General features: G+C 39.3%; 1 protein-coding gene and 1 non-coding gene across 2 annotated transcripts; both read right to left on the bottom strand.

Moving 5' to 3' along the window:
- Positions 1-35,131: 35,131 nt before the first annotated feature.
- Positions 35,132-35,234, bottom strand: LOC112768684 (small nucleolar RNA R71). The gene has a single exon (XR_003186084.1). It is a non-coding gene; the product is annotated as a small nucleolar RNA R71 (small nucleolar RNA).
- A 10,168-nt stretch (positions 35,235-45,402) lies between these two features.
- LOC112765430 (bet1-like SNARE 1-1) lies at positions 45,403-46,136 on the bottom strand. The gene is made up of 4 exons (XM_025811330.3): positions 46,063-46,136; positions 45,835-45,891; positions 45,691-45,750; positions 45,403-45,555 (listed from the first exon to the last, which is right to left on the bottom strand). Exons 1-4 carry the CDS (start codon positions 46,099-46,101, stop codon positions 45,466-45,468), a joined length of 246 nt encoding a protein of 81 aa, XP_025667115.2. The 5' UTR covers positions 46,102-46,136; the 3' UTR covers positions 45,403-45,465.
- Between the last annotated feature and the right edge of the window lie 25,953 nt (positions 46,137-72,089).

Here is a 72,089-nt window from a genome sequence, read left to right as displayed (position 1 = left end):
AGAACGGGGGCTGGTTTCTTCCTCAAGTTCACTTTTAGATCCGCCCTCAGAGTGGACTAACCGACGTTGTTCTCGCCTTATTCGTGAAATAGTCCTTTCAATTTCAGGATCGAATATTAGCAAGCGCGGATCAGGAAGTGAACGCGTCATTTGATGAAAGAAACATGCAGCTCATAGTAGCAAAATAAAATAAAATACAAATAAATAAATTCTAATTAATAACTTTAGCACTCTATTGCAACTCCCCGGCAACGGCGCCAAAAATTGATGAGGCACAGAAGTTGGTGAATTAAAAATTATTAAAATAGTTATGTTGCAAGTATAGTTCTTAACTCACCGAAAATCTGCCTATCAATTTAGAAATATGTCACAGAGAGTTTAAATTAAAAATTACTGGGAATTTAAGTCCCAGGTCGTCTCCCAACGAGTTGCAGAAAAGTGTGCTATTTTATTAATCAGATGTTCCAAAAAGATGAGTTAAGTAGGTGAAAAATTAAATTGAGAAAATTCAAATAATATGAATAAAAGCCTTGACTGGGAGTTGATTAGTTGGAATCTCTATTATTGATGGGATGATTTCAAGATTAATTTATAATTAATGGTTGTTCTGTTTAGTTATCCTTTACTAGGTAAAGGAAAGTCAAACAAGTTGGAATGCTAGATCTGTTCACGAGTTGCAACCCACTTAGTTCAAAGGGATTGGTGTTAGTGATTGATAACAATCCAACAGTTAACCCAATTACAATTTTTTTTTCAATCCTTCCAACTCAAGAGTTCCTTTCAATCAACTCCCCATCAAGTGAGGGAACTACTCACTCATTGTAAATAATAAATCCATAACACATGAAAGGGAATTAAAAGAAGACATGATTATTGGAATGGAAAATAAATTAAAATGGAAGAAATAATCCTTGTATTAAATACATGAAAGTATTCAAATGACAAAATTGAACAAAGCAAAGAACATGGAAGAATAAAACCAAGTTAAGAGAACGAACTAGAATGACGACGTCTTGATGAGGAAATAACTCTTCTCAATATTCCAATGCTAAGACCAATTGAAAATTAAAATTCTTAAACCTAGAGAGAAAAAAACCCGAAGGAGTAAAACTAGATCTAAAACTGAAAACTGTGTAGAATGAATGTTGTTCTTTTGTCTCTGCATATTTTCTGGCTCTAGTTTGCTGTTCCGGGCCGAAAACTGGGTCGAAATAAGGTCCAAAATCGCCCCCAGCGAATTCTGCAGATTATGCAGATTGCACATTTCACGCGATCACATCATCCATGCGGACGCGTCATTCGCGCTTTTCCTTGCCACGCGTTCGCGTCGTCCACGCTACCGCGTCGCTTGAGCTTTTCCAATCCGCGCGGCCGCATGAGTCATGCAGCCGCGTCACTGCGATTTGCTCTCCTTCACGCGGTCGCGTGAGCCATGCGACCGCATCACTTCTCGCTGGTTATCTCCTCAAATTCTTGTGTTCATTCTATTTTTGCTATCATCCTTTCCAATCTCCAACTCATTCATGCCTTATAAAGTCTGAAACACTCAACACACAGATCACGGCATCGAATGGAATAAAAGGAGAATTAAAAATACATAATTAAAGTCTCTAGGAAGCAGTTTTCGAACATGTTATAAATTCAAGAAGGAATTATAATTTCATGCTAATTTAATGAATAAGTGGGTAAGGATCATGATAAAACCACACAATCAAACACAATATAAACCATAAAATAGTGGTTTATCAATTATCTTGAAGAGCTTATTTACTTTTGACCAAGTGGACAAGAATCATATAGCTGCATTCACATATATAGGTTGCATTGCAGTGCATGAGTTTTACATGTTCCTACTCATTCATTTTATCTCCTTCAACTAAGCATGATGCTAATGTTTAAGTGTGGGGAGGTTGATAAACCATTATTTTATGGTTTATATTGTGTTTACTTGTGTGGTTTTATCAAATCTTTACCCACTTATTCATTAAATTAGCATGTATTTACAATTCCTTCCTAGAATTACCCCATGGTTGAAAAATTGCTTCCTAGAGATTTTTCATTATGTATTTTAATTCTCCTTTATTCCATTCGATGCCGTGATCTGTGTGTTAAGTGTTTCAGGCTTTATAGGGCATGAATGACTTGGAGATTGGAAAGGAGGCTTGCAAAAATGGAATGAACACAAGAAATTAAGGAGATGACCAGCGAGAAGTGACGCGGACGCATGACTCACGCGACCGTGTGAAATAGAGGAAATTGCAGTGACACGCCCGCGTGCCTGACGCGAACGCATGGAATGGAAACTGCACAAGTGACGTGAAGGCGTGGACGACGCGCACGCGTGGCAAGGCAAGACGCTGGATGATGCGAACGCGTGGATGACGCGATCGCGTGACGTGCGCGATCTGGAGAATCTGCAAAATTCGCTGGGGCGATTTTGGGCCCTGTTTTGACCCAGTTTTCAACCCAGAAAAGCAGATTAGAGCCAGGGAACAAGCAGAGACCAAAAACAACATTCATTCCGCATAATTTTAGTTTTAGATCTGATTTTACTCCTCCTCTAGGTTTTCTCTCTACACATTCATATTTCTTAGGATTTTGATTTTATTGCTTTTTGGATTGGGATATTGAGAAGAGTTATTACCTCTGTCAAGACTTCATCATTCTAGTTTGTTTCCTTACTTGTCACTTACTCTTTCATATCCTTATTTTATTCAGAGTTACTATTAGACTATTTTTAGAATTTATTAATACAAGAACTATTTTTATTTTTATTGATTTCTTTGATTATTATTTATCATGTCTTTCTTTATTTTCCCTTCTTATTTCATGAATTTCACAATCATAATGAGCGAGTAGTTCCATAACTTGATTGGGAGTTGATTGAAAGGAGGACCTTGAGTTGGATGCTCAAGAGTAAAATTATAATTGGGATTAGCGTTGGGTTGCTATATAATCACTAACACTAACCCTTCCCAAGGGAGAGGATTAGAACTTGTAAATTGAAACTGATTCCAACTTGCTTGACTTTCCTTTATCCGGTAAAGGATAACTGAGCAGACAACTTTCAATTATCAATTGATCTTGAGAGAACTCCATCAAGGATAGGGCTTCCAGCTAATCTACTCCCGGTCAAGGTTTTTATTTAAATTACATAATTTCTCTGATTTAAATTTCCTATTTATCAACTCAAACCATTTTAGATAACATCTGATTAATAAAATAGCACACATTTCTGCAACTCGTTGGGAGACGACCTGGGATTCATACTCCCAATATTTTAATTCTAATTTTGTGATAACCCTTTTTAAATTGATAAGCGGAATTTTGGTTGGTTGAGAACCATACTTGCAACGCATCTCTTATAATAATTTCTTAACTTGCCAATTTTTGCCACGTCAATTTTTGGCGCCGTTGCCGAGGAGTTGCAATAGAGTGCTAAGTTATTGATTGGAATTTATTTATTTGCATTTTATTTTATTTTGCTACTATGAGCTACATGTTTCTTTCGTTAAATGACGTGTTCCCTTCCTGATCCAAGCTTGCCAGTATTTGATCCTGAGATCGAAAGAACTATTTCACGTATAAGGCAAGCTCGGCGTCGGTTAGTCCTCTCCAAGGGCGAATCTGAAACGTCACTTGAGGAAGAAACAAGCTCCCTTTCTACTGATTCAGTTGATTTACGTGTAGGTGACATGGCAGCACCTAGGAGAGTTACTATCCAGGAGGCGGGAGCCCCTGATTTCACACTGCAACCGTTTCAAGCGCATCACCCAGCGGTGGCTACAGATTTTGAAATAAAGACTGCACTACTCAACTTGATGCCTAAGTTTCATGGCTTACCTGCTCAAGAGCCTATCAAGCATCTTAGGGATTTCCAAGCAGCCTGTTCTACTATCAGGCATGATGGTGCAGATGAAACTTCTATTCTGTTCAAAGCCTTCCCATTCTCTCTTGAGGGAAAGGCGAGAGAGTGGTACTACGCTCAACCCACAGCAACTGTTTCTGACTGGGATACGCTTAGAAGAGAATTTTTGGAAAAATTCTTTCCAGCTGAAGTTACTGATAAACTGAGGAAAGACATTTCCATGATTGTTCAGGATGAGTCTGAGACTCTCTACGAATATTGGGAGCACATCAACAATCTTCTGGAAGCATGCCCTCACTATATGATTGACAAGATAGTGTTGCTCGGCTACGTCACACAGGGCATGAGGCCCCAAGATAAGAACACATTGGAAAGTGCTAGCAATGGGTCTATGAAAAAGTACAAGACCACTGATGAGGCATGACAATTGATCAGCGACTTGGCTGAATCTACTAGGAATCACAGGCAGAAACAAAGCCGGTCAAAAGCTGTTGCAGAAGTATCCTCTAGCAAAGAGACTGCTGCTCTAACTCAGAGTATCTGTGAAATGACCAACTTACTGAAGCAGATGCAGTTGAGTCAACAACAAGCTCAGCAAGCTCAGCCCTTCCCACCACAGCAAAGCCAACAGTTAGTCCCACAGAGAGTGTGCGAGATTTGTGCTGATTATAGCCATTATACTAATGAATGTCTGCAGCTCCAGCAGGAAGACAACACTGTAGCAGCCACTCATAACTTTTATGACCACCCCAATCAAGGATACAATCAAGGTGGCAGCTATAACCATGGATGGCAGGACAATTCAAACCAAGGTTGGAGAGATAATTCTAACCAGGGCTAGAGGGACAATAATAACAGAGGAGGCAGAGACAATCAGGGAAATCAGAGGTGGAATAATAACAACAATAGACAGCAGAACCAGAACCAGCCTTACAGAGCACCTCACCTGAGGCAATTCCAAGGACCACAGCACAACCAACAGCAGACCTCTCAGATCACTTATCCCTCTTCATCTTCTAAGGATGAGTTACTACAATCTATTGATCGGAGATAGCAGGTCATGGAAAACAACCTTACTTCTACTCTAAATGGTCTGAACTCTACCTTGCAAGCTCTTGTATCACAGATTGGATCACTAAATAACTCCAACAACCAGCCTTTGAGCTCCAGTGGAATCCCCTCTCAATCATTGCCCAATCCAAAGGGTGGCATCAATGCCATCACCCTAAGGTCCGGAACCACACTGCAAGAGATGAATCAGGAGGAGCCAATCCCATCAGAACACGCCTCAGCTGAAGAGGTGGTGGAAGTAGAGGATACTAAAGAGGAAGAGGACATACAAGACATGGTTGAAGAAGAAGAAGCTCAACCACAGAAGGAAGCACCAAAGGATGCAGACACTGCAGAAAATGCCCCTCCTATTCCATTTCCTCAAATTGCAAGGAAGTCCAGAAAGCAGATGGAACTTGATCCCAAAATGGTAGAAATATTCAAAAAGGTTGAGGTAACTGTTCCCCTTTTTGATGTTATTCAGCAAGTACCTAAGTATGTAAAGTTTCTAAAAGATTTATGTATACATAAAGACAAAATTAATGAATTAGAAACTATTTCTTTAGGTAGTTCTATATCTGCTTTAATGGGAGGTATACCTGAAAAGTGTAGTGATCCAGGTCCATGTATGGTTAATTGTACTATTGGTGGTGTGATATTTTCTGACTGCATGTGTGATTTAGGAGCATGTGTTAGTATAATGCTTTTGTCTATATATGATACTTTGAGGCTCCCTCCCTAAAAAAGGTCGGCAACTCGTTTTGTGTTAGCAGATAAAAGCATAATTACAGTGGTTGGAATTACTGAAGATGTATTAATGAGCATTAAGGAGCTCACATTTCCCATTGACTTCTATATCCTGGAAATGCTCCCTAATAACTCAAGAAGGTCATCATCAATCCTGCTTGGAAGACCATTCCTGAAGACTTCAAAGTTCAAGCTGGACGCATTTTCTAGAATTTATTCCTTTGAAATAGATGGCAGAATAGTAAAATTCAGTTTAAATGGAGCTATGGAGCACCCTCTGGATGACCTTTCTATCTCCCAGTGTGACATCATAGATGAAACCGTGGCTGAAGTTCACCAGGAGGAGTTAGAAGAGAAGTACACAAGACAAGGTCTAAGTGTGGGGACACTTTTAGAGGACAATGAGGGTACTTTGCCATTATCACCAGCCCCAGATAATCCAGAGCCTGACCATGAACTGAAACTATAATTAAAGCCCCTCCCTCCACACCTCAAGTATGCTTACCTTGAGGACAAGCAGAAGTTTCCAGTTATCATTGCAAGGAAACTCACTTCCCAACAAGAAGCACAGCTACTCAGTGTGTTGAGCAAACACAGAAAAGCAATTGGATGGAGCTTGGCAGACATAGAAGGCATCAACCCTCAAGTTTGTGAACACAGAATATTTTTAGAAGAGGGAGCTAGGCCTGTTCGTCAATCCCAGAGAAGACTGAATCCCACTATCTTGGAGGTTGTCAAAAAGGAAGTGACCAGACTACTTGAGGCGGATATCATCTATCCCATCTCAGACAGTGAATGGGTAAGCCCAGTACAAGTGGTACCCAAGAAGTCTGGAGTCACTAGAGTGAAGAATGAGCATGGAGAGCTCATAGCAACCAGAGTACAGAATGCCTGGAGGGTCTGCATTGATTACAGGTGCCTCAACCAGGCCACTCGTGAGGATCACTACCCCCTTCCATTCATTGATCAAATGCTGGATCGCCTGTTAGGTAAATCACATTATTGCTTTTTAGTTGGTTACACAGGCTATTTCCAAATTCATATAGCTCCTGAAGATCAGGAAAAGACTACTTTTACATGTCCTTTTGGCAGTTATGCTTATAAGAGAATGCCCTTTGTCTTGTGCAATGCACCAGCTACTTTCCAAAGGTGCATGATGAGTCTTTTCTCTGACCTTATTGAGGACTGTATGAAGGTTTTCATGGATGATTTTAGCGTTTATGGTGATTCCTTTAGCCTTTGCTTAGATAGTTTATCTAGAGTATTAGATAGATGTGTCAGCACAAACCTTGTATTGAATTTTGAAAAATGTCACTTTATGGTAAAACAAGGGATTATACTAGGACATATTGTGTCTAATACTGGCATTTCTGTAGATCCAGCAAAGGTGGATGTTATTTCTAGTTTACCTTACCCCTCCTCTGTGAGGAAAGTCCGTTCGTTCCTTGGCCATGTAGGTTTTTACCAGAGATTCATCAAGGACTTTAGTAAGGTAGCACTGCCCTTATCTAGACTACTACAGAAGGATATTGAGTTCGAGTTCAGTGAGAATTGCAAACAAGCATTTGATAAGCTAAAGACTGCCCTGACTCCAGCTCCAATTGTGAGAGGACCAGACTGGAGCCAGCCATTTGAAATCATGTGCGATGCTTCTAACCAGGCAGTAGGAGCAGCACTGGCTCAGCGTGAAGGTAAGGATTCTTTTGTAATTGCTTATGCATCTAAGACTTTAGACACAACTCAGTTTAATTACACTACTACTGAGAAAGAGCTTCTTGCTATTGTTTTTTCTCTGGATAAATTTTGAGCCTATTTACTTGGTACTAAAGTAGTAGTGTACTCAGACCACGCAGCTCTAAAGTATTTATTAGCTAAAAAGGAGTCCAAACTAAGGCTTATACATTGGATACTGCTACTACAAGAATTTGATTTAGAAATTAAGGATAGGAGTGGTAACCAGAATCTAGTGGCAGACCAGTTGAGTCGCCTTGAGCACATTAAGGATACCGCCACTCCTATAAATGATAATTTCCCGTTTGATAACTTACAAAGTATCTGAAGTAGTCCCTTGGTATGCGCTTGTAGCTAATTATCTAGTTAGTCGCACTTTTCCTCCAAACTTTACTAAGCATCAAAGAGACAAGCTGAAAAGCGAGTCCAAATATTATATATGGGATGACCCATATTTATGGAGATGTGGCGCTGACTAGGTAATCAGAAGGTGTGTGCCTCAATTAGAATTCCAGTCCATTTTAGAGGCCTGCCACTCATCTGAGAGTGGAGGACATTTTGGCCCTCAAAGAACAGCTAGGAAAATTTTAGACTCTGGATTCTGGTGGCCTACTCTTTTTAAAGACGCTGCTGAATTTTGTAATCTTGTTCCCCATGCCAAAAGTTTGGTAATATATCCAAGAGGGATGAGATGCCTCAACAGATTATGCTTTTCTGTGAAATTTTTTATGTTTGGGGCATTGACTTCATGGGTCCATTTCCAAATTCTAATGGTCATTTTTATATATTGTTAGTTGTAGATTACGTTTCTAAATGGGTGGAAGCAATTTCTACCCGCACTGATGATGCTAACACTGTTGTTTCCTTTGTTAGAAACCACATTATTTATTGCTTTGGATCACCACGAGCAATCGTGAGCGATCAAGGCACCCATTTCTGTAACAGGAAACTAACAGGATTACTGAAGAAGTATGGGATAGTTCATAAAGTGGCAACAGCCTACCATCCCCAGACTAATGGGCAAGCTGAGGTATCTAACCTAGAGATAAAGAGTATATTGCAGAAGATAGTCAAACCTCATAGAAGAGACTGGAGCACCAGACTACAAGATGCACTCTGGGCATACAAAACAGCATATAAGACACCCATTGGGATGAGTCCCTTCCGCTTAGTTTACGGAAAATCCTGTCACCTCCCAGTTGAGGTAGAGCACAAAGCCTTTTGGGCAGTAAAGGAGTGTAATATGGTATTTGAGAAAGCCGGAGTTGAAAAGAAGTTGCAACTGCAAGAATTAGAAAGCCTTCGCCTAGAAGCTTATGAGAACTCAAGGTTGTACAAGGAAAATATGAAGGCTGTGCATGATAAGCACATCAAGAGGAGAGAGTTCCAACCTGGGGACTTTGTCCTCCTTTACAACTCTAAACTGGGGCTCATGCCAGGCAAGTTGAGATCAAGATGGGAAGGTCCATATAGAGTAGAGAAGGCTGAGCCATACGGAGTCTTCCATCTGAGTCATCCTTCAAGTTCTGATTTCATCAAAGTTAATGGGCATCGCTTAAAGATATATCATGATGAAAAGGCGACGAAACCCAAGGAGCTAGAGATCTTCCTCTTGGAGGATCCATCCACAGCAGAAGACTGAGCTAGTGGAGCGTCCAACTTAAGGACGTTAAAGCAAAGTGCTAGGTGGGAGACAACCCACCATAGTATGATCGTTCCTTTATCTCTTCTTAATTTTCTTTTTTCAATAACTCATCTTAATTATTCGTTCATTCAGTTTGCATCTTCATCTGCACATTTGCATATTTTTATTTTAAAAAAAAAGGGAGGCTCGCGACGCGACAGCGTCGCCGACGCGTCCGCGTCGCAGGTGAGTAAGAAAGAAAAATAAATTAAACAGAAAGTCACGTGGGAGTGTGGCTGGAGGCGTGCCTTTGGCACAAATTGATCCACGCGACCGCATCGCTGACGCGTCCGCGTCATGTGGGAAAAATGCCTCCCACGCGTCCGCGTCACCCACGCGGTCGCGTGACCTGAAAATCAACGTAAGACAGGGTGCATGACCGAAAGTTGTACTGGAGTGGTGCTGGACTGGTGCTGAACACACAAGCCTTACCACGCGGACGCATGGCTCACGGGTCCGCGTCATATTTGAATATTGGCCACCCACGCAATCGCGGCACCACACGAACTCGTCACCCTAGAATTTTGCAATAATGAGTTTTGAACAGAGAGTTGTGTGAGCGCGAGGCTGCCCTCACGCCAGTAGCACAAAACGAGTCACGCGTCCGCGTGACCGACGCGACCGCGTCGATTCATGTAAGTGCCATCCGCGCGAACGCGTACCCTACGCGTCCGCGTCGCTTGCGCCGCACAGCTTATCCTAATCTTCCAACATATCTTATCTTTCTCTTCCCCTAATCCTACTTTTTCTTTTCCTTCATTATTTTCTTCCCCTTTCTTCTTCTTCCTTCTTTCTCACTTTCTACTTTCTCTCTCTCACCACTATTAACAAGGTTTTTCTTTTTTTCTTCCCTCCTTACCTTTCTATTCTTCTTCTTAATTTATGTTTTCTTCTTCTTTTTTTTTCTTTTTACTTGCATTATCCATGTTTTCTTTTTCTTTCTTTTTCTTTTAATTGGTGTTAGAAATTTAGTAGGGTCATTATTTTTCCTTATGATTTACTTGTTGATTGTTGCAAAATTGTTTGGCAATTATATTAATTTTTTAAGGGTTGCTTGCATGTTCAATTTAATACATTCAATAACTTATTCACTATGCATGCTATGTGTTTGTGAAAATGACTGTATGGCATTGTGCACTGTTTTTCGATATCTTTTATTCTACTACTCTAAATGCTTGCTTTTCACAAAAACTCTTCTTTTATTTTGTTATTTAAATATAATTGTCGTTACAAACAAATTATCATTTTGAAAGGCTTGGTAATCTAACTTGGACATTGAATGCTTGATCTATGCTACTCATGCCTTTGCCTGCATGCCAATAAACACCTTGCATTTAATTGTCATCATATGCACTTACTATATTTCCATAGTTGATTTCTCACATGTAGTCATGACCATGTGTTAACATCATTCCTCTTTAATGTGCACTAATTACCTCCTTTCTCGCCTTCTTCCTTGCTCCAAACCATGACATTCTAACATACTTTCCCTTTTCTTTCTTTTAGGATGGCCACCAAGAAAGACAAGGAGAAAGCTACTCCCAAATCAACAGCAAGGAGAGGAACCAAACAAGCTCTAGTGGCAGAGCCATCTTCAACTGCAGTCAAGCCCTCAACAAAAATAATTAAGAGGATTATTAAGGTTGATGACAAAGAGAAAGCCTTCCCAGCAAAGGACACTGCACGATTTACCAATCGCTACTGTGAGCAGATGTTCCCCATCCTGGCAGAAAGGAGTTACAATAACGAATACCTTCTTATCCTCCCGACCCATATTGCTAAATTTGTTGAGCCGCAAATTGAACGAAGACAATGGGGTTTCCTTCAGAGACAGCCATGGCAGGTCAATCTTTCCTGGGTAGCCAAGTTCTACTCTAATTTCCACTGCCAACCCTGCAGTCTGTCTACGTCCGTCAGAAACAAGTCCCCATTACAGAAGAGGCCATTCAACGAGCTCTAGATCTCCCCCTTAATCCAGAAGGACTGGACGCATTTCAAGAAGCCTCACTCAAGCACCAGATGTACCAATTTGACTGGGACGCTATTCTCAGAGTTATCGACTAGCTGGCAGCAGATGGATCTACGGATACCATCGTTCCCGACCTAAGGGAATATCGACTTCTGCACTTACCTTAGAGGCTCACGTACGGGCACATATTATGTCCTATTACATCTTTCTGAGCACTCACAAGTCCTCTTTCACTGCAGACATGGCCGTTCTACTATGGTGCATCCTTACGGACCAGCCTCTGAATCTACCAAGACACATCCAGAATGCCATGGGACACGTACAAATTGCGGGCAACTTACCTTTTTCCGCCTTGGTCTCAGATCTTGTCTCAGCAGCCGGAGTCTCCTACAGAGCTGGGGACACCAAAGCCATGCTTCCACGAGATGATCAATACGTCCCTCACGGGAAATATATCAGATCTCCAGCCGTAACTACAAGCCAGCCCACTGAACAGGCTAAAGACATTCCTCTTTCAACACCACAAACACCTACAACAAACTAACTGCTCCACCAGATACTTGAGAGGTTGGATCAGCGGGAACACAAAGCAAAGCTGAGAGAGCACCGTAACAAACGCCGATTTACATACCTCAAGAAGCTACTTAAAGAAAAATACAGAGACTCAGACACCCCGGACTCCACTTCGTTTACCAGCACAGGGAGCCATGACGGTCCCAAATTTGGAGATACTGCTACCAGCCCACCTTTGTTCCTGACAGATGGCATCGAAGACGGTACAAAGCCTTAAGTGTGGGGAGGTCAGCCAGTACCTGACTTCCGAAGGTAATTTCTCTTCCCTAACACCAATAAAATAGGATATTTAGTTAGTTTTTCTTTTATAAAATAGGATAAATTGCATAGTAAGAGGATAGTTGCATGCATGTTCCACTTTATTGAAAAGACAGTAAGCTTCTTCTAAGACCCTATTTTTAGAACACAATTTCACTAATTTTAATCAAAACTTTTATGTTAAATTTGCTTGAGGTTGTATTTAGAACATGATTTTTTAGCTAAAGAACACATAACCTGTGAGACCTTGAGCCTAAATACATGGTTATATTATTTATCCATAAATATTTTATTCTTGTGTGTTTACTTCTCTATGATTGTAATCTGTATTTTGTTTCATCCTATATGTCCAATGTTTAATATATTTATATGCTTGCGTATGATTGAGGCCATTATTTTTTTATCTCACTTATCCAAATTAAGCCTACCCCTTAAGTTACCTTTGTTAGCCACTTTGAGCCTTTAAATCCCATTTGTTCTTTATTTCACCACATCACTAGCCTTAAGCGGAAAAATAATTATATATCCCAATTGAATCTTGGGTTAGCTTAAGATAGAATTATGTGTTAATTAAGTATGAGAAAATTGTGGGAACAAAAGATAATAAGAGAATGTGTCATGATAATATAATGGGAATTTGGGTACCTACTCATGTGAAATTATAAAAGAAAAAATTAAAATTCTATGTGCATTGATAAGCTGTGTTTATTTTAATGTAAAAAAAAATCCAAAAATATTCAATAATTAAATAAGGGGTCAAAATTACCCCAATGCTAAGTTAAAATTTCAAAGATCAATGCATATATGATAAAATTAAAGTAAAAGTTGTTACATGAGTATGGAATGTGAAAGAAAAAAAGTTTTTTTTGGGTAGCTAGGTGTGAAATTTAAGTTACATAGAATATATATATGTGTGTGTTAGGTGAAAGCTTGGGATAATTAAAGATTCAATTTATAAGCTTACTCAGCCATATATATATCCTTACCCTTACCTTGGCCCCATTACAACCTTGAAAAGACCTCATGATGTTTGCATTGGTATATTAATTGATGTTGATTGGTTAGGTGAAGAACAAAAATTAGAAAGCATGATTAGAGAAGGATAGAGTGATTACCCTATACACTAGAGGGATTAAGAGCGGACATACATCATCAGTGAGGGTTCAATGCTTAAATTCTATGTTCCCTGCTTTCATGAGCTACCTTCTTGCATTTTTGTCTGTTGTTCCTCTATAAGAATTAAATTAGTAGAATTTGATTTGTGATTATCTTGAAGAGCTTATTTACTTTTGACCAAGTGGACAAGAATCATATAGCTGCATTCACATATATAGGTTGCATTGCAGTGCATGAGTTTTACATGTTCCTACTCATTCATTTTATCTCCTTCAACTAAGCATGAGGACATGCTAATGTTTAAGTCTGGGGAGGTTGATAAACCATTATTTTATGGTTTATATTGTGTTTAATTGTGTGGTTTTATCAAATCTTTACCCATTTATTCATTAAATTAGCATGTATTTACAATTCTTTCCCAGAATTACCCCATGGTTGAAAAACTGTTTCCTAGAGATTTTTAATTATGTATTTTAATTCTCCTTTATTCCATTCGATGCCGTGATCTGTGTGTTAAGTGTTTCAGGCTTTATAGGGCATGAATGACTTGGAGATTGGAAAGGAGGCTTGCAAAAATGGAAGGAACACAAGAAATTGAGGAGATGACCAGTGAGAAGTGACGTGGACGCATGACTCACGCGACCGCACGAAATAGAGGAAATTGTAGTGACGTGCCCGCGTGCCTGACGCGAACGCATGGAATGGAAACTGCACAAGTGACGCGAAGGCGTGGACGACGCGCACGCGTGGCAAGGCAAAATGCTGGATGACGCGAACGCGTGGATGACGCGATCGCGTGAAGTGCGCGATCTGCAGAATCTGCAGAATTCGCTGGGGGCGATTTTGGGCCCTGTTTTGACCCAGTTTTCGGCCCAGAAAAGCATATTAGAGCCAGAGAACATGCAGAGACCAAAAACAACATTCATTCCGAATAATTTTAGTTTTAGATTTGATTTTACTCCTCCTCTAGGTTTTCTCTCTACACATTCATAGTTCTTAGGATTTTGATTTTATTACTTTTGGATTGGGATATTGAGAAGAGTTATAACCTCCGTCAAGACTTCATCATTCTAGTTTGTTTCCTTACTTGTCACTTACTCTTTCATATCCTTATTTTATTCAGAGTTACTATTGGACCATTTTTAGAATTTATTAATACAAGAACTATTTTTATTTTTATTGATTCCTTTGATTATTATTTATCATGTCTTTCTTTATTTTCCCTTCTTATTTCATGAATTTCACAATCATAATGAGCGAGTAGTTCCATAACTTGATTGGGAGTTGATTGAAAGGAGGACCTTGAGTTGGATGCTCAAGAGTAAAATTATAATTGGGATTAGCGTTGGGTCGCCATCTAATCACTGACACTAACCCTTCCGAAGGGAGAGGATTAGAACTTGTGAATAGAAACTGATTCCAACTTGCTTGACTTTCCTTTATCCGGTAAAGGATAACTGAGCAGACAACTTTCAATTATCAATTGATCTTGAGAGAACTCCATCAAGGATAAGGCTTCCAACTAATCTACTCCCGGTCAACGTTTTTATTTAAATTACATAATTTCTCTGATTTAAATTTCCTATTTATCAACTCAAACCATTTTAGAAAATATCTGATTAATAAAATAGCACACCTTTCTGCAACTCGTTGGGAGACGACCTGGGATTCATACTCCCAGTATTTTAATTCTAATTTTGTGACAACCCTTTTTAAATTGATAAGCAGAATTTTGGTTGGTTGAGAACTATACTTGCAACGCATCTCTTATAATAATTTTTTAACTTGCCAATTTCTGCCACGTCACTTATGCTCCGAGATGATTGCCACAGATGCCACTGTGTATTTCTTCTAAAACTTTCTTTGTGTTAGAAGTCGGCACGCATTTTAACAGTGGTGTTGAAATCCCTCTCTTATATAGAGTATTGTTTATGATGGTGTAGTATTGTGCCTCTCGTTTTAACCTCTTTGCCTCCTTTTTATCTGTAGGGAGTATTTCTGTTTTGAGGTAGTTAATTATGGGATTCATCCATCCTTGATCCAAACCTGTTATGGCTAGGACCTTTTCTTCTTCCAAAATTGACGGGTTCTGCAGTATTTCTTGGATGAGGCTTCTATTGTTGCCCCCTGGTTTGGTGATGGCTAGTTTTGAGAGTGCATCAGCTCGAACATTCTGTTCCCGAGGTATGTGGTGGATCTCATATTCCTCGAGTTGTCCGAGCTGTTTCCTGGTTTTATCCAAGTACTTTTTCATGGTGGGGTCCTTGGCTTGGTAGCTCCCTGTTATTTGTGAGGTGACTACTTGTGAGTCGCTGAAGATGATAAGTTTTCGAGCTCCAACCTCTTTAGCCAGCTTCGAACCAGCTAGTAATGCCTCATATTTGGCCTGATTGTTTGAAGCAGGGAACTCGAACTTTAGGGAGAGTTCAATTTGGGTTCCCTAATTGCTTTCTATGATCACGCCTGCTCTGCTCCCGGTTTTGTTCGAGGAGCCGTCTACGTAGATATTCCATTCTTTAGGGATTTTTGGGGTGTCAGTAAACTCTGCAATGAAGTCGGCCAAGTACTGTGATTTGATGGTTGTTCGAGCTTCATATTGAATGTCAAATTCGGACAACTCGACTGCCCACTGTAAGATTCTTCCTGCCAAATCTGTTTTCTGCAGAATACCTTTTATGGGCTAGTTAGTCCGAACCTTGATGGTGTGGGCTTGAAAATATGGGTGAAGTCATCGAGACGTTAGTATGAGAGCATAGGCAAATTTCTCTATTTTTTGGTAGTTCAGTTCGGACCTTGTAGTGCTTTGCTGATGAAGTATATAGGTTGTTGTCCACTTTCGTCCTCTCTGACTAGTGCTGAGGCTACTGCCCGATTTCCTACCGCGAGGTACAATACAAGTCGTTCTCCTTCCCGTGGCCGAGTTAGAATAGGTGGTTGTCCCGGGAACCTTTTGAAGTCCTGAAAAGCCTGCTCGCACTCCGTTGTCCATTCAAACCTCTTTCCCTTCTGTAGAGTGGCGTAGAAGGGGAGAGATCTTATTACTGATCCGGCTAGAAATCTGGACAAGGCTGCCAATCTTCCATTGAGTTGTTGCACCTCTTTGACACAGCTCGGGCTTTTCATGTCGATTATGGCCTGGCACTTGTCCGAGTTTGCTTCTATTCCTCTTTGTGTGAGCATGAATCCCAGAAATTTGCCGGCTTCTACTGCGAAGGTGCATTTTGCTGGATTAAGTCTCATGCCATGCTTACGTATGGTTTTGAACACTTGGGCGAGGTTGGATAGTAATGACTCCTTGCTTTGTGTCTTTACTAACATGTCATCCACATATACCTCCATGAGTTTCCCAACATGGTCTGCGAAGACTTTATTCATTAATCTATGATAAGTGGCTCCTGCATTTTTGAGTCTGAATGGCATGACGACGTAGCAGTAGTTTGCTCTTGGGGTTAAGAATGAGGTTTTTTCTTGATCGAGTAGATACATCGGGATTTAATTGTATCCCGAATAAGCGTCCATAAACGAGAGGTATTTGTATCCGGAGGAAGCATCCACTAGGGTGTCGATACTTGGGAGTGGATAAGGATCTTTTAGGTAAGCTTTATTGAGGTCGGTGTAATCAGTGCACATCCGCCATTTCCCATTTGACTTTTTCACCAAGACAATATTGGCTAGCCATAGGGGGTACTTGACTTCTCTTATGAATCCTGCCTCCAGTAGAGCTTGTACTTGTTCTTCCACAGCTTGAGATCTTTTCGGTCTGAGCTTTCTACATCTCTGCTGTACTGGCTGAGATCCTGGATATACTGCTAGTTTGTGGCACATTAGTTTGGGGTCTATGCCCGGCATGTCTGTGGTCTTCCATACGAAGAGGTCGACATTATCTCTTAAGAATTGTATGAGGGACTCCTTTACGTCTCTTTTAAGGATTGTGCCAATATTGGTTGTTTTATCTGGGACATATCCGATCTGGACTTTTTCTATCTCACCTTCAGGTTGTGGACGAAGTTCTCCCTGCCCTCGAACTCCCCTGAGTTCGATGGTGTGGATTTCTTCTCATTTGCCTCTGAAGTTTAGACTCTCGTTGTAACAGTGGCGTGCTATTTTCTGGTCTCCTTTTATCATGGCGATCCCTTCTATAGTTGGGAACTTCATGCACAGATGTGGAGTCGAGAATACTGTGCCGAGTTGATTTAACGTTGTCCGACCTATCAGGGCATTGTAGGCTGAACTCACGTCGACCACGATGTAGTCTATATTGAGTGTCCTTGACTGGTTTTCTTTTCCAAAGGTTGTGTGTAGTGAGATGTATCTAAGTGGTTGGATTAGAGTGTCTCCTAGTCCGAATAAGCTGTTCGGATATGCTCTGAGTTCTTTTTCCTCTAGGCCGAGTTTGTCGAAGGCGGCTTTGAACAAGATGTCGGCCGAGCTTCCCTGGTCCACCAGTGTGCAGTGGAGATTAGCGTTGGCCAATATGATAGTGATGACTATGGGATCGTCATGTCCCGAGATGATGCCAGCTGCGTCCTCTTTAGTGAAAGTGATAGTGGGGAGGTCGGGTGCTCCTTCTCCTCCCTCGACATGATATACTTCTTTGAGATATCTTTTGCGAGATAATTTGGAGATTCGTCCTCCCGCAAATCCTCCGTGTATCATATGGACATGTCTCTCCGGGGTACGAGGTGGTCATTCAGTTCGTCCGACCTCTTCGTCCCTTCTTCTTTTTCTGGGCTCATCTATTTTGCTGGCTAAGTACCGATCTAGTCTCCCTTCTCTTACCAGCTTTTCTATGACATTTTTCAAATCGAAGCACTCGTTGGTGGGATGTCCATAGATTCGATGGTATTCACAGTATTCTGTCCGATTTCCTCCTCCTTTCTTGCTTTTGAGTGGGCAAGGTGGGGGTATTTTTTCAGTATGGCATACTTCTCGATAAACTTCCACAACTGACACCCGAAGAGGGGTGTAATTATGGTATTTTTTGATCTTTTCTCCATGATGATCTTCTTTCTTTTTGGACTCTTTATCCTTATCTCGGGAGGAGTAGGAGAATCCGGATTTTGAGGTCTCTCCTAGTCGAGAGTTTTCCTCCATGTTAACGTATTTCTTTGCTCGTTCTTGCACTTCATTCAGAGATGTGGGATATTTTTTCAATATGGAGTGAATAAAAGGTCCCTCTCGTAAGCCATTGATGAGACCCATAATGGCTTCTTCTGTTGGTAGACTTTGTATGTCTGATGAGCGGATAATTTATACGCTTTTTGGCATTGTTTTTAGTAGGTTTTTAGTAGGATCTAGTTACTTTTAGGGATGTTTTCATTAGTTTTTATGTTAAATTCACATTTTTGGACTTTACTATGAGTTTGTGTATTTTTCTGGGATTTCAGATATTTTCTGGCTGAAATTGAGGGACTTGAGCAAAAATCAGATTCAGAGGTTGAAGAAGGACTGTTGATGCTGTTGGATTCTGACCTCCCTGCACTCAAAGTGGATTTTCTGGAGCTACAGAACTCAAAATGGCGCTCTTCTAATTGCGTTGGAAAGCAGACATCCAGGGCTTTCCAGCAATATATAATAGTCCATACTTTGGCCGAGTTTAGATGACGCAAAAGGGCGTTGAACGCCAGTTCTACGCTGCAATCTGGAGTTAAACGCCAGAAACACGTCACGAACCAGAGTTGAACGCCAAAAACACGTTACAACTTGGCGTTCAACTCCAAAAGAAATCTCTACATGTGTAAACTTCAAGCTCAGCCCAAGCACACACCAAGTGGGCCCCGAAAGTGGATTTATGCATCAATTACTTACTTCTGTAAACCCTAGTAACTAGTTTAGTATAAATAGGACTTTTTACTATTGTATTTACATCTTTGATCAGTTTTATGCTATCTTAGACTTTCATGGGGGCTGGCCATTCAGCCATGCCTGAACCATCATCACTTATGTATTTTCAACGGTAGAGTTTCTACACACCATAGATTAAGGTGTGGAGCTCTGCTGTTCCTCATGAATTAATGCAAAGTACTACTATTTTTCTATTCAATTCAACTTATTCCGCTTCTAAGATATTGATTCGCACTTCAACATGAATGTGATGAACGTGACAATCATCATCATTCCTTATGAATGCGTGCCTGACAACCACTTCTGTTCTACCTTCGATTGAATGGATATCTCTTGGATATCTAATACAGGGGACCGAGTCCGAGTTATTAAGTGTCTTCGTGGTATAAGTTAGAACCCATGGATGGCCATTCCTGAGATCCAGAAAGTCTAAACCTTGTCTGTGGTATTCCGAGTAGGATCTGGGAAGGGATGGCTGTGACGAACTTCAAACTCGCGAGTGCTGGGCGTAGTGACAGACGCAAAAGGATAGTAAATCCTATTCCAGTATGATCGAGAACCTCCAGAAGATTAGCCATGCCGTGACAGAGCATTTGGACCATTTTCACAGAGAGGATGGGATGTAGCCATTGACAACGGTGATGCCCTTACAGAAAGCTTGCCATGGAAAGGGGTAAGACTGATTGGATGAAGACAGCGGGAAAGCAGAGAATCAGAGGAACGAAAGCATCTCTATACTCTTATCTGAAATTCTCACCAATGATATACATAAGTATTTCGATCTTTATTTTCTATTTATTTATTATTTATTTTCGAAAACTCTATAACCATTTGATATCCGCCTGACTTAGATTTACAAGGTGACCATAGCTTGCTTCATACCAACAATCTCCGTGGGATCGACCCTTACTCACGTAAGGTTTTATTACTTGGACGACCCAGTGCACTTGCTGGTTAGTTGTGCGAAGTTGTGAAGTTATGTTTGGACCATGGTATTATGCACCAGTTGTTGGCGCCATTGCCAGGGAGAGAACGAACAACAAATTTTACAACCTCAGAGTAACAATTTCGCATACCAATGTCCAGACATGCTTTGTTAAATCTTTTTATGTAGCTACGAAGGCTTTCCCGATCCCCTTGCTTGATCCCTAATAGGCTTGGGGCGTGCTTAGTTTTGTCCTTCTAGATGGAGAGTCTGGCTAGAAACTTTTTGGCTAAATCGTCAAAGCTTGAGATGGACCTAGAGAGCAGATTGTCGAACCATTTAATTGCTGTCTTTGTCAAGGTAGTCAGGAAGGCTTTGCACCGAATTGCATCTGAGGCATTGGTGAGATACATTCTACTTTTGAAATTACTGAGATGATGGCTGGGATCTGACGTGCCGTCATACGGAGTCATGTCAGGTGGTTTGAAGTCCTTTGGGATTTTGGCCTTCATGATCTCTTTGGTGAATGGGTCTTGATCCTTGCGGGGGCTATCTTCGTGGCTGGATCGGGTGGTTTTAGCTTTGAGATCGGCTTCAAGCTTTAGGAGCTTGTCTTCTAATTCTCAGTGCGCCTAGCTTCCCTTCATAGGTATCTCTCAGCTTTTCGTTGGTAGTCGACCTCTTTTTTGAGTTGTTTTAGGCGATCTTGAAGTGCCTCCATGACTCCTGTGCTTGGCAAATTCTTGTCTTTGTTAGACTGAGAAGTATCGTCTGGTGTGACATCCGTGTTCTTATGCGGTGTTCTGTTCTCCAAATCAGAATTGTGGTCGTTGTTAAGGTTGTCCACCATGATGATGGGATGACTTTCAAGTCCCCGGCAACGACGCCAATGTTCCGAGGGTTACCTGAAATTGTAGGTCGATCTCGGATGAGATCTTTTGTGCTGGTCGGTGCTGATGTGTCCGACTTGTTGGACTTGTGGGTGATGCTGATCCTTTGTCACTGGAGGGTGGTGGTACCTGCAAGGGACTCCGATGCTTAAGTTAGCAAGGGTATTAAGCAGGTTTTTTTAGTAAAATCAGAGTATGAGTTATACCTGGGTGCTCCAGTGTATTTATAATAGTGTGGAGTGACCTTTCTGGAGATAAGAGAGTTATCTTATCTTATCTTTGAGCGAAGTCATCTTATCTTTAGGGGGAACCGTCCTTATCTTTCTACGCTTTGGCTGCCTTTAGATTTGGGCTGTGTTCCTTTGTCTGGGCCTTCTTGGGCCTCTGTAGTGATTTGGCCGACCTCTTTTAAGAGAAGAGGTCCGGTAGTTCTGACCTGAAGAGGTCGGTCGACTCAGCCCGGGTTAGACAGTTCAAACCAGGGTATGAACAGGAACCACCTTTATCTTTCTAGGCTTTGGCTGCCTTTAGATTGGGCTGTGTTCCTTCGTTTTGGCCTTTCTTGGGCCTTTGTAGCGATTTGGCTGAACTCTTTAAGGAAGAGGTCGATTGTACTGACTTGAAGAGGTCGGTTGCTTTGTCCTCGATCTCCCCAGGTCGGATAGCTTGACCCAGGGTATGAACATTTGGCTTTAAAATTCCCATTCCTCAAATCATTTCAGGCTCATAAGCCACTTTTACTCAAAGTAGGTTCCCTTTTCAAAACAAAGCCACCCTCGGCATCCTCTTTCCAAAACTTCCAAAATCATGGCAATTTAAAGATCTCTTCTAAAATATTCAAAATCATCCATCCAAAAATAGGATTTTGTAACAAAAGATTCTCCGCAGAGTCTTAAGTCTTTAGGGGAGAATAACATAATTCATTTCCTCAAATTTGTTTAAAAACTGTAGAACCTTAATTTTCTTGATTTGAATAAATAAAAATAAGAGTAGAATTTAAGCCAAACCAAGTCATGTAATTTGTTACTCTAACCACATTTTCAAAATCCTTTCTTTTACTTAAACTAAAACAAATTTCAATCCCATGCTAAAAATCTGAAACGTTTTCAACAGCTCGAAAATCACTTTCTAAACCCGAAATTTAAAAGATACTTTAAACTTTTCCCCAAAACGTCGTAAAAATAAGGTTTATCAATCAAGAATTCTTTCAAAACCACTGATATTCCTCCAATTGAACTCCTCAAGTTAATTTCAAAGACATAAACCCTTTTTACCTTTAAAACAGCTTAAGACACAAGCTGCTTCTAAATGTCTTGTACCTAAAGGTAAAAATACTTTTCTTACAAAACAAAGCTGAATCATAGTTCTCTTTTCAGTAATTCATTTCGAAACACAATTCTTCACCTTTGTAAATAGTTCAAATAAAATAGTACAAGTCTTAGACTCATAACTCTCCAAATAACATTTCGAATAGAATCTTGGATTTTTGCAGAAATTTCGGCAGCACCTTCCCTAAAGCATGGACTCTGCTACCCTTTCCGGGTCCTATCCAAACTGTTCCACAACCCTCTTTAAAGGGTTCAAAATCAAATCAGCTCAAAATCTAACTGAATCCAAAGGTGCATTTCCATTTTCATATTTCAAGAAAACCAAATCAAACTCAAATCAGTTTCCAACAGATTAAACTTGATTTCAAAGCTTTAAAGAAGCGACTTTAAAGAAACACTTCAAAACCGTCCGTTTTACAAAACCAAATAATAATTGAATCAACCAAGCATTCATATTCATCCAAGACAACCAACATTACATATGACTTATACAATTTCTCAAGGATACATTTTTACCTTATAATATCCATATATAATAATTCCAAAATATAAAATATGTTTTTCTAAAAAGGCCCCTACCTCAATATGCAAACCATAACCTAAATGCCTCGTAGAGTTCCTTTCGCCTCAACCCAAATCAACGGCAACCAAAACCTCAGCTCTGCTTGTTTTCTCAAAAGTAGAAACAGCTTCAAATGCCAGAAGCAAACTCGGATTCTATCTCCTAAAACCATTAACATCGCAAATATTTTATTACATGGAATAGAACACTAACGCAGGGCTTTCGAAATCGAAATACTTACTGAACTAGCGAAACAAAACAGTGGTGGGCTCTGAACTAGTTTGGCAGTGGCCCCGGCAGCCACCTCAAGCTGCAGCGGCGACCGGACTCCGGCGATGGTAACTGAAACCCACATACAGAGACGATAAAATTCCCAGAATCTTAAATGATTGAAAACCAAACTCGAAACCCTTACCAGCAAAGGATTTCAATGGCAGCAGCAGCAACCTCAGCTCCAAACTACTCGTAGCAACAACAACAGCTCTAACCGCGACATGCAATAACCCGAACTCAGCCCTACGTTATCAAAACCTCAGGATTTCTAGCCAATTATAAAAAAATAAAGATTTTCAAGGGTTCAAGAATTTAAACGCTTACCGTATGAGAAACAAGAATGGAGTAGCTCAAGACGGGCCCATCACATCTCTCTTCCTATCTGTAGGCTGCCTCCCTCCCGGCACGTCACAACGGAGAACTTGGCTTGACGGTGGCTGGGCAGCGGCTTGAACGGCACCCCAAAGCTGGCAGCAGTGGTGGCGCTAACCTAGCAGCAGCGGTAACATTAACCCAGCACCAGCACCTCCCCGTTGCACGTCCTCTTCCCTCCATCAACCAACGACGGCAAGGGGAGGCACGACAGCGCCTTCTCTATCTTAGTCTGGCTCGTGCTCGTCTCTCTTTCTCTGCCTTGGCTCCCTATGCAAACATTGTCTTGTCGCAAAACGGCAGCAGTGGCGTGGAGCTTCGATGGCAGTGACGCGGATGGCAACTCGCAGGGCTGACGACAACGACACGACGGCGGTGGTGAAGCCCGACGTGCTGGCACGGTCTCCTCCCTCCTCTTCTCTTCTTCTCCTTCGGACAAAAGTGCTTCGTGGGTGTGCGTGTTGTGTTTTTTATTCCCCTTTGTCTTCTTCTTTCTTGGGCGTGTGCTGCTGAAAGTAAGGAAGAGGAGGTTGGGGTATGGCAGCTGAGGGTTAGGGAGAAAGGGTAAGAGTGATGTGTGAAAATTAGGGTTAGGGTTAATATAGTAATTTTAAATAGAAATGGGAATAATATAGTATTTGAAATCCAAATTAAATCCACACTAATTATATATAGAAAATACTATTTGCCCATCAATTTCTCAAATTACTTTAAATTAAATGCTCAAATTCAAGATTTAGAGATAATACGATTAATTTTCTTTATTCATAAAAACTAAAATATTAAATTCTAAAATCTTAATCATTTAAATCAATAATTATAAAATTCTTATTATTTTACAATTACTAAACTTTATAATTTAAATATTGAAAAACTCAATAATTGTAAAATTGGATAAGGGTCTTAATTTATTTCAACTTCAATTAATCGAAACTGCTTTTAATTATTTATATATTAAAAAATTCTGAAATTAAAAATGTAAATAAATATATGATTTGAAATTTCTTCATGATAAGACTTTTCAAAAGTTCTGGGTCTTACATTCCACCCACCTTATAAAAATTTTCGTCCTCGAAAATTAAAGTAATACATAAGACAATACATAGTCTTAGTACTTTTAAATACATTTAGAAAAGTAAGAAATCTTAGCATATATATATATATATATATATATATATATATCTGTGTGTGTGTGCGTGTGTGTGTGTGTGTGTGTGTGTGTGTTCAAATACCAAATAACCATAAGATTTAAATATAGGGATATAGTATGGCGTAAGGCAGAAGATGCCAGATAGGCTTGATACAAAAGGTCATATGGTCTCAAGACTTTACAAAAACTTGAAGTAACAAAATAGGGTGCAAATCAAGATAGGCGTTCACAAAGCAAAGTGGTAGTTAATGTGGTAAAAGGCTACAAAGCATGCTGGTATTTAAACAGCGGACATAACGTTCGCTCATAGATCTCGTACCCATTTTAGAACTTCAACTTCCCAACTCCATCAATCACTTTACGACTCCATAACTGGTCACAAGTCTAACAGCCGCAACTCTTTCACAAGGACCAAAAACTCCCACAACTTCTCATAATGTTGTACACTTACCACTTCACCTTCCATATCCACCTACCACGTCTTAAAGAACTAATGCATCACATTACCATGCCTAAAGGTCGCACGTGAGATCAAAACAATTCTCAAATTTATCCAGAAGAATACAAGAATTTGAAAAAGAAGGACAGGCAACAAGATAGTCTCCGCAAGAGTTTTGAAAGAACTGATGGAAGTATAAGTAAACAAGGATGTACAAGCGATGAAGTGTGCTGGGAAGAAAATCACCTTGGGCAACCTCAAGAATAACACTCGGATCAAAGAAATTCAACAGGAATATTAAGAAGAAAACAATGCAGCAGTTTGAAACAAAATTAAGCCGAGTCAAAGAAGTATAAGGTTTGCAAAAGAGAATGCCTAAAACCAAAAACAGAGCTTACAAGATTCAAGAGTAGGATTAAAAATACTGTCGAATGCATTGCTCATGAAGAGTGAAAAATTTTTCAAAAACAATTTCACGTTTCTAAAGAAAACGGTGCGCAACAAACACCTTGTAAAAGAATAACAAAAGTATAAATGTGGCATTACTTTAATATAATTTCATGTTGAAGTAGATTATGTAGAGTATTAAAACAAAATGAACACGGGTTCGGCTAAGAGCTAAAATATTTTCTCAAACATTTTAGAAAGATAGTTAGGTACACAACTTAACCAAAAGTAATTCACAAAACTCGGAAGAAAAATCAAATGCTTGTTCAAAAATTCTCAAAGTTTATATTCAAACAAGTGTGTATAAAAATTATAGCAAGGACGAAAGAGGAAGTTAAACTCTATTTAGAAAAGAAAATCCGAGGTAAAAATTTCCTTATAAGTTGGTAAAGGAAATAAATAGTGCATTACAAACAGACATGTTTCTACTAAATAAGGAAGCTTTTCAAAACTTCATTTAAAACAGCGCATGCCAACTTTAAAACAACTTTGTCAAAAATTGAAGCATGGTTTCAATTACAATCAAGCAACAGAAAAATTTGACTTACAATATCCTTAAAGAGGAATCAAAATGTCTTTAAAATGTTCGAAACGAAACTCCGAGAGTATACTTGAAATCACCACCTCACATGAACATTCAAGAAGATTAGGACGTACTAAAAGGGAATCAACTTATCAATAACAATTCATGAGAAAGAATCTTTGACTAAGAACTCTGGCAAAACAATGAGAGAACAACGATGCACGAAATTAAACAAATCAAGCTGACTCATATAAGGATGAGATTCACAAGAGAAGGGAAGCTGAGATTGATGGCAGTGCTCACAATCAAGCAACAGAAAAATTTGACTTACAATATCCTTAAAGAGGAATCAAAATGTCTTTAAAATGTTCGAAACGAAACTCTGAGAGTATACTTGAAATCACCACCTCACAAGAACATTCAAGAAGATTAGGACGTACTAAAAGGGAATCAACTTATCAATAACAATTCATGAGAAAGAATCTTTGACTAAGAACTCTGGCAAAACAATGAGAGAACAACGATGCACGAAATTAAACAAATCAAGCTGACTCATATAAGGATGAGATTCACAAGAGAAGGGAAGCTGAGATTGATGGCAGTGCTCACAAGAGGTAGAAGAATATTTAAAAACAGAATCAAGTATCACATTCATAGAGATGAAAAGCTTAAGAAAGAACGAGTCCGTTCATAAGAAGAAAGCTATGAGTTCAACATTTTCACAAGGACAACAATGGCTTACACAATGTAGTATGCTAAACCAAACTCAAATCAAAATAAATTAAGTGAAGTTTATCAAACGAAAATCAACCGAGATGAAAGCGAAAGATCCTTTCTTTCTAGAATTTTGAAAAATACCTAAATCAATAATCAAATAAAGATATGCATTGGAGATGTAGTAAAATTATTAGAAAGTCAAATTCTATTTAATGTACATGTAGTTCCGTAAACCAGTAAAAGTACAGGCGAGGTATTAGAAATAAATAGTTGCTAAACTGTATAAGGAATTTTCAAAGTTTTATATAGATAGGTGTATATCGAATCAACAGCAATTTTATAAGAATTTAAAAATTGGTTGTAATTACTGTCAAGTAAGAGACAAACTGAATCATAATTTCTTTAAGAATAAACTCGGAATAAGATCTAAAAAGGCACAGCGTATTAAGACAAGTTCAAGGCTATATCAAAGAATACATGAATCAAGAAGAGGAATTTAAACAGAGAAAGATAGATACGACAAGGATTTCAAACAAGCATATGCAATTAAGATCAAACAAGAATGCATATGAATAGAGGAATATGGTTGAAAAATCAAACTACTTTTCAAAAGGATTAGCAAACAAGAACTTCAAGTTAGGCTATGAAAGAACAAGTCGACTCGAACAAAATTCAAGACACATAACTGAATAACCTCAAGAAGTAGTTTCTAACGTTCCCAAAACCCGCGATTCACTTTATCCAAAACTCGTATATCATCTATGATAGCCGATTAGTGCTTTCATATACATAATTCACTAGTATTAAGTCGGCCAAACTTAATATCAAGAATTATGCAATGCAAGGCTAATGGCATTAATCAATAGACCGTCATGTGCATAAAGCTCTAGTTCTTGTTATCTGAACAAAACCTATTACATGACAAACTCTCAGAGTATGCAATTGAAGCATAGTCGGTCCATTCCTTAGGCTCTACAGGAAAGACCGCTCTGATACCATAATGTAACACCCTAACTATCAAAATGTCACGCTTCCGGCTACGCCACTCTGATAGCTCGGGTATCACGATGACTCTTATAATATTTAATACTAAAATATGAGCCTATTTAAAATTCAAACCAAATTTTTCAAAAACATACATTCACACTTACAATATAAATTACAATACTCACAGGAAATACATATATATATATATATATATATATATATATATATATATATATATATATATATATATATATATATATATATATATATATACATACATATTATTTTACAAGCATCTCATATTAAAATCCGATCCCTCTTATAAAACTCACAAAGTTAAAGGCGAGGGAAACATAAATACTAAAACAAAATAGAAATATCGTCTAACAGAAAAGAAATAAGCTCTTCTGAACTTCGTCATCTGTAACCTGAAAAAGAAAAGACCTATAGGGGAGTGAGAACATCATCCTCGAAAGGGTTCTCACTATAGGGTTGCAGAATTACTATAATAGGATACGCGAGATAAAATCTTTACAGTGATTAATAACCGCCTTATGCATCTTTTCAAAAGCAAATGTTTACTATAAAAAAAATATCTGAAATCTTTTCTGAAATAGGAAACTGTTCATTTCTCAAAAATTCAAATGCCTTTCAAGAGGTTTGTCTATGCTGAACTAGATTAGTTTTCACACTTTGCTAAACCAGAAACATCAACCAAACATGGCCTTCGGCCCATCTCATGATCAACCACGGCCCTAGGCCCAAACAATCCAAACAATAACTAGTCACCACAGTCCAACAGAATCCCAGTTGCACACACAAGTAGGAAAGTTCAAGCACAAACAAATAATTACTTCAAGTAGAACAATTAGCAGTTAACCACAATTAATCACAAAGACAAACCAAGTACAATATGCACACCCAAACAATGTCACATAGATGCATATGATGAATGCCTGCCCTAGTAGCTGATGAGTCTCATCTGTCGGTTATAAAGCCAACCCGACAAGTTCTGATAGCTAACCATTGGACTGTCCCTTTGTCATGCATCCCCAACTCGAGTTATTCACAATCATAATCATAATTCACATCCAACATCCTCACTGGTGTATATTCACGGGGGCGAGCTCATCCAGAACTTTCACAGTGTCCGACCACACTTACGACATATGGTCAGCAGAGTATCGAGTCTCCACCTAAAGCACGTGGTGGCTAGCCACTGCTTTCACCCATGAAAACTTGTATCTCAGATAAGTGAAGTACAACAATCACAATATCAATAAACTCAGCATATATACATTTTTTCTCAGCCATAAATCAACATTTATCTCAGTTGTCTGGCTTAAATTCATGATTCATAGTCAGCCATCCGGCTCATAACATATTCTGCAATCAGCCATAAATCATTATCATACATAGCCATTCCGGCTCATAACATAATAGCACTTCCACCATCCAACATCTTCAAACTCATAAAATCATCATTCAAGCCATATATCACTTTTTCTCAATTCACTTCACTTTGAAATCAAAAAATCAATTCTTTTCAGCCTTGGCTTTAAAATTCCCATTCCTCAAATCATTTCAGGCTCATAAGCCACTTTTACTCAAAGTAGGTTCCGTTTTCAAAACAAAGCAACCCTCAGCATCCTCTTTTCAAAACTTCCAAAACCATGGCAATTTAAAGATCTCTTCTGAAATATTCAAAATCATCCATCCAAAAATAGAATTTTGTAACAAAAGATCCTTGGCAGAGTATCAAGTCTTTAGGGGAGAATAACATAATTCATTTCCTCAAATTCGTTTAAAATCTGTAGAACCTTAATTTTCTTGATTTGAACAAATAAAAATAAGAACAGAATTTAAGCCAAACCAAGTCGTGTAATTAGTTATTCCAATCACATTTTCAAAATCCTTTCTTTTACTTAAACTAAAACAAATTTCAATCCCATGCTAAAAATCTGAAACGTTTCCAATGGCTCGGAAATCACTTTAGTTTTTCTAAACCCGAACTTTAAAGGATACTTTAAACTTTTCCCCAAAACATCGTAAAAATAAGGTTTATCAATCAAGATTCAAATTCTTTCAAAACCACTGAAATTCCTCCAATTGAACTCCTCAAGTTAATTTTAAAGACATAAATCCTTTTTACCTTTAAAACAGCTTAAGACACAAGCTCCATCTAAATGTCTTGCACCCAAAGGTAAAAATACTTTTCTTAAGAAACAAAGCTGAATCATAGTTCTCTTTTCAATAATTCATTTCGAAACACAATTCTTCACCTTTGTAAATAGTTCAAATAAAATAGTACAAGTCTTAGACTCATAACTCTCCAAATAACATTTCGAATAGAATCTTGGATTTCTGCAGAAATTTTGGCAGCACCTCCCCTAAAACATGGACTCTGCCACCCTTTTCGGGTCCTATCCAAACCGTTCCACAACCCTCTTTAAAGGGTTCAAAACCAAATCAGCTCAAAATCCAACTAAATCCAAAGGTGCATTTCCGGCTTCATATTTCTAGAAAACCAAATCAAACTGAAAACAATTTCCAACGGATTAAACTTGATTTCAAAGCTTTAAAGAAGCGACTTTAAAGAAACACTTCAAAACCGTCCGTTTTACAAAACCAAATAATAATTGAATCAACCAAGCATTCATATTCATCCAAGACAACCAACATTCATAAGACTTATACAATCACTCAAGGATACATTTTCACCATATAATATCCGTATATAATAATTCCAAATTATAAAATATATTTTTCTAAAAAGGTCCCTACCTCGATACACAAACCATAACCCAAACGCCTTGCAGAATTCCTTTCACTTCAACTCGAATCGACGGCAACCAAAACCTCAGCTCCGCTTGCTTTCTCAAAAGCAGAAACAGCTTCAAACGCCATAAGCAAACTCGGATTCTAGCTCCTAAAACTATTAACATGGCAAATACTTTATTACACAGAACAGAACACTAATGCAGGGCTTTCGAAACCAAAATACTTACTGAACTAGAGAAACGAAACAGCGGTGGGCTTTGAACTAGTTTGGCAGTGTCCCCGACAGCCACCTCAAGCGGCAACGACGACCGGACTCCGGCGATGGTGACTGAAACCCTCATACAAAGATGATAAAGTTCCCGAAATCTTAAATGAATGAAAACCAAACTCGAAACCCTTACCAGCAAATGATCTCAGTGGCGGCAGCGGTAACCTCAGCTCCAAACTACTTGTAGCAACAACAACAGCTCCAACTGCGACATGCAATAACCCGAACTCAGCCCTAGGTTATCAAAACCTCAGGATTTCTATCCAAATATAACTAAATACAGATTTTCAAGGGTTCCGGAATGTAAACACATACCGCATGAGAAACAAGAACGGAGTAGCTCAGGACAAGCCCATCGCATTTCTCTTCCTATCTGCAGGCTGCCTCCCTCCCAGTACGTCACAACGGCGACGGCCGACATGGCTTGACGGTGGCTGGGCAGCAGCTTGAACGGCACCCCAGAGCTGGCAGCAGTGGCGACGCTAACCCAGCAGCAGTGATGACATTAACCCATCACCAGCACCTCCCCTTCGCACGTCCTCTTCCATCCATCAACCGACGACGGAAACGGGAGGCACGGCGGTGCCTTCTCCCTCCCGGTCTGGCTCGCGCTCGTCTCTCTCTCTCCCCTGGCTCCCTCCGCAAACATTCTCTCGTCACGAAGTGGCGGCAGCGGTACGGAGCTTCGACAGCAGTGATGTGGATGGCAACTCGCAGGGCCGACGACGACGAAGCAATGGCGGTGGTGAAGCCCGACGTGCCGGCACGGTCTCCTCCCTGCTCTTCTCTTCTTCTCCTTCGGACAAAAGTGCTTCGTGGGTGTGTGTGATGTGTTTCTGATTCCCCTTTGTCTTCTTCTTTCTTGGGGGTGTGCTGTGATGAGCAGATAATTTATATGCTTTTTGGCATTATTTTTACATAGTTTTTAGTATGATTTAGTTAGATTTTAGTATATTTTAATTAGTTTTTAATACAAATTCACATTTCTGGACTTTACTATGAGTTTGTGTGTTTTTCTGTGATTTCAAGTATTTTCTGGCTGAAATTGAGGGACTTGAGCAAAAATCAGATTCAGAGGTTGAAGAAGGACTGCAGATGCTGCTGGATTCTGACCTCCCTGCACACAAAGTAAATTTTCTGGAGCTACAGAACTCTAAATAGCGCGTTTTCAATTGCATTGGAAAGTAGACATCCAGGGCTTTCCAGAAATATATGATAGTCCATACTTTGCCCGAGTTTAGACGACGCAAACTGAACGCCAGTTCCATGTTGCATTCTGGAGTTAAATGCCAGAAACAGGTTGCAAAGTGGAGTTAAACACCAGAAACAGGTTACAAACTGGCGTTCAACTCCAAGAGAAGCCTCTACATGTGTAAAGCTCAATGCTCAGCCTAAGCACACACCAAGTGGGCCCCAGAAGTGGATTTCTGCATCATTTGCTCATTTCTGTAAACCCTAGTAACTAGTCTGATATAAATAGGACCTTTTACTATTGTATTAGACATCTTTGATCATTTTTATGATATCTTAGACCTTTATGAGGGCTGGCCACTCGGCCATGCCTGGACCTTGTTCTTATGTATTTTCAACGGTAGAGTTTCTACACATCATAGATTAAGGTGTGGAGCTCTGCTGCTCCTCATGAATTAATACAAAGTACTATTGTTTTTCTTTTCAATGCAAGCTTATTCCGATTCTAAGATATTCATTCGCACTTCAATATGAATGTGATGATCATGACAGTCATCATCATTCCCAACCTATGAACGCGTGCCTGACAACCACTTCCATTCTACCTTAGATTGAATGAATATCTATGGGATTCTTTAATCAGAGTCTTCGTGGTATAAGTTAGAATCCATGGACGGCCATTCTTGAGATCCGGAAAGTCTAAACCTTGTCTGTGGTATTCCGAGTAGGATCTGGGAAGGGATGGCTGCGACGAGCTTCAAACTCGCGAGTGCTGGGCATAGTGACAGATGCAAAAGGATCAATGGATCCTATTCCAGTATGATCGAGAACCGACACAGATGATTAGCCATGCAGTGACAGCGCATTGGACCATTTTCACTGAGAGGACAGGATGCAACCATTGACAACGGTGATGCCTAACGTACATCTTACCATAGAAAGGAGTATGAATGATTGGATGAAGACAATAGGAAAGCAGAGGTTCAGGAGGAACAAACATCTTTATATGCTTATCTGAAACTCTCACCAATGAATTACATAAGTATCTCTATCTTTAATTTACGTTTTATTTATATTTTAATTATATTTTAATTATCAAATATCCATTACCATATGAATCTGGCTAACTGAGATTTGCAAGATGATCATAGCTTGCTTCAAGCCGACAATCTCCGTGGGATCGACCCTTACTCACGTAAGGTTTATTACTTGGACGACCCAGTACACTTGCTGGTTAGTTGTGCAAAGTTGTGACAAAGAACTAAGATTATGAACGTGCGTATTAAGTTTTTAGCACCGTTACCAAGGAATGAACCGTCACGATTTCTGCGCACCAAGTTTTTGGCGCCGTTGCCGGGGATTCTTCGAGTTTGGACAACTGACGGTTCATCTTGTTGCTCAGATTAGGTAATTTTATTTTATTTTTAAGCTTTTTTTTTCTTATTTTCGAAAATAATACAAAAAAAAATATTTTCTTTTTCATTTTTTCCTAAAATAATTTTCGGAAAAAAAAACCAAAAAAAAAATCTTATAAAATCATAAAAACCAAAAATTTTATGTTTCTTGTTTGAGTCTTGAGTCAAATTTTAAGTTTGGTGTCAATTGCATGTTTTTAAAATTTGTGCATTTTTCGAAAACTCATGCATGTGTTCTTCATGATCTTCAAGTTGTTCTTGATAAGTCTTCTTGTTTGATCTATAAAATTTCTTGTTTTGTGTCTTTTCTTGTTTTTCATATGCATTCTTGAATTATTAGTGTCTAAAGAATAAAAATTTTTAAGTTTGGTGTCTTGCATGTTTTTTTTTTCTAAAAAAAAATTTCAAAAATAAGTCTTGATGTTCATCTTGATCTTCAAAGTGTTCTTGGTGTTCATCTTGACATTCATAGTGTTCTTGCATGCATCATTTGTTTTGATCCAAAAATTTTCATGCATTAAGTCTTTTTATTATTTTTCTCTCTCATCATTAAAATTCAAAAATAAAAAAAATATCTTTCCCTTTTTCTCTCATAAATTTTCAAAAATTTGATTTTATTTAGTAAAAAAGTTTTAAAAATCTAGTTGTTTCTTATGAGTCAAGTCAAATTTTCAATTTAAAAATTCTATCTTTTCCAAATCTTTTTCAAAAATCAAATCTTTTTCATTTTTTACATAATTTTCGAAATTTCTTTTTTTAAAAATTGATTTTCAAAATCTTTTTCTCATTCTTAGTTCATATTTTCGAAAATCTCACAACATTTAATGTTTTAATTCAAAATTTTTTAAGTTGTTACTTGCCTAGTAAGAAAGGTTCAATCTTTAAATTTTAAAAATCATATCTTTTTGTTTCTTGTTAGTCAAGTAATCAACTTTAATTTTTAAAATCAAATCTTTTTAAAGTTATTTTTCAAAATAAGTTTCAATCACATCTTTTTCAAAATTAATTTCAAAATCTTTTCTAACTTATTTTCTAGCTTCTTATCTTTTCAAAATTGATTTTCAAATCTTTTTCAATTAATCTTATCTTTTTGTTTGATTCATATCTTTTTCAAAACTACCTAACTAACTCTCTCTTTCTAATTTTCGAAAATCCCTTCCCTCTTTTTCAAAATTCCTTTTTTATTAACTAATTGTTTTAATTTTTACTTTGATTTAATTTTATTTTCCTTTCTTAATTTTCGAATTTTAACTTTAATTTTTAAATTAAAAACAAAAATATTTTTCTTTTCTTTTCAATTATTTTCGAAAATTCTCTCCCCCTCATCTCTTTCTAATTATTTTATCTATCTACTAACACTTCTCTTCTTCTTAAAAATTCGAACCCTCTCCCTCTTCCTGTGTTCGAATTCTTTTTCTTCTCTTCTACTCACATAAAGGAACCTCTCTACTGTGGCAAAGAGGATCCCTATTATTTTCTGTTCCCTTCTTTTTCATATGAGCAGGAGCAAGGATAAGAACATTCTTGTTGAAGCTGATCCGAAACTTGAAAGGACTCTGAAGAGGAAGCTAAGAGAAGCTAAAACACAACATTCTGAAGAGGACTTTACTGAAATTTTCAAAAAAAGAAGTAGAGATGGCCGAAAATAATAACAATGCAAGGAAGATGCTTGGTGACTTTACTGCACCAAATTCTAACTTACATGGAAGAAGCATCTCAATCCCTACCATTGGAGCAAACAATTTTGAGCTAAAGCCTCAATTAGTTTCTCTGATGCAACAGAATTGCAAGTTTCATGGACTTCCATTAGAAGATCCTTTTCAGTTCTTAACTAAATTCTTGCAGATCTGTGATACTGTTAAGACCAATAAGGTTGACTCCGAGGTCTACAGGTTCATGCTTTTCCCATTTGCTAGACAGAGCTAGAATATGGTTGGAATCTCAACCTAAAGATAGCCTGAACTCTTGGGATAAGCTGGTCACGGCTTTCTTAGCCAAGTTCTTTCCTCCTCAAAAGCTTAGTAAGCTTAGAGTGGATGTTCAAACCTTCAAACAGAAAGAAGGTGAATCCCTCTATGAAGCTTGGGAGAGATACAAGGAACTGACCAAAAAGTGTCTTTTGACATGCTTTCAGAATGGACCATCCTGGATATATTCTATGATGGTCTGTCTGAATTATCTAAGATGTCATTGGACCATTCTGCAGGTAGATCCATTCACCTAAAGAAAACGCCTGCAGAAGCTCAAGAACTCATTGACATGGTTGCAAATAACCAGTTCATGTACACTTCTGAAAAGAATCCTATGAATAATGGGACGCCTATGAGGAAGGGAGTTCTTGAAATTGATACTCTGAATGTCATATTGGCTCAGAACAAAATATTGACTCAGCATGTCAATATGATTTCTCAGAGTCTGAATGGATTGAAGGAATCATCTAACAGTACTATAGAGGCATCTTCTGAAGAAGAAGCTTATGATCCTGAGAACCCTGCAATAGCAGAGGTGAATTACATGGGTGAACCCTATGGAAACACCTATAATCCCTCATGGAGAAATCATCCAAATTTCTCATGGAAGGATCAATAAAAGCCTCAGCAAGGCTTTAATAATGGTGGAAGAAACAGGTTTAGCAATAGTAAACCTTTTCCATCATCCACTCAGCAACAGACAGAGAATTCTGAGCAGAACCCATCTAGCTTAGCAAATATAGTCTCTGATCTATCTAAGGCCACTGTGAGTTTCATGAATGAAACAAGGTCCTCCATTAGAAATTTGGAGGCACAAGTGGGCCAGCTGAGTAAAAGAGTCACTGAAACCCCTCCTAGTACTCTCCCAAGCAATACAGAAGAGAATCCAAAGAGAGAGTGCAAGGCCATTGATTTAACCATCATGGCCGAACCTATAAGGGAGGGAGAGGACGTGAATCCTGGTGAGGAAGACCTCCTGGGACGTTCAGTGACCAATAAGGAGTTTTCTTTTGAGGAACCAAAGGAATCTGAGGCTCATCTAGAGACCATAGAGATTCCATTGAACCTCCTTCTGCCCTTCATGAGCTCTGATGAGTATTCTTCTTCTGAAGAGAATGAAGACGTCACTGAAGAGCAAGTTGCTAAGTATCTTGGTGCAATCATGAAGCTGAATGCCAAATTATTTGGTAATGAGACTTGGGAAGATGAACCTCCCTTGCTCACCAATGAACTGAATACATTAGATAGGCAGAAATTACCTCAAAAGAAACAGGATCCTGGTAAATTCCTAATTCCCTGTGACATAGGCACCATGACCTTTGAGAAAGCTCTGTGTGACTTAGGGTCAGGAATAAACTTAATGCCACTCTTTGTAATGAAGAAACTTGGGATCCTTGAGGTGCAAGCTGCCAGAATCTCATTAGAGATGGCAGAGAACTCCAGAAAATAGGCTTATAGACAAGTAGAGGACGAGTTAGTAAAGGTTGAAGGCCTTTACATCCCTACTGATTTCATAATCCTAGACACTGGGAAGGAAGAGGATGAATCCATCATCCTTGGAAGACCCTTCCTAGCCACAGCAAGAGTTGTGATTGATGTGGACAGAGGAGAATTGGTCCTTCAACTGAATGAGGACAACCTTGTGTTTAAGACTCAAGGATCTCCTTCTGTAACCATGGAGAGGAAGCATGAAAAGCTTCTCTCACTGCAGAGTCAACCAAAGCCCCCACAATCAAACCCTAATTTTGGTGTTGGGAGGCCACAACCAAACTCTAAGTTTGGTGTTGAACCCCCACAGTCAAACTCTAAGTTTGGTGTTGGGAGGTCCCAACAATGCTCTGAACATCTGTGAGGCTCCATGAGAGCTCACTGTCAAGCTATTGACGTTAAAGAAGCGCTTATTAGGAGGCAACCCAATGTTATTTAATTATATCTATTTTATTTTCCTTTTGTTATTTCGTGTTTTATTAGGTTGAGGATCATGTGAAGTCACAAAAACTACTGAAAAATCAAAAACAGAATGAAAAATAGCATTGAAAATAGTACACCCTGGAGGAGAGCACTCTGGCATTTAAATGCCAGAAACAAGCATCTGTCTGGCATTTAATGCCAGAAACAGGAACCAAGTTGGCGTTTAACGCCAGAAACAAGCATCTGCCTGGCGTTAAACGCCAGAAACAGGCTACATTTGGGTGTTTAACGCCAGAAACAGGCAGCAATCTGGCGTTAAACGCCAGGATTGCACAGCAAGGGTGTTTTACACGCCTAATTGGAGCAGGGATGTTAAGTTTTGACCCCACTTGATCTGTGGACCCCACAGGATCCCCTCAGGATTTGTAGACCCCACAGGATCCCCACATCTTCTTCTCTCCTCTTCACACATTTTCATAACTCTCTTCCCCAAATACCCTTCACCAATCAGCTCAATCACTCTTTCCCATCACCTCTTCACCACTCACATCCATCCTCTCTTCCCCATAAACCCCACCTACCTCCAAAATTCAAACTCTTTTCCCTCCCAACCCCAACCCTAATGGCCGAACCCTAAATCCTATCCCACCCCTATATAAACCCCTCTTTCCTTCTTTACTTTCACACAACACAACCCTCTCTTCTTACCCTTGGCCGAATACACCTTCTCCCTCCATCTCCTCCATTCTTTTTCTTCTTCTCCTTCTTTCTTTCTTCTTTTGCTCGCGGATGAGAAAATATTTTAAGTTTGGTGTGGTAAAAGCATAGCTTTTTATTTTTCCATAACCATTTATGGCACCTAAGGCCAGAGAAACCTCTAGAAAGAGGAAAGGGAAGGCAATTGCTTCCACCTCTGAGTCATGGGAGATGGAGAGATTCATCTCAAAGGTCCATCAAGACCACTTCTATGAAGTTGTGGCTAAGAAGAAAGTGATCCCTGAGGTTCCTTTCAAGCTCAAAAATAATGAGTATCCGGAGATCCGACATGAGATCCGAAGAAGAGGTTGGGAAGTTCTCACCAACCCCATTCAACAAGTCGGGATCTTAATGGTCCAAGAGTTCTATACAAACACATGGATCACTAGGAACCATGATCAAAGTGTAAACCCGAATCCAAAGCATTGGCTCACCATGGTTCAGGGGAAATACTTAGACTTCTGTCCGGAAAATGTAAGGCTGACGTTCAACTTGCCAATGATGGAAGAGAACGCACGCCCCTACACAAGAAGGGTCAACTTTGATCAAAGGTTGGACCAAGTGCTCATAGACATATGTGAGGAAGGAGCTCAATGGAAAATTGACTCAAGAGGCAAGCCGGTTCAATTAAGAAGGCATGACCTCAAACCAATGGCTAGGGGATGGCTAGAGTTCATTCAACGCTCAATCATTCCTACTAGTAACCGGTCTGAAGTTACTATAGACCGGGCCATCATGATCCATAGTATCATGATTGGAGAGGAGGTGGAAGTTCATGAGATTATACCTCAAGAAATTTACAAGGTGGCTGACAAGTCCTCCACTTGGGCAAGGTTAGCCTTTCCTCACCTCATATGCCACCTCTGCAATTCGGCTGGAATTGACATAGAGGGAGACATCCTCATTGAAGAGGACAAGCCCATCACTAAGAAAAGGATGGAGCAAATAAGAGATCATGGACCTCAACAAGAGCATGAGGAAATTCTCCACCATAAAATCCCTGAGATGCCTCAAGGGATGCACCTTCCTCCACAAAACTATTGGGAGCAAATCAACACCTCCCTAGGAGAATTAAGTTCCAACATGGGACAACTAAGGGTAGAGCATCAAGAGCACTCCATCATCCTTCATGAGATTAGAGAAGATCAAAGAGCTATGAGGGAGGAGCAACAAAGGCAAGGAAAAGACATAAAGGAGCTCAAAAGCACCACTAGTGCTTCAAGAAGAGGAAGACGCCACCCTCACTAAGGTGGACTCATTCCTTAATCTCCTTGTCTATTTATTTTACTATTTTTCATTTATTATGCTTTATGTTTATTTATGTTTGTGTCTTATTACATGATCACTAGTGTTTAAGTGTCTATGTCTTAAAGCTATGAATGTCCTATGAATCCATCACCTTTCTTAAATGAAAAATGCTTTAGTTACAAAAGAACAAGAAGTATAGGGTTTCGAATTCATCCTTAAAACTAGTTTAATTATTTTGATGTGGTGACAATACTTTTTATTTTCTGAATGAATGATTGAACAGTGCATATATCTTTTGAAATTGTTGTTTATGAATGTTCAATATGTTGGCACTTGAAAGAATGATGAAAAAGGAGACATGTTATTTGATAATCTGAAAAATCAAAAAAATGATTCTTGAAGCAAGAAAAAGCAGTGAATACAAAAGCTTGCAAAAAAAAAAAAAGAAAGTAAAGAAAATGGCAAAAAAAAAAAGAAAAAGAAAAAGAAAAATCAAGCAGAAAAAGCCAATAGCCCTTAAAACCAAAAGGCAAGGGTAAAAAGGATCTAAGGCTTTGAGCATCAGTGGATAGGAGGGCCTAAAGGAATAAAATTCTGGCCTAAGCGGCTAAACCAAGCTGTCCCTAACCATGTGCTTGTGGCGTGAAGGTGTCAAGTGAAAACTTGAGACTGAGCGGTTAAAGTCGAGGTCCAAAGCAAAAAGAAGAATGTGCTTAAGAACCCTGGACACCTCTAATTGGGGACTCTAGCAAAGCTGAGTCACAATCTGAAAAGGTTCACCCAGTTATGTGTCTGTGGCATTTATGTATCCGGTGGTAATACTGGAAAACAAAGTGCTTAGGGCCACGGCCAAGACTCATAAAGTAGCTGTGTTCAAGAATCAACACACTGAACTAGGAGAATCAATAATACTATCTGAATTCTAAGTTCCTATAGATGCCAATCATTCTGAACTTCAATGGATAAAGTGAGATGCCAAAACTATTCAAGAGGCAAAAAGCTACTAGTCCCGCTCATCTGATTGGAGCTAAGTTTCATTAATATTTTGGAATTCATAGTATATTCTCTTCTTTTTATCCTATTTGATTTTCAGTTGCTTGGGGACAAGCAACAATTTAAGTTTAGTGTTGTGATGAGCGGATAATTTATACGCTTTTTGGCATTATTTTTACATAGTTTTTAGTATGATTTAGTTAGTTTTTAGTATATTTTTATTAGTTTTTAATACAAATTCGCATTTCTGGACTTTACTATGAGTTTGTGTATTTTTCTGTGATTTCAGGTATTTTCTGGCTGAAATTGAGGGACTCGAGCAAAAATCAGATTCAGAGGTTGAAGAAGGACTGCAGATGCTGCTAGATTCTGACCTCCCTGCACTCAAAGTGGATTTTCTGGAGCTACAGAACTCCAAATGGCGCACTCTTAATTGCGTTGGAAAGTAGACATCCAGGACTTTTTAGCCATATATAATAGTCCATACTTTGCCCGAGTTTAGACGATGCAAACTGGCATTCAACGCCAGTTCCATGTTGCATTCTAGAGTTAAACGCCAGAAACAGGTTGCAAAGTGGAGTTAAACACCAGAAACATGTTACAAACTGGTGTTCAACTTCAAGAGAAGCCTCTACACGTGTAAAGCTCAATGCTCAGCCCAAGCACACACCAAGTGGGCCCCAGAAGTGAATTTCTGCATCATTTACTCATTTCTGTAAACCATAGTAACTAGTCTGATATAAATAGGACCTTTTACTATTGTATTAGACATCTTTGATGAGTTTTATGCTATCTTAGACCTTTATGAGGGCCGGCCACTCGGCCATGCCTGGACCTTGTTCTTATGTATTTTCAACGGTAGAGTTTCTACACACCATAGATTAAGGTGTGGAGCTCTGCTGCTCCTCATGAATAAATACAAAGTACTATTGTTTTTCTATTCAATGCAAGCTTATTCCGATTCTAAGATATTCATTCGCACTTCAATATAAATGTGATGATCGTGACAGTCATCATCATTCCCAACCTATGAACGCGTGCTTGACAACCACTTCCATTCTACCTTAGATTGAATGAATATCTTTGGGATTCCTTAATCAGAGTCTTCGTGGTATAAGTTAGAATCCATGGACGACCATTCTTGAGATCCGGAAAGTCTAAACCTTGTCTGTGGTATTCCGAGTAGGATCTGGGAAGGGATGGCTGCGACGAGCTTCAAACTCGCGAGTGCTGGGCGTAGTGACAGACGCAAAAGGATCAATGGATCCTATTCCAGTATGATCGAGAACCGACAGATGATTAGCCATGCAGTGACAGCACATTGGACTATTTTCACTGAGAGGACAGGATGTAGCCATTGACAACAGTGACGCCTATTGTACAGCTTGCCATAGAAAGGAGTATGAATGATTGGATGAAGACAATAGGAAAGCAGAGGTTCAGGAGGAACAAGCATCTTCATACGCTTATCTGAAACTCTCACCAATGAATTACATAAGTATCTCTATCTTTAATTTATGTTTTATTTATATTTTAATTATCAAATATCCATTACCATATGAATCTTCCTGACTAAGATTTGCAAGATGACCATAGCTTGCTTCAAGCCGACAATCTCCGTGGGATCGACCCTTACTAACGTAAGGTTTATTACTTGGACGACCCAGTGCATTTGCTGGTTAGTTGTGTGAAGTTGTGACAAAGAACTAAGATTATGAACGTGCGTATTAAGTTTTTAGCGCCGTTACCAAGGAATAAACCGTCACGATTTCTGTACACCATGCTGCTAAAAGTAAGGGAGATGGAGTTGGGGTGTGGCGGTTGAGGGTTAGGGAGAAAGGGTAAGAGTTTTATGTGAAAATTAGGGTTGGGTTAGTTTAGTAATTTCAAATAGAAATGAGAATAATATAGTATTTGAAACCCAAATTAAATACACACTAATTATATACAGAAAATAATATTTGCTCATCGATTTCACAAATTACTTTCAATTAAATGCTCAAATTCAAGATTTAGAGATAATACAATTAATTTTTTTATTCATAAAAACTGAAGTATTAAATTCCAAAATCTTAATCATTTAAATCAATAATTATAAAATTCTTATTATTTTACAATTACTTAACTTTATAATTTAAATATAGAAAAAATCAATAATTGTAGAATTGGATAAGGGTCTTAATTTATTTCAACTTTAATTAATCGAAACTGCTTTTAATTATTTATATATAAAGTAATTTCTGAAATTAAGACTGTAAATAAATATATGATTTAAAATTTGTTCATAATAATATTTTTCAAAAGTGCTGGCTCTTACAATAAGATATCCATCACAAGGTGTCACTACTAGATCTTCTTCAAGAAGAAGGATGGTGAAAAATAATTTGGCACTAAAATTGAGCCCAAAAATACGAATGAAGCACTTTGAGTTGGGTTATATTTGAATTTGAAATTGGGTTAGGAATGGATGGGGAGGAAAAGATGATGATGATGATGATGATGTAATTTAGGGGGTAAAATTGAAAAAAATAAATTAACTAAGGGTTGACTATTAAAAAGTTGACGGCAAGAACAAAATTGAAATCTACCTATTTATTTATGGGGCATACTACGGTACAGATGCTAGATACAAATATTCTTTTTAGTGCTTTTGTTTAAGGACACGTGCCTCTGCTCTTTCCTATAGCGATCAGAGTTTGTGATAATGGCTTATGAAAAAACTGGCTTGGCTGAAAGCCTGAAACATACACCGTAACATGATTTACATTTTCTTTTTGGACGGTGTGATTTACCGTTTACATGTTGGGATGCCATGGAAGAGGAACTGCAGTAGTTTGAGAAAAATAATGTATGGACACTTGTGCTTGATTCAAAAGGAAAAAAAGTGACGGGAACTATGTGGATATTTAGGAATAAGTTAGGGGAAGATGGAAGCATAGCTAGGAATAAGGGAAGACTAGTAGCTCAAGGATACGACCAAGAAGAAGGAATAAACTTTGATGAATCCTTTGCAGTAGTAGCTCGAATGGAAACAATCAGACTTCTCCTTGCATATGCTACTCATTGTGGTTTAAAGCTTTTTCAAGTGGATGTGAAATATGCATTTTTAAATAGAATAATAGATAGAGAAGTATATGTGGTCTAGCCTCCCAGACTCAAAAATAAAAATTTTCCAAACCATGTTTTTAAATTTTTAAAAGTTCTTTATAGTTTAAGACAAGCTCCTAGAGCTTGGTATGAAAGACTTAGTTCTTTTCTTTTGAAAAATAATTTTCAAACAGGTACTGATGAACGAGTTTTTGTGTGGTCTAGAATTTTACAATAAACTCTCATTGCAAGTATAGTTTCTAAACCTGCAATAATTCTTTCATACAAAAGTTTGGTTGTCACAAGTAACAAACCCCTAAAAGTAATAACCGAAGTATTCAAACCTTGGGTCATCTCTCAAAGGAATTGCAGGGAAGTGTTCTTATAATTGGTTATGAGTTATATATTTTTGGGGTTTTGGATTAAGAAACAAGGAAAGTAAATTGCAAGAAATTCAAATAATAAAACGGTCTTGACAAGGTTTGGTGGTGAAGGATCTCTATCCTTATCACTAACCACAACATGAGAATTGGCAAGGATCAATCCCATTAAATCATCCTCTAACTTAGTAAAGAAAAGTCAAATGAGCTATATCAATCCAAGTCCATAAGTCCTAGCTATCCACTAATTCTATTAGTGAGAACTAGAGTCAATGGCTACCAATCATCAATTACTTTGACATTAGTGACTCAAGAGTTCCTAAGTTACAATCCCAAGCCAAGAGCATAAAAATCTACTCTAGCATCCTTCCAAGCATTTCATCAAACACTTGGTAGGCACAAAATAAAAGCATAGAAAATTAATAAGAGAATATTAAATCTAAACAACCAATTGCCACATCAATGAAAGCAAATGAAGGAAAGGGCATTAAACATAAAATACCTCAACTTGCATTAATAAGAAAATTGAATCTAACATGGGGATTCATAAACCAAATTGGGGAAATAAATAACTTAACAAGAGAAATAAATAAACCAAGGTACTAGAACAATTAAAGTAGAAGAAATCTAGATTGAAGCAAGGTAGAATACTGAATTGGAGAAGAGCTAAACCTAAGAACCTAAAACCTAGAGAGAGGAGAGAGCCCCTCTCTCTAAAAACTACATCTAAAACCTAAAATTCTCTGAAAATGATTGTCTGACTGAATGATTGATGCCTTCCCCTTCAATCCTTGGCCTTTTTAGCCTTTTTCCACCAAAGATTAGCTTCAAAATTGGGTCAGAAGCCCTTCTGAAATCACCAAGCACGATTTCATTAAAGGAATCACGTGCAGGCATCGACGCGTAGGCGTACAGCATGCGTACGCGTCCCTGGAGTATTGCGCGATCCACGCGTATGCGTCTGGTGCGCGCGCGCGTCCATGGGCGCGTCCCAAATCTTTGGCTTTCATGATTTCTCTACTTTGCATGCTTTCTCTTCACTCCTTTGATCCATTCCTAGCCCTTTTCAATCTGAGATCACTAACAAATACATCAAGGCATCTAGTGGAATCAAAGAAAGATTAAAATTATCAAATTAAGGGTCTAAAAGCATGTTTTTACACTTAGCACAAATTAGGGGACAATCACAAAACCATGCTATTTCACTGAGATATGAAATGAAATTACCTCTGAACAAATTCTGCCAAAAGTGGAAATAGTCTCAATAGGGTACAACCCACGTAAGGTCTCAGCACCCAGAAGTATTGCATCACTGCCTGTATGTTTGTTTTAATTTATTCAAATATCCACGAGTGGGTCTTAAGTTGTCAGTGATACTATCCACAACACGTGTAAGTACAGCAGGTTTTCCAGCCATATTACACTTGTATAGGGCAGATTTTCGAAATAAGAACACCTACAAAAGCAAATCAAAATTAATTAATATTGACTTTCCATTCACAAAGCAAATATAATTATACATTTACAATAAGAAGCATGGCAGAGGCAACAATCATAAATGTGGTTCAGTTCAAAGAAAATTTGTAACATTAGATGCACTATTTTAAACCTTTTTTAAACATATGGAAGCATCCATTTGTTTTAATTTATTCGAATATCAAATGCATTATCCACATGACCACAAACATAGCTATTTACACCCACAACATGAGTCATTCAAACAACAAAATGAATTTCAAAGGCAAAACTAACCTTCTCTGGTGGAAGATCAATGCCCAAATTACCACGAGATTGGATAATACCATCAGCTTCTCGTAGAATCTCATCAAAATGGGTCAGGCCCTAATTTCAACACAGACATAAGATTGAATCAGCATAGTCAATAAGAGTATATCTTAAAAGAGAAAAGTTAACACTATAAAGACATCAAAATCACCTCAACATTTCAATCTTAGCAAAAATTTGGGTCTGGCTGAGATCACCCCAATTGGAAAGGAATTCATGGGCCTGAATTACAACATAAAAAAGTATGTTATAAGAAAAAGCACAACAAAGGATGCTATAAGTGAAAACGTTCTTCGGCTGGATTTTTTCTCAAAGACCTGAAAGAAGGTACAACATAATTAAAAGAGTGGGGAAAAAAAGTAGAGAAGAAAATAAATACAAAGAAAAATCAGAACCAGATGAAAACTCTACTGCAAAAGCCATATGGTTTTACAATTCCACAATCCACATACCATTTTGAATTTGTCCATAGTTCCTGAAAGAACTCCTCTTGAAGAATCCATGTCATTCCCCTAAACAAATACCAACATTTTATCAAAGAAGAACAAAAAAGTAGCAGTGCAAATGGTAAATATTTTTTATAGTTATATGCAAACCATGCGGTCCAGCATCCGGTTATGACTATCCACCTCCTCGTGTATATCACTTGAGATCTGTTACAACCACATTAACAACACGTTAACATATCAAAATAATGAAAAGGTTACCAACAGCTGAAAATAAATAAATGAGGAAATGATCATAATTCACAGCGTTCTTCAAGTATAATATACAGGAAGAACAAACTTAGGTCTAGATTATTTTACAAGAAAAATTAAACTTACTCTTTTCAACAAACTGACTCTATCTTGCAATCCACCCATTGCTCGCTCGTTATCTTGTTCATCAATTTCATTATAAGTGGTAATTCAGTATAACTAAATAAGGATAGTTTCATAAAATTAGCTTACTAGATACTAGTATCAAGATTATTCATAAAACCAACCCGAAATATGGTTAAAGCATTTCATCAAACATGTTGAGTGCGGTAAACTTGAAACGAAATAAGAGAATTCAAAGCTTAGTATCAATGTGATAGAGAAGAGAGCATAATATTGTATACTTTAATTCAGTTTATGAATTCAGTCTATGAAAAAGATCCAAACCACTGCCAAATCAAATAGTTACTTATTGTAATAGAAATAAGAAGTTGTTGAGTTTCAAGCAGAGTATTGGTGTTGTGTGAGTGTATTGTCTGGTGGTGGGTTTAGGGAACTCACGGCGGCGACAAAAGAGAGCAGTTCGACAGCTAGATGGAGCGCACGGGTTGGTCGCAGAGTTTGAAGCAGGGCAATGTGGCTTCCAGACGAACGCGAACGCGAACGATGAACGGCGAGTGAACGCGAATGGTGAACGCCGAGCAAACTTGAACGGCGAAAAATGCGAATGAAGACGACGGCTGAACGAAGACGCGAACGTTAACGGCAACCAACGGCGGCGGAAGCGCGGCTGAGCAGACAAAGACGACGGACGCCGAGCTCGAGGAAGCAGCTGCGATCAGTGACAGCGAACGGGGGTTGAAGACTTGGAGCACGAGGGAAGCTAGATAGATGGACGGACGGCAGCAGTATGCCACTCCTTGCGGCGGCGGTGGTGTAGGCTTACAGTGCTAGGGTTTCTTGGCTAAGTTTCTGTGAATGAAAGAAACGGAGGGAGAAAGGGAGAAAGAAACGAAGGAGCTTCAGAACCAAGAGTGAAGGGTTTCAAGTGACGAAGGCTAAGGGCGAAGGGCGAAGGGCGAAGGGTGAAGGGCGAAGGGCGAAGGGTTCACGGCGAAGTGCGAAGGGTGAAGGGTGAAGGGCTAAGGCTAATGGGAGGCGCTCTTCAGGCTTAGGGTTTCGAGTGATTAGGGTTAGTGTCTTTGGGTTGGGGACCGGGTTGGTGCCGGGTTGGGAGCCGGGTCAGGGGCCGGGTTAGGGTCAATGGGTTGGAGCCCCTCTCGCCACGCTTTTAAAACGTCACTGTTTTGCTCTACGGCCACGCTTTTGAAGCGTGACAGAAAAGAACCTTTTGGCCACGCTTTTAAAGCGTGCCAAAAGCGTATTAGGATATGGCCACGCTTTGTAAGCGTGGCCGTAATGAAACCCTGTCGCCACGCTTTCAAAACGTCCTTGTTTCTCTAAAGCGTGGCAAAAAAAAGCGTGGCCATTTCTCTAACCAATTGCCACCCATACAAAAGCGTGGCCGTTGATACTTTTCACCACGCTTTTGAAGCGTGGCAATAAAAAAAGTGGCTAAATCTCTAATCTATTGCCACCCTCATAAAAGCGTGGCCATTGACCATTTTTTGCCACGCTTTTGAAGCGTGGCAAGAAAAAAGCGTGGCCATAGGCCTTTTTTCTTGTAGTGAACCCTACAAATGGGGTTTATCAGGTACTACCGATAATACTTTATTTATTAAAATTCTAATAATCAATACATCCTTGTACCAATATATGTTGATGACATTATATTTGGTTCAGCCGATGAGTCTCTATGTGCTGATTTTGACAAGCTCATGACAAGTGAGTTTGACATGAACATGATGGGAGAACTCACCTTTTTTCTTAGACTTCAAATTAAGCAAATTTCACATGGCACTTTTGTGCATCAAGAGAAGTATGCCAAGGAATTGGTGAAAAGGATATGGATGAAATTAAGTATAGAGGAATGATTGGACCTCTTATGTATGTCACCTCCTCTAGACCGAACATTCTATAAAATGTTATAGTTTGTTCTAGATTCCAATCATTACCCAAGTAATCGCATCTTTCTGCAGTTAAAAAATTATTAGATATATTCATGGCACATCCAATTTTGGTTTATGGTATCCAAGGTTTGATGATTTTTCTGCAGCTAGTTATTGTGATGCAGATTTTATCGAAGATAGAGTAGATCGTAGAAGCACATCTGGAATTTGTTGCTCTCTTAGAAGATCTCTCAATATGTGGTCAAGCAAAAAGCAATTAACCGTAGCTCTATCCACTATCGAGGCTAAATATATTGCAACATTTTCTTGTTATTCCCAATTATTATGGTTGAAAACTCAATTAACTAATTACAAATTGAAAGTTGGTAATATACCCTTGTTATGTGATAACATAAATGCCATAAATATTTTCAAAAATCCAGTTTTACACTCAAGAATAAAACATATTGAGGTAAGATATTACTCAATAAGAGAACATATTTAAAAGGGTAATATTGATATTTAATTTGTGAAATCGGAAGAACAACTTACTGATATATTCACCAAGCCTTTGGCAGAAGACAGATTTTGCAAAAAGGAGAACTACTTTGGGCTTACTATGTTATGAATCTCTATTTCAATCTTGCTAATGTCTTGCTTGAGGTTTTTTCTTGTAGGTCGATATGAGAAATTTATAGGCAGATAGAGTTTTTTGAAAGATCGTTAAAGATGGTTTCTGATTTATGGAAAAAGGATACAATATGGGCCAAGCAAATCTTCTAACTCCTAATGACCCCTTGTGTTTCCTTAACACCCCGTTTGAGTCAAAATATAAGTTTCTCTTTAAATGAATGGGCCTCATTGCATTTTTTTCAAAAAAAATTCACATTTTTTCTTTTTCTATATTGAATCATTTTTAAATATCATAAGTACAACCTTTTTCAGCACTTGTCAACACTTTTTCAAAATAAGTCTTTCTTAGGTTTAGACTTTTTGTGTTTCTAAGGGCTTTCAAACTTGCTGTAGTTGCTTCTCATTCACATCATTTCATTTTTTCAAAAAAAAAAAAAACTGCATCATCTTTGTGTCATTAAAATGAGAAAGAAAACTACTACTCAAAGAGGCACTTTTGTTCAAAATCTTTCCGAAATTCCTGAAGGTTCTCGTAAACTTCCTCAATCATCTCAAACCCACACACACATGCATATTCACTCTTATTCTCCATCTGAATTCTTCTAAGTGTGGAGAAAAGGACATGGACAACTATGCTTGAATCTTATTACATATGTGGTTCATTTTGTTTCTGAAACCTCTTTTTAGGCCATATGAGTTTTTACCTTAATTTTGTCTTTATTTGACAACTTTGTTTGTTACTAGTCGTACTATTTTACTAAATCTATGATGTTTTTATTAAAAAAATATACCTTCATTTGTTTTCTAGATTATTTCTACAATATTTCAAGAAGGAATCTTTGGTTTTCACATGCCTCTAACATATTATTTTGCAGATTCTATTTTCATTTTTCTCTTTTGTAGATTCTATTTTTACTTTTTTCTACCCACCTTCATGACAAAAGGAGGAGAAAATATATATATGAGACTTGCGGCTTGCTTAGGTTATGGATTATTAGTTTTTATTAGTCTTATGATTATGTTCTGAACTTGTTTGACTTGAAGTCATTTGAACTTTATGAATACTTATGTTCTTATGATTATGTTGTGGTTATATCTGTGTTGCTGATATTTTTCATATCATGCTGAAGTTTTACACACCATATTAATGTACAAGTTAATTTTTAGTAGCTTTCTTGTCTGGATTGTTCTGCATTTCTGTATCCCTAGAATTGCTGAAAAGCTTACATTAAAGGGGAGCAACCCTTATGAAAGAAAGGGAGAGCACATCAACATGAAATGGTGTCATCACAGGAAGTTTCTAATGTTTAACTCTTTCAATTCCTTTAACTATCATCTCATATATCATGTTTTTTTATTAAGGAGGAGATTATTGAGTTTAGAAAATAATACATTTCATGTTGGTGATGAAAAAAAATATATTTGGTTGGGTTGAAAGTCCAAAAGAATTGTTTGATGTGCGTGCTCATAGTGCCAACCCATGTTAGTTTGAGTAGCCTAATAAGAAGAATAATTTACCCATGATGTTGCTACTTAGACAAAAACAAAAATAAGGCTGGTATATCAACAATACAATCATATATCACCAACCAATCCCAGCCCATTAGTTTAATAAAGGACAAGATCGTTGTTGCAAATGGAGCTTCATCAATTCGGGTAAAACCAAAATCAAAGGAAAAGTGATTCACTTTTCTTTAGCATCAAAGAGAAAAAGAAGAAAAAGTAAAATAATAGAGGCAAAGTCAAATCAATGGAGCTTTAAATCAAATCCAAAAGATTGATAAGGTTTATAAACAAAAGAAGTGTTATGGTGTTATCATTCTTATCCAAGTCAAATGGCTTGTTAAAGCTATAACATTTTAGCCTCCATCATTCAGAAAGGAAGAAGAAAATGGAGGTTATTTTTTCTTTTTCAAATCAAAGGCTAGAAATTAAACTTGGGGCCAAAGCTTAAAATTGAAGGTGTTGATCTGTGAAAAATACTTTGAATGCATCATGACTTTCACCCTACTATTGTTGCCCATCTCCTCAACACCTCCGTGCCACTCTGCTCTAATCTTATATTCTGATTTTCTTGGGAGAAGAAGAAGAACTCAGCTGGTCCAATGCTCAAGAGTTGACTTTACCCACTAGCTCAAGTTTTGGAAGCATTAGTGTAACACCCTAATATTCAAATCCTTATGCTCGAGTCATAAGTCAATGATAATAAGGTGGTACAACTCTCAAGGTAGATTTATAATACATATATATATATATAAGTTGAAAGAAAGTAGTAAACGAGAAGCCTAAAAAGAGTAAAATAAAATCGTGAATCATAACACTCACGTATTGATAAAATAGAAGATAAAGCGCGATTCAGAAACAATATAGAGATAAATCAGTAGAGAAGGATAAGATAAAGACATGATATAAATATGTAACATAAGTAAATATCCACTAGTCGCAACCTGCGAAATTTAGGCTAGCTAGGGTACAGAATAAAATCAGTTTGACAACAATATCTCCTATCTCTCCCAAAAGATACATAAAGGCCTCTATAGGCAAGTTTTTAAAGGCATAAATACATAATATAAGTTTTTCAAAATAAGAACAAAGAGATTCTAAACAAAAGTAAATCAAAATACAATGATCTTTGCCATCTCTCAGATGAATTACAACTCACTGCTGAGCATCTGGACCTGCATCTGAAAAATAAGAGATATATACTGAACGAGAACCCCCGACCCATGGGTTTCCATTACGATAAAGTGCCAAATAAATACTGCATAAGGCAACACGAACTCACTAAGCAATCTTAAGATTCTTATCTCGTCATGATCCATCCTAGGTTGTCTTTAATCCAAAATTAGGCAAATAACATAAGGAGATTCTAAGTCTAAGTCAACAATCCTCAGCCTTTCTCAATTCTCCAACAAAACAGAATCATAATCAGAAATCAGTACCATCCCTCAGCATCAACCAATGCCGGCATGACGGACCTCTCAGTTGTACAAACACAAATAATACAGACAAATAATACACAAGGAGGTACAAGTAAAGCAAGTAGCATATAATCAAGTAACATAGCATGTACAACTAGGCAACCCAAAACAAGTAAGCAATCCTGAACAAGTCAAACATATCCAAATGATGTATGCCTGCTGTTCATACCCTGGGTCGAGTTATCCGACCTGGGATGATTAGTGACAAAGCGACCGACCTCTTCAGTTCAGGCTACCCGACCTCTTCTCAAAGAGGTCAGCCAAATCGACAGGAAAGCCCAATAAAGGGCCCAAATAGAGGAACACGACCCAAATCCAAAGGCAATCCAAGCTTATAGAGATAAAGGTGGTTCCCTTGAAGATAAGCTGACTTCACTCGAAATAAGATAAGATAAGATAAGATAACTAACTTATCTTATCAGAAAGGTCAGCCCACACTACTATAAATACACTGGAGCATCCAGGTATAACTCATACTCTGATTCTACAATAAACCTGCTTAATACCCGGGCTAACTTAAGTATCGGAGTCTCTTGCAGGTACCCCCACCCTCTGGTGACCAAGGATCAGAAGTGCAGCCAGTCCAACAAGTCGGACACAACAGCTCCGGCCGCCACCAGCCAGCTGGACACATCATTTCCGACCAGTATAGAAGATCTCGTCCGAGATCGACCTCTAGTTTCAGGTAACCCTCGGAACATTGGCGCCGTTGCCGGGGAACCTAGAAGTCATCCCAACACCATGGTGGACAGCCATGACAACGACCACGATTCAGATCTGGAAAATAGAATACCGCACAAGAACACGGACGCTACGCTAAAGGATACTCCGGAATCCAACGGGGACAAAAACTCATCAAATCCGGAGGTAATAGCAGCACTTCAAGACAGCTTAAAGCAACTTGAAAAAGAAACCCAACAACAACGAGAGGTCGGGAAGGATCTACAAAGAGAGGTACGGCGGCGTCGAGAATTGGAAGATAAACTAATGCAATTAGAAGCCGATCTCAAATCCAAAGCTCCTCGGACTACTCCTGAGGAAAATTCGCGCAAAGAACAAGATCTATTCACCAAGGAAATCATGAAAACCAAAATTCCAAAAGACTTCAAAATCTCGGATATAATTTTATATGATGGCACCACAGATCCCAACCATCATCTCAGCAATTTCAGAAGTAGAATGTACCTCACCGACGCCTCGGACGCCATTCGTTGCAAAGCTTTTCCAACAACTCTCACGAAGACAACAATCAGATGGTTCGACAACCTACCTCCAAAGTCCATCTCAAACATTGATCACCTGGCCAAAAAAGTCCTAGCCAGATTCTCCATCCAAAAAGATAAGACCAAGCACGCCCCCAGTTTACTAGGGATCAAGCAAGGAGATCGGGAGAGCCTCCGCAACTACATGAAACGATTCAACAAAACATGCATGGACATACAAAGCTTGCCAACAGAGGCCGCCATCATGGGACTCATCAATGGCCTACGAGAAGGACCTTTTAGCCAGTCCATATCAAAGAAGTACCCTACCTCCTTAGACGAAGTGCAGGAGCGAGCAGAAAAATACATCAACATGGAAGAAAACACTCGGTTTTGAGAAACCTCAAAATCCGGGGTCCCCTACCGAGATAAAGACAAGGAATCCAAAAGGAAAGAAGATCGACAAGGAGAGAAAATAAAAAAATACCATAATTACACTCCTCTCAAGGCATCCCTAGTCGACGTATACAAAGAAGTCTACCATACGGAGAAAATACCCCCAGCACGGCCACTCAAAGGCAAAAGAGGAGGAGGAAACCGGAACGAATATTGCGAATATCATCGAGTGCGAGGGCACTCCACCAACGAGTGCTTCGATATAAAGAACTTCATAGAAAAATTGGTGAGGGAAGGAAAACTAGATCGGTTTCTAGCCACCCGAGATGACGACCAAAGAAAGAGACGAAGGGACGAAGATATCGGACGAACCGCGCGATCACCTCGTACACCGGAAAGACACGTCCATATGATACAAGGCGGATTCGCAGGGGGAGGAATCTCAAAATCATCCCACAAAAGATATCTCAAAGAAGTATATCATGTCGAGAAAAAGGAAGAAGCACCCAACATCCCTGCAATCACATTCACTAAAGAGGACGCATCCGGTATCATCTCGGGACACGACGACCCCATGGTCATCACCATCATACTAGCAAACGCCAATCTGCACCGCACATTAGTAGACCAAGGGAGCTCCGCCGACATCCTATTCAAAACTGCCTTCGACAAGCTCGGCCTAGAAAACAAGGAGCTTAAGGCACACCCGAACAGTCTATTCGGACTGGGAGATACCCCGGTACAACCACTAGGATACGTATCACTACATACAACCTTTGGAAAAGGGAATCAATCCAGGGCGCTCAAAATAGACTACATTGTGGTCGACGTGAGTTCAGCCTACAATTCTCTAATAGGTCGGACAACACTAAATCAACTCGGTGCAATAGTCTCAACTCCACATCTATGCATGAAATTCCCAACTACAGAGGGGATAGCCACAATAAAAGCAGATCAAAAGATTGCACGCCGCTGTTATAACGAAAGTCTAAACCTCAGAGGCAGAGGAGAAGAGTTTCACACAATTGAGCTTGGCGGAGTTCAGAGACGAGAAGAAGTCCGTCTGCAGCCAGAAGGTGAGATAGAGAAGGTTCATATCAGAGACACCTCGGACAAAACGACTAATATCGGCACGATCCTGAGAGGAGACTCAAAAGAATTACTAGTACAATTCTTACGAGATAATGTCGATCTCTTCGCATGGAAAGCCGCAGACATGCCAGGCATAGACCCCAAGCTAATGTGCCACAAGTTGGCGGTCTATCCAGGATCTCGGCCGGTACAGCAAAGACGAAGAAAACTTGGGCCAGAGCGATCCCAAGTTGTGGAAGAACAGGTACAAGCATTACTAGAGGCAGGATTCATAAAAGAGGTCAAGTACCCACTATGGCTAGCCAACGTCGTCTTGGGGAGAAAATCAAATGGGAAGTGGCGAATGTGCACCGATTACACCGATCTCAACAAATCCTGCCCAAAAGATCATTTTCCACTCCCAAGTATTGACGCTCTGGTCGATGCTTCCTCCGAATATAGATACCTCTCGTTTATGGACGCATACTCGGGATACAACCAAATCCCCATGTATCTACCAGATCAAGAAAAGACCTCGTTTTTAATGCCAAAAGCAAACTACTGCTACATTGTGATGCCTTTCGGTCTCAAGAATGCGGGAGCTACTTATCAAAGGCTAATGAATAAAGTCTTCTCAGATCACATCAGGAAAATTATGGAAGTCTATGTGGACGACATGTTGATAAAGACACAAAGTGAAGAGGCATTATTATCCGACCTGGCTCAAGTGTTTGACACTATAAGGAAGCATGACATGCGACTCAATCCCGCAAAATGCACCTTTGCAGTAGAAGCGGGCAAATTTTTAGGTTTCATGCTCACACAAAGAGGAATTGAAGCAAATTCGAATAAATGTCAAGCCATACTCAACATGAAAAGCCCAACCTGTGTCAAAGAAGTACAGCAACTCAACGGGAGATTGGCCGCCCTATCCAGGTTCTTAGCAGGATCAGCGATAAGATCTCTCCCCTTCTATGCTACTTTAAGGAAGGGAAAGCAGTTCGAATGGACAAGAGAATGTGAACAAGCCTTCCAAGACTTCAAGGATTTCTTGGGACGGCCACCTATCCTATCTCAGCCATGAAAAGGAGAACCGCTCATATTATATCTCGCAGTAGAAAGCCGGGCAATAGCCTCAGCACTAGTCAGAGAAGACGAAAGTGGGCAACAACCCGTCTACTTCATTGGTAAAGTGCTACAGGGATCTGAGTTGAACTACCAGAAAATAGAAAAGTTTGCCTATACTCTCGTTCTAACATCTCGACGACTTCGCCCATATATCCAGGCTCACACCATTAAGGTTCAAACTAACCAGCCCATAAAAGGAATATTGCAGAAAACAGATTTAGCAGGTAGAATTTTACAATGGACAGTCGAGTTATCCGAGTTGACCTTCAATATGAAGCTCGGACGGCCATCAAATCATAGTATCTGGCCGACTTCATCGCAGAATTCACAGATGCCCCGGAAATCCCCACAGAATGGAATCTCTATGTGGACGGTTCTTCAAATAAGACTGGAAGCAGCGCAGGTGTGATAATAGAAAGCAACCAAGGAACCCAAGTTGAGCTCTCCCTTAAATTCGGGTTCCCGGCCTCAAACAATCAGGCGGAATATGAAGCGTTATTGGCTGGTTTGAAGATGGCTAAAGAGGTTGAAGCTCAAAAACTCAACATTTACAGCGATTCACAAGTAGTCACCTCACAGATAACAGGGAGCTACCAAGCCAAAGATCCCACCATGAAAAACTTTTTGGATAAAACCAAGGAACAACTCGGACATCTCGGGGAATATAAGGTCCGCCACATACCCCGCGAACAAAATGTCCGAGCTGACACACTCTCGAAACTAGCCAGCACCAAACCAGGGGCAACAATAGAAGCCTCATCCAGGAAATGCTACAGAACCCGTCAATCTTGGAAGAGGAAAAAGTCCTAGCCGTAACAAGTCAGGACCAAGGATGGATGACCCCCATAATTAACTACCTCAAAACAGAAACACTCCCCACAGAAGAAAAGGAGGCAAAGAGGTTAAAAAGGGAGGCACAGTACTACACTATCATAAACAACATCCTGTACAAAAGAGGGATCTCAATACCATTACTAAAATGTGTGCCGACCAACAACACAAAGGAAGTGCTAGAAGAAGTACACGGCGGCATTTGTGGCAATCATCTCGGAGCACGAGCTCTCGCAAAAAAAGTACTCCTGGCGGGATTTTATTGGCCAACTCTACAGAAAAAAGCTACAGAATTTGTAAAGACATGTTCACCATGTCAGAAACATGCAACTTTCACGTCGCCCCACCAGAAGAGCTCATCAGTGTAACTTCGCCTTGGCCGTTTGCAAAATGGGGACTTGATCTTCTCGGACCCTTCCCCCAGGGATCAGGACAAGTTAAATTCCTCATAGTAGGGGTAGACTATTTCACAAAGTGGATCGAGGCAGAGCCCCTAGCCAACGCCACTGCTCAAAGAAGCTAGAAATTCCTATATAGAAACATTGTCACAAGGTTCGGGGTTCCACACTCCATCACCACAGACAATGGCACTCAATTCATAGATGCAGGCTTCAGAAAATTAGTAGCCGACTTAAACATAAAGCACCAGTACACCTCCGTGGAACATCCGCAAGCCAATGGACAGGCTGAAGCTGCCAACAAAGTCATATTGGCCGGGTTAAAACGGAGATTACAAGACGCAAAGGGAGCTTGGGCAGAAGAGCTTCCACAAGTTCTATGGGCATATCGACGACGCCACACTCCACCACAAAGGAATCCCCCTTTCGGTTAGCATACGGAATAGAGGCAATGATCCCAGTAGAGATTGAGAAAGGATCGCCTAGAGTGGTTCATTACAATGAGGGAGCAAATTCCCAACTTCAGAGGGAAGAGCTCAACCTACTACCTGAAATCCAAGAAAGAGCTCGGATCAGGGAAGAAGTACTAAAACGTCAAATGGCTTCCAGATACAATCGAAGGGTAGTGCCGAGAAGTTTCGCAGAGAATGATCTTATCCTAATCCGAAACGATATTGGAACAACTCGACCAGGAGAAGGAAAGTTGGCAGCAAACTGGAAAGGACCTTACCAAGTTGTAGAAGTACTTGGGAAGGGCTACTACAGACTGTCTGATGAGTATTTTGGTGAAAAATAAATTTCTCCCAAAACACACAAATCTAACCGGCAAGTGTACCGGGTCGTATCAAGTAATAAAAACTCACGGGAGTGAGGTCGATCCCACAGGGATTGAAGGATTGAGCAATTTTAGCTTAGTGGTTAATTTAGTCAAGCGAATCAAGATTTGGTTGAATGTTTTGTGATTTGCAGAAATTAAATTGCATGTAAGTAAAGAGAACAGGGAATTAAAATGCTGAATCTTAAAGAACAAGAAATTAAATAGCAGAAACTTAGAATACAAGAAATGTAAATTGCGGAATCTTAAAGTGCAAGAAATGTAAACGGCTGGAATTGTAAAGGGAATTGGGGATTGGATTTGCAGAATTTAAACAAGGAAAAGTAAATTGCATCAAGTAGAGAAGTAGAAGAGGTGTGGGATCAAATTGGATCTCAGAGCAGAAAAGTAAATGAACATGGAAAACAGTAACAGAGAATGTAAAATTGGGAAATTAGATCTCAGGACCCAGAGACTAGAAAACCAAGTCTAGATCTCAATGCCTTCCTAGATCCAACAAGAAATTGTAATTGAAATTCAAAGAAAGTGGATGGAGAGCAATTAACAGAAATTGAAATTCAATCAAGCAGTAAATAAAGCAGTGAGATCCAAGGTTGAGATTGAAACAGAATTTCTTCAATTCTCCAACCCAAAATCCAAGACAATTGTAATTGAAATTGAAAGCAATAAAACTGAGAGGAAGAGAAGTGAATTCTCCTTCCCCAAGACAAAGAAATTAAAGATCACTCAATATCAAAAGCTCTCCGAAAACTATTATGAAAATTCCAAAAGAAAGCTCTCCGAAGAACTTGAATTCTATCTTATTTATACACTTTCTTCAAATGATCTTCAAGCCTTGAGTTGGGCCTTTGCTCTTGGTGGAATTGGGTTGAAAGAGGCCTTGGTTGATTGCTCTTGAAGTTTGGAGAAGAACCAAAGTGAACCAATTGAACCGGGTTTGAGTTTTGCAAAAGTTGGACCAAAAGTTTGAGCAAAAGTTAGGGGGCTAACTTTTGCCCAAACTTTTCATATCAGCAGCTATACCCATCTGATACCAACGTTGGTGCCAAAGTTAGGGGTCTAACTTTGGCCCTAACGTTGGCCTTACCTTGTGCACTTGTGGCGCCAACGTTAGCCACCAAGTTAGGGGGCTAACGTTGGCGCAAACTTTTGCTCCTCCCCTTGTGATTTTCATGTGCCAACGTTAGCCACCAAGTTAGGGGGCTAACGTTGGCGCAAACTTTTGGTGCCCAGGGAGGTTTTCTTCATGCCAACGTTAGCCTCAAAGTTAGGGGGCTAACGTTGGCGCAAACTTTTGGTGCCCAGGGAGGTTTTCTTCATGCCAACGTTAGCCTCAAAGTTAGGGGGCTAACGTTGGCGCAAACTTTTGGTGCCCAGGGAGAATTTTCATGTGCCAACGTTAGCCTCAAAGTTAGGGGTCTAACTTTGGGGCTAACTTTTCACCCAAAAGTTTGTGTAAAAGTTTGAGGCTAACTTTAGGTCCAGCTTTTTGCTTCCTGGTTCAATTTCACTTATTCCATTGTCTTCTCTTTACTCCTAGCTATTCCTTCTTGCTTCAACCTTTCTCCAAGCTTTCTTCACCTATCATTAATCAACCAAACACATCAAAGCTATGCTTAAAATCATGAGATATTCATTCTTTCATAATATGTAACAATTATAGTATAAAACCTCATGAAGTAGCATGAATTCATACATGGTTGATTAAATCAAAGGAAACATGAAAATCTACCTAATTGGCTTACTTGTAGCTCAAGAAAGTGCATAATTCTAATGAAAACAAAAGAAAAAGACTAGTTAAAATAGGCTAAGATGACTTGTCATCACAACACCAAACTTAAAGCTTGCTTGTCCCCAAGCAAGAAAAGATTTATTGAGAAGAAAGAATGAAATGGAAGAGGATGTTCATGCTAGCAGAGTATTATTGATAGTTCATGGGGTTTTGTGTGGATATGTAAATACTCACTTCTTACTGACTCCTAGGCCTAGAAAGTCTCCTTCAAGCTTCAAGTAACATACTGCTATGACCTCTCATTATTCCTTTATCCTTGTCTATTACTTTGTTTATAAGCTTTATTTGAGTGTCATGTGTAGCAAGTTCATTTTCTTTTCTTTATACTTGACACATTATTCACCATAGACACTTGGCTCACATTCCTTCTTAAAACATTGATGCCCAGCACCTCTTTGGGTTACTAAATGCCTTGTAGTTAGGTTGCTCTTGATAGTGGACTTTCAGCTGATGATCCCGGATTAGTTAACCCAAGTCACCGAGTGTTGATGCACTCCTAAGAGCTTACTAATCCAAGCAGATCCTAGTACAAAGACACCACATGCATATATTTTAAAGTTCAAGCTATTGGTGTCCAGCTTTGTTTCTTTTTGTTTCCTTTTGTTCTGCCACTTTTTGGCTATCTCTTTTCTTTCCTTCTTTTTGTTTTTCTTTCTAACCAAGGAATTTTTTTATTTAATTGAGATTCATAGACAGTAGGCCACTCTTTACTTAGAATGAGATATCCTAGCTCTTTATTCACTAAAAGTGAGTTATTATACAACCACACACATACCACCACTTACTTTTATTTTACTTCTATCTAACAGAGATCATCTTGCTTCACATTCAAACTTTTCTTTTATTGAACTTAAAGATGCAGGGGACAACACATGCTTCTTGTCAAGTGAAAGTAAACACACAAGCACACACAAAAACTAGCCTACTTATTTTAAAAGAAACAAACATAATGCAAAGACTTTTAATTAAAAGAACTACTTAAAGATGCAAAGACACTTAGAACAGATAGAATGCATGTTTTTTTTTTTCTTTGTAGTGATGAACAAGGAGCAAGTCCACCTTTCATTTGTCATGCCTTTTCTTTCTCCTTTCATACACTTGGCTGCTAGTGTTCCCACCATCCGTGTTTGGTGCCTGTTGACCTCGCCAAAAGCCAGCCTTATTCATAGCCTCCTCCACTCTATCTTCAAGTCTCATAGCATTGCTTACCTCTACCTCACTTCTCTTTTTGAAGAATTCATCAAAAGTTGGGAAAGCCGGATCCATGTTGTGCAAATGTTCTCTAATATAGTTCAGTTTGATTTGGCTATTGATGTTGTAATCGGCTTGTACTTCATACCTTGCATCTTGGAGTGTTGTGAACTCTTTGAGAGCCCTCAAATTTTCAGCTTGCATTTGTTCCAACTTTCCAAAAGATTCATGAGATTGAAAAGCATGTTCTTCTTGCATCACAAGGAATCTTGACTCAAATTCACTTTGTTTGTTCATTATTCTTAGCTCCCTTTCTTCTTGTGATTGTTGGTTTTTCATGTACAGAGAATGGTATTCCTCTTGCCTTTCTTGGATTCTCGTGTACTGTTGTGACAATCTTCCTATTGCTTCTTGCATTTAAGTCATATCCATATTGCCATGTGGGAAAAAGTGTGGCTGTTCCTCCTCCTCTTGTGGCTCTTCTTCTATGTGTGGCTCATCTTCTTCCATTGGTTCTTCTCTTTCCCTTCTTCCATGTGGTCTTCGGCCTTGATGTGCTTCAAGGGGCATCATCATTCGTTCAATGGTTATGGGCATGCCTTGGCTTAACCACATTGGATTCTCCTCTTCCATTGGAACTTTAGCCTTTGCACACAACCTCCAAATGGTACTCGGATAGTACAACTAAGATCCGGCCGAATTCTTTTCAGCCAGCTTTTGAATGTCTTTTGCAAGGATTTCATGAACTCTTATCTCTCCTCCCACAATGATGCAATGCAGCATCACGGCTCTCTCCCTGTTAACTTCTGAGGTGTTCACTGTGCCCAGAATTGATCTTTTCATTAACTCATACCATCCTTTTGCTTCCGGGGTGAGGTTACATCTCTTCAGGTACTTATATCTGTTCTTGTTATCTCCTTCCCACTCTGAGTTCTCCAAACAAATGTCTCTCGCAATCTCCTCATAATCCTAATCCTCATTCAATCTTTGTTGGTATCCCGGTTCACTAAAGCGGACTGACTTTAGTTTCAAGACTTTCTTGATTGCATCCGGGCTAAAGTCTACTTCCACCCCCCGCACATAGCTCTTGTACGTTGTGGGCTCACGCATGTCAAGCCTTGGGACATTTGCATAGAACTCTCTTATGATATTGGCATTGATTCGGATGGCTGGTGATGCAAGTTCCTCCCACCTCCTCTTCCGAATTTTGTCCTTCATTTCTTGACATCCATCATCCAGCAACAAGAATGGAATTTCAGGATAGATTCTTTTTTCGTTCATCCATTGAATTTGCATTTGATGAAACCAAGACTTGAATCTCCGTTGGTCATATTCATGTGTGTCTTCCTCCACTATGGGATCTTTCCCTTTTCTTCGTTTGGTTCTTGAGGAGGAGGCCATGGTCACTTGGTTGGTTGAGTCTTGTGAGGTTAGAAGGAGTGTGAAAAATGTTGGAGAGTTTGATGTGTGTTTGGAGCAAAAAGAAATTGAGATCGAACTTGCTATGACAAGAAATGATGAAGAGAAGTTTAAATGGTTGGAGTTTAAAGTAAGAGAAATGTTGCACAGAGCTTGTTATGTTGAGGAGTGATGAAGGGAGTGAAGTTTCCAAGGTTGGAGTGATTCGGTCATGTGCATGGCTTGAAGGTGGTATGCTTTTAAATGAGCAATGAAGGGCTGAGATGCAATTAGACTTATGGAGATCAAAGGTATGCATGTAAGGATGAATGAAGACAAAGTTTGCTCCTTCCCTTACCTTTGCCGTGATCATTCTCAAGGAGTGGCAGATTTCTTTTTCGAGGCATGTGATGGGATTTTGTCCACATGCTATGCTTTCCTTTGTCTTGTCTTTTTCTTTGAAGATTCTTTGACCTCCTAGTCACCACAACAAGACAACATACATTAGTTTTATCCAACCGTAGCAAGAGTGTTCTTTTTATTAATACTATGTGGACCATCGATTCTTATATCATTTGAACCGTGACACTCTCCTTTGAGGACACCAAACTTAATGTTTGGTCATATATAAAGAAAATGAGTATCTTCCTCCAATTAGTGAGATTCAAATGTTAAATGTTCATAAGAATTGTTTTCATCATACTTTCTTTTTCTCCCTTTTTTTTTTCATGAAGGATTAATTGTATCCCTAAATCGGTGCATCAAGGTTTGATGAACACCATACTTGTTTCTTGTCAAAGGGTACATCACAATTAATGCCTTCATTACCGGAAAAGAATTTTTCTATTTATAAGATTTTGGAAAACAATAATTGTATGATTATTGATGCATGAGTTTCTACTTTTCATGAAGCTATGTGGACACCAAACTTAGTGTTTGGCCATATGTTTTGTCAAGATACTCCAAACATGCAAAATGGAATTGTTTGTACCATTGGTTTAGTGTGCTTGAAGGCACACCAAACTTAGCATATGTTTCAAAATAGTGCATGCAGTCAATGGACATGTTCATGAAAAGAGAAAAGAATTCATGCTCAATTGATCATAACTTATTGAATTTAAAATGACATGAATGTTAAAGCATGGGTTGCCTCCCATGGAGCGCTCTTTTATTGTCATTAGCTTGACATTGAGGCTTTCTTTTATGGTGGTTGGTGCTTGTAGGGCCTCAATTTGTCTCCTCTGACCGTGATCCTCTTCTTTGTTCTCTGGTGTTCAATTTCAGCATGCTCTAATGAGAGTATGTTGCTGACAGTGTAGTAATCCTCGGTTTGTTGATTTGCCCCCAGCTGTTGATATATCAGTTGCACTTTGTCACCTTTGGAAAGCCCCTCTGTTGGAATCTTTCTATTCTTCCAACCCCTTTTTGCTTTGTTTCTGCGTTTCATCTTTCCTTTTGTTGATCTTTCTTTTCTGGCCGTAGGTTTTCCTTGGGGCCTCTCTTTTCAGTGGCTAATACTCTAATATCCTCTTGGGTTTCTTCATCAGTCTGCACAATCCTTAGCATTGGGATGTTGCTGTGACCTTCCTGGTCATTTTTCATATAGTCTTTCTTCTCCTTGCTAAATTGTGCTTCTGGTAATACTTTCAAAGTGACACTCTGGTCATGCATCCTGAGAGTTAATTCCCCTTCCTCTACGTCTATGATAGCTCTAGCAGTGGCCAAGAATGGCCTTCCCAGTATAACAGAGTCACCATCATCATCGTTTGATTCTAGAACCACAAAATCAGCAGGGTATATAAAACTGTCCACCTTGACCAAAAGATTTTCAATTACACCCCTGGGGTATACCATTAACTTGTCTACCAGCTCCAGAGACATTTGTACCGGTTTGACCTCCTCTATATGCAGCTTTTTTACCAAGGAAGATGGTATTAAGTTAATACTTGCTCCGAGATCGCACATTGCTTTAGTGATGGTCAATTCCCCAATGGTGCAAGGCAACAGGAAGCTCCCTGGGTCCTCAAGCTTGGGAGGAAGCCCCTTTTGAATCAAGGCCCTGCATTCCTCAGTAATCATTATGGTTTCTTTCTCATCCCAGCTTCTTTTCTTGTTGACAAGCTCTTTCAAGAATTTGGCATACAGAGGCATTTGCTCAAGTGCTTCAGCCAAGGGGATATTGATTTCCAGCTTCTTAAAAATCTCAAGGAATTTGTGAAAATGCTGGTCTTTAACCTCTTTGTTGAACCTCTGGGGATAAGGTAGTGGAGGTGTAATGCTCTTTCCTATTTGCTGCTGTCCCTGAGTCACTTTCTTTGAGCTATGTAGCTGGTTGTCCTTCTCTTTAAATTTCTCAGTGCTTTTGTTTGGCATCACAACTTGCTCCTTAACTCCATCTGCCTTTGTTTGCTTCTCATCCTCTGTTGGTTCTTTGACGCTCTCTGCTTGCTTCTGTGTAGTGTCATTGTTGCTTATCAATGTTCTCCCACTCCTTAATTGTATTGCCTTGCACTCCTCTTTGGGATTTGGGATTGTGTCACTGGGCAGTGAGTTTGAAGGTCTCTCAACAGATACTTGCTTGGAGAGTTGCCCAATCTGCCTCTCTAGGATCTTTAATGATGCTTCATGGTTTTTGTTTGTTATTTCCTGGTGTTTCATCATTTTCTCTATCAAGGTCTCTAAGTTGGTGAGTCTTTGAGGTTCAGGTGGTGCTTGTGGTGGGTTGGGAGATGTGGGTGTTGGATGATAGGCATTTTGGTTGGTGGGTTGGTTATTGGATTGGTACTGGTTGAGATTAGGGTAGTTGTTTTGAGGTTTTCTGTATGTGTTTTGGTTAGTCTGCTGATAGTTGTAGTTTTAGTTGTTTCTTGGGTTGTTTTGATTTGAATTCCTCTACCATGGGTGTTGGTTTTGGTTGTGAGTGTCTCCCCATCTGAGGTTGGGGTGATTTTTCCATGAGGGGTTGTAGGTATCACCATAGAATTCATTTGGATTTGAATGCATGTACTGGACTTGTTCCTGCTGTTGCTCCTCTTGGATTTCTTCATTTTGCCCCCATGTGGCTGATGGTTGGCTGGTGTTAACTGCTGCAACTTGGAGGCCATCAATCCTCTTGGTCATTTGCTCAAATTGTTGTTGAATTTGCTGCTGCATTAATTTGTTTTGAGCCAGGATTGAATCCACTCCTTCTAGCTCCATTACTCCTCTCCTTTGTGATGGTTGGCGGCTTCTTTGATGAGCAAAGAAATATTGGTTGTTGGCCACCATATCGATGAGTTCTTGAGCCTCCTCTGCAGTTTTCATGAGTTGCAAAGAACCTCCAGCTGAATGATCCAAAGCTTCCTGGGATTTCAGTGTTAAGCCTTCATAGAAGTTCTGCAGCTTCTCCCACTCATTAAACATGGCAGGGGGACATTTCCTGATTAGAGCCTTATACCTCTCCCATGCCTCATAGATGGGTTCAGCCTCCATTTGTGTAAATGTTTGTACCTCAGCCTTCAACCTTATAATCCTCTGAGGTGGGTAAAACTTGGCAAGAAACTTGGTTACCAAATCATCCCAGTTATTGATGCTGTCCCTTGGAAAAGATTCCAACCATTGAGTGGCCTTGTCCCTGAGAGAAAATGGGAATAGCATCAGTTTGTAACTGTCAGGAGGCACACCATTAGTTTTGATAGTGTTGCATATCCTCAAGAAAGTGGATAAGTGTTGGTGTGGGTCTTCAAGTGGTCCTCCACCAAAAGAGCAATTGTTCTGAACCAAAGTGATGAGTTGTGGCTTGAGTTCAAAATTGTTAGCATTGACGTTTGGAGCCAAGATGCTGCTCCCACAATGTCTAGGATTTGCAAAGGTATAGGAAGCCAAAACTCTCCTCTGGGGTGGGTTGTCATTGTTGTTGTCTGCTCCACCTGGTGGATTGGTTGAATGTTCCTCCATCTCTTGGAATTCTTCGTCTGATTCCTCTTCTCCAACAATATTTTTCCCTCTTTCAGCTCTTCTTAACCTCCTGAGAGTTCTTTCGTCTTGTTCATGAAAATTGGGTATGGTTCTTCTTGTACCTGACATACAAGCAGAGCATGAGAAATGCACAAAACCAGTGACACTTCAATCCACTTCTAGATTGAAGTGTTAGTTAGTTTAAGCAAAAAATCAAACAGTTAATGGGTTAATCAAAATTAAAGAAAAAGTTCTTGATCTAGATTACCACCTCACTTAATCATTGTCAATCTAATCAATCCCCGGCAACGGCGCCAAAAACTTGATGAGTATTTTGGTGAAAAATAAATTTCTCCCAAAACACACAAATCTAACCGGCAAGTGTACCGGGTCGTATCAAGTAATAAAAACTCACGAGAGTGAGGTCGATCCCACAGGGATTGAAGGATTGAGCAATTTTAGCTTAGTGGTTAATTTAGTCAAGCGAATCAAGATTTGGTTGAATGTTTTGTGATTTGCAGAAATTAAATTGCATGTAAGTAAAGAGAACAGGGAATTAAAATGCTGAATCTTAAAGAACAAGAAATTAAATAGCAGAAACTTAGAATGCAAGAAATGTAAATTGCGGAATCTTAAAGTGCAAGAAATGTAAACGGCTGGAATTGTAAAGGGAATTGGGGATTGGATTTGCAGAATTTAAACAAGGAAAAGTAAATTGCATCAAGCAGAGAAGTAGAAGAGGTGTGGGATCAAATTGGATCTCAGAGCAGAAAAGTAAATGAACATGGAAAACAGTAACAGAGAATGTAAAATTGGGAAATTAGATCTCAGGACCCAGAGACTAGAAAACCAAGTCTAGATCTCAATGCCTTCCTAGATCCAACAAGAAATTGTAATTGAAATTCAAAGAAAGTGGATGGAGAGCAATTAACAGAAATTGAAATTCAATCAAGCAGTAAATAAAGCAGTGAGATCCAAGGTTGAGATTGAAACAGAATTTCTTCAATTCTCCAATCCAAAATCCAAGACAATTGTAATTGAAATTGAAAGCAATAAAACTGAGAGGAAGAGAAGTGAATTCTCCTTCCCCAAGACAAAGAAATTAAAGATCACTCAATATCAAAAGCTCTCCGAAAACTATTATGAAAATTCCAAAAGAAAGCTCTCCGAAGAACTTGAATTCTATCTTATTTATACACTTTCTTCAAATGATCTTCAAGCCTTGAGTTGGGCCTTTGCTCTTGGTGGAATTGGGTTGAAAGAGGCCTTGGTTGATTGCTCTTGAAGTTTGGAGAAGAACCAAAGTGAACCAATTGAACCGGGTTTGAGTTTTGCAAAAGTTGGACCAAAAGTTTGAGCAAAAGTTAGGGGGCTAACTTTTGCCCAAACTTTTCATATCAGCAGCTATACCCATCTGATACCAACGTTGGTGCCAAAGTTAGGGGTCTAACTTTGGCCCTAATGTTGGCCTTACCTTGTGCACTTGTGGCGCCAACGTTAGCCACCAAGTTAGGGGGCTAACGTTGGCGCAAACTTTTGCTCCTCCCCTTGTGATTTTCATGTGCCAACGTTAGCCACCAAGTTAGGGGGCTAACGTTGGCGCAAACTTTTGCTCCTCCCCTTGTGATTTTCATGTGCCAACGTTAGCCACCAAGTTAGGGGGCTAACATTGGCGCAAACTTTTGGTGCCAAGGGAGGTTTTCTTCATGCCAACGTTAGCCTCAAAGTTAGGGGGCTAACGTTGGCGCAAACTTTTGGTGCCCAGGGAGGTTTTCTTCATGCCAACGTTAGCCTCAAAGTTAGGGGGCTAACGTTGGCGCAAACTTTTGGTGCCCAGGGAGACTTTTCATGTGCCAACGTTAGCCTCAAAGTTAGGGGTCTAACTTTGGGGCTAACTTTTCACCCAAAAGTTTGTATAAAAGTTTGAGGCTAACTTTAGGTCCAGCTTTTTGCTTCCTGGTTCAATTTCACTTATTCCATTGTCTTCTCTTTACTCCTAGCTATTCCTTCTTGCTTCAACCTTTCTCCAAGCTTTCTTCACCTATCATTAATCAACCAAACACATCAAAGCTATGCTTAAAATCATGAGATATTCATTCTTTCATAATATGTAACAATTATAGTATAAAACCTCATGAAGTAGCATGAATTCATACATGGTTGATTAAATCAAAGGAAACATGAAAATCTACCTAATTGGCTTGCTTGTAGCTCAAGAAAGTGCATAATTCTAATGAAAACAAAAGAAAAAGACTAGTTAAAATAGGCTAAGATGACTTGTCATCACTGTCCGAACTCGATGGATGAGAGCTTCCCAGATCCTGGCACGCCTCTAACCTAAGAAGGTACTACAGCTAGAAAAAGTAAAGATCTCACTATTGGATGCACTCTTTTTCCTGAAAAGGTTTTTTAATGAAGCACCAAGTTGAGACTCAGACACTATCTGACTTAAAGGGATGAATTTCCACATGTATATATTTGCACTTTTCTTTGAATAAAATATATTTTAGATATTCTACAAGTCTTCAAGACGCATTAATCTGAAGCAGTCATCGTCCGATTAAAAAGCAACAGATCAGCATAAAGTGAAAAATAATTTCACTGCGCGATCACGATAAAGACAATCGTCCGATAAAGGTGAAAACGCGATTCACCTAAAAGACGATCTAAAGATAGCAACCACCTTCTACAAATTGGCAAAGATGAACACAAAATAATGTAAGAAGTTATCGAAAGTGATCCGGAAAAAGAACCTGACGAGGTCTTATGGATTGCTAAATAATAACTTAAAGACTGGCCGACGTTAAGAAGTCGGACCAAGTCAACCCAAGTTATAAGTAAACCCTGGAAAGAGGTCTGGCCAACCCTATTAAAGAGGATTACTTTAACTTAGAAGGACCCGACATGACAAGTTAGCCCAAAATGAAAAGTTATAAAAAGTAGTCCCTGAAAGAGACCTGACAAAGGTCCAAAAGGAGGACTACAAAAATAACTTAGAAAGAGGACGACGCAAAGAAGTCGACCTCCTACAAACAAGTTATAAACGTAGTCCCTAAAAGAGATCTGACAAAGATCCAAGAAAGAGGACTACAAAAATAACTTCGAAGAGATCGACATATCGAAGTCAGTCTCTGGTGCACGAATTGTGATTCACACTTTTCACAACGCGTACCACTAACCAGCAAGTGCACTGGGTCGTCCAAGTAATACCTTACGTGAGTAAGGGTCGAATCCCACAGAGATTGTTGGTTTGAAGCAATCTATGGTTATCTTGTAAATCTTAGTCAGGAAGTCAATTATGTTTATCAGTTGAATTATGAATAACCAAGAGAGCATAAATTAAAGGTTACTTGTTGTGCAGTAATGGAGAATATGTTGGAGTTTTGGAGATGCTTTGTCTTCTGAATCTCTGCTTTCCTCTGTCTTCTGATTCACGCACGCACGTCCTCCTATGGCAAGCTGTGTGTTGGTGGATCACCGTTGTCAATGGCTACCTTCCATCCTTCCAGTGAAAACTACGCTCACGTGCTCTGTCACAGCACGACTAATCACCGGTTGGTTCTCGATCCGGTTGGAATAGGATTTACTATCCTTTTGCATCTGTCACTAACGCCCAGCCTTCAGGAGTTTGAAGCTCGTCATAGTCATTCAATCCTTGAATCCTACTCGGAATACCACAGACAAGGTTTAGACTTTCCGGATTCTCATGAATGCTGCCATCAGTTCTAGCTTATACCACGGAGATTCTGATTAAAGAATCTAAGAGATACTCATTCAATCGGATATAGAACGGAGGTGGTTGTCAGGCACACGTTCATGGTTTGAGGAAGGTGATGAATGTCACAGATCATCACCTTCGTCACAGTTAAGCGCGAATGAACATCTTAGATAGGAACAAGCGTGTTTGAATGGAAAACAGAAATACTTGCATTAATTCATCGAGACACAGCAGAGCTCCTCACCCCCAACAATGGGGTTTAGAGACTCATGCCGTCAGAGAATACAAAGTTTAGATCTGAAATATCATGAGATACAAGATAAGTCTCTAAAGGTTGTTTAAATACTAAACTAGTAGCCTAGGTTTACAAAAATTGGATAAACTATGATGGATGATGCAGAGATCCACTTCTGGGGCCCACTTGGTGTGTGCTGGGGCTGAGACTTAAGCAATTCACGTGCAGAGGCCATTTGTGGAGTTGAACGCCAGTTTTTATGCCAGTTTGGGCGTTCAACTCCAGCTTTTGATCCTTTTCTGGCGCTGGACGCCAGAATTGGGCAGAGGACTGGCGTTGAACGCCAGTTTACGTCGTCTATTCTTGTGCAAAGTATGGACTATTATATATTGCTGAAAATCCCTGGATGTCTACTTTCCAACGCAATTGGAAGCACGCCATTTCGAGTTCTGTAGCTCCAGAAAATCCACTTTGAGTGCAGGGAGGTCAGAATCCAACAGCATCAGCAGTCCTTTTTCAGCCTGAATCAGATTTTTGCTCAGCTCCTTCAATTTCAGCCAGAAAAATACCTGAAATTACAGAAAAACACACAACTCATAGTAAAGTCCAGAAATATGAATTTTTCCTAAAAACTAATAGAAATAGACTAAAAACCAACTAAAACATACTCAAAACTATATGAAATTATCCCCAAAAAGCGTATAAAATATCCGCTCATCACAACACCAAACTTAAACTGTTGCTTGTCCTCAAGCAACTAGACAAATAAAATAGAAGACTAATAGGTTGAGAAGCAATAATATCTCAGAGTTTTTGATTGAAGCTCAGATCCTAATTAGATGAGCGGGACTAGTAGCTTTTTGCTTCTGAACAGTTTTGGCATCTCACTTTATCCATTGAAGCTCAGAGTGATTGGCATCTATAGGAACTCAGAATTCAGATAGTGTTATTGATTCTCTTAGTTCAGTATGATGATTCTTGAACACAGCTTCTTTATGAGTCTTGGCCGTGGCCCTAAGCACTTTGTTTTCCAGTATTACCACCGGATACATAAATGCCACAGACACATAATTGGGTGAACCTTTTCAGATTGTGACTCAGCTTTGCTAAAGTCCCCAATTAGAGGTGTCCAGAGTTCTTAAGCACACTCTTCTTTTTGCTTTGGACCTTGACTTTAACCGCTCAGTCTCAAGTTTTCACTTGACACCTGCACGCCACAAGCACATGGTTAGGGACAGCTTGGTTTAGCCGCTTAGACCAGGATTTTATTCCTTTAGGCCCTCCTATCCACTGATGCTCAAAGCCTTGGGATCCTTTTTATTTGCCCTTGCCTTTTGGTTTTAAGGGTTATTGGCTGTTTGCTCTTGCCTCTTGGTTTTAAGAGCTTTTGGCTTTTTCTGCTTGCTTTTTCTTTCTATATTTTTTTTTTCTGCAAGCTTTGTTCTTTGCTGCTTTTTCTTGCTTCAAGAATCATTTTTATGATTTTTCGGATTATCAATAACATGTCTCATGTTCATCATTCTTTCAAGAGCCAACATATTTAACAGTCTTAAACAACAAATTCAAAAGACATATACACTGTTCAAGCATTCATTCAGAAGACAGAAAGCATTGCCACCACATGTTACTAATTAGAATTTTTCTTATTAAAAACTCGAAATTTTATTACCTCTTATTCAAAAGATCTACTATTTTATTCATGTTTGCTGATGATGAGAAAAATAGACTATAACTTAGTTGGGGATAAAATCAAACTAGACGCTAATTACTACTAATGATCATGTAATGAAGACACAAACATAGATAAGCACTTAACATAGAGAAAACGAAAAACAGAGAAAGTAAGAACAAGGAACGAGTCCACCTTAGTGATGATGGCATTTCCTTCTTGAGGCACCAATGATGTTCTTGAGCTCTTTTATGTCTCTTCCTTGCCTTTGTGGCTTGATTCCTAGTGATTTTTGGTATTTCTATCATCAGTTGCTTCCAATAATTATGTGGAGGGAAGTGCATCCCCTGAGGTATCTCTTGATTTGCAGCCACATGTTCTACCACTGAGCTATATATCCTTCACATAATTGTGATGTCCACACCAAACTTAGAATGTTGCTCGCCCTCGAGCAAAAGAAGAGGGAATAGATGAAGAAGAAGATGTGGAAATAAAAAAAACTAGGATTATGAGGAGGGAAGGTGGGGATCCTGTGAGGTCCACAGATCTTGAGGTGTCAAGGCATTTACATCCCTGCACCAATTTGGGCATGCAAAATGCCCTTGCACACAACTCTGGGCGTTCAGCGCCAGGTTGGTGCCCATTTTGGGCGTTCAACGCCCCTTTGCTGCCATTTCTGGCGTTGAACGCCAGAACCATGCTTATTCTGGGTGTTCAGCGCCAGGATGCT

This window comes from Arachis hypogaea, chromosome 17 (genome assembly GCF_003086295.3).
Source record: "Arachis hypogaea cultivar Tifrunner chromosome 17, arahy.Tifrunner.gnm2.J5K5, whole genome shotgun sequence".
NCBI lineage: Eukaryota > Viridiplantae > Streptophyta > Magnoliopsida > Fabales > Fabaceae > Arachis > Arachis hypogaea.
This window is presented reverse-complemented; position numbering and strand designations above follow the sequence as displayed.

Coding starts and splice junctions, on each gene's coding strand:
- LOC112765430 (XM_025811330.3), bottom strand. CDS start 46,101: ATGGGTGGATTGCAAGATAGAGTCAGTTTGTTGAAAAGA. Junction 45,751..45,834: donor ACCGGATGCTGGACCGCATG/GTTTGCATATAA, acceptor GTATTTGTTTAG/GGGAATGACATGGATTCTTC. Junction 45,556..45,690: donor CTATGGACAAATTCAAAATG/GTATGTGGATTG, acceptor ACCTTCTTTCAG/GTCTTTGAGAAAAAATCCAG.